At 42.5% G+C, this 70,982-nt stretch overlaps 2 protein-coding genes, 1 long non-coding RNA gene and 2 other non-coding genes across 21 annotated transcripts; 4 read left to right on the forward strand and 1 right to left on the reverse strand.

Moving 5' to 3' along the window:
* Nucleotides 1-12,569: 12,569 nt before the first annotated feature.
* LOC103664313 lies at nt 12,570-48,657 on the reverse strand. 15 transcript variants are annotated; one of them, XR_005832263.1, is made up of 10 exons: nt 48,530-48,657; nt 47,567-47,593; nt 43,743-43,848; nt 41,702-41,802; nt 32,947-33,142; nt 26,410-26,635; nt 25,550-25,618; nt 24,345-25,247; nt 23,129-23,387; nt 21,844-21,988 (listed from the first exon to the last, which is right to left on the reverse strand). It is a non-coding gene; the product is annotated as an uncharacterized LOC103664313 (long non-coding RNA). The 15 variants fall into 15 exon arrangements; XR_005832265.1 differs by lacking the exon at nt 26,410-26,635 and adding an exon at nt 40,069-40,233 and having other exon boundaries at nt 33,055-33,142; XR_568986.2 differs by lacking the exon at nt 26,410-26,635 and having other exon boundaries at nt 23,129-23,299; nt 33,055-33,142.
* Nucleotides 48,658-48,808: 151 nt separating this feature from the next.
* Nucleotides 48,809-53,122, forward strand: RPL21 (ribosomal protein L21). 2 transcript variants are annotated; one of them, XM_008692172.2, is made up of 6 exons: nt 48,809-48,884; nt 50,826-50,904; nt 51,166-51,227; nt 51,800-51,912; nt 52,662-52,812; nt 52,994-53,122. In XM_008692172.2, the coding sequence occupies exons 2-6, from the start codon at nt 50,838-50,840 to the stop codon at nt 53,081-53,083; spliced, it is 483 nt and encodes a 160-aa protein (XP_008690394.2). In that variant the 5' UTR covers nt 48,809-48,884; nt 50,826-50,837; the 3' UTR covers nt 53,084-53,122. The 2 variants fall into 2 exon arrangements, with proteins under 2 accessions (XP_008690394.2, XP_008690395.2); XM_008692173.2 differs by lacking the exon at nt 48,809-48,884 and adding an exon at nt 48,973-49,141.
* Nucleotides 51,614-51,684, forward strand: LOC121101444. Its single transcript, XR_005833422.1, has one exon. It is a non-coding gene; the product is annotated as a small nucleolar RNA SNORD102 (small nucleolar RNA).
* Nucleotides 51,957-52,083, forward strand: LOC121101455. Its single transcript, XR_005833441.1, has one exon. It is a non-coding gene; the product is annotated as a small nucleolar RNA SNORA27 (small nucleolar RNA).
* Nucleotides 53,123-60,743: 7,621 nt separating the features above from the next.
* RASL11A (RAS like family 11 member A) lies at nt 60,744-63,551 on the forward strand. 2 transcript variants are annotated; one of them, XM_040621715.1, is made up of 4 exons: nt 60,744-61,028; nt 61,447-61,503; nt 61,609-61,688; nt 62,766-63,551. In XM_040621715.1, exons 1-4 carry the CDS (start codon nt 60,905-60,907, stop codon nt 63,306-63,308), a joined length of 804 nt encoding a protein of 267 aa, XP_040477649.1. In that variant the 5' UTR covers nt 60,744-60,904; the 3' UTR covers nt 63,309-63,551. The 2 variants fall into 2 exon arrangements, with proteins under 2 accessions (XP_040477649.1, XP_040477651.1); XM_040621717.1 differs by having other exon boundaries at nt 60,746-61,028; nt 62,841-63,551.
* The last annotated feature ends 7,431 nt before the right edge of the window (nt 63,552-70,982 follow it).

Genomic DNA, 70,982 nt, shown 5'->3' on the forward strand with positions numbered 1-70,982 from the left:
ATAAGACCTTCAGGGTTTCGTAGGTAGCACAGCAGCTCCCTCACTGCAATCTATTAAAAGCCCTCAACACAAGAACAATTATTTAAAATAATAACAACAATAAAATAAAAAATAAGACTTGAAAGTCAAAATGACTCCGTGATCCAGGCTGCAGAATGGGTGTTGTGTCAGCAGGCACGAAAACAACATTCATCTTGTATGTCTCTGTCAGAGCTCTTGGGTGACCGGGTGCATTGTCAGTGAGCAGTAATATTTTGAAAGAAATCATTTCTCTCAGCCATAGGTCTCAACAGTGGGCTTCACATATTCAGTACACCATGTTGTAAACAGATGTGCTGTCATCCAGGCTTTGTTGTGTCATTTATAGAGCACAGGCAGAGTGGGTTTAGCGCCCTTCTGAAGGGCCCTAGGATTTTCGGAATGGTCAGTGAGCACTGGCTTCGACTGAAGTCACCAGCTGCATTAGCTCCTGACAAGACAGAAGCTTGGAAGCCAGGCACTGACTTTTTCTCTCCAGCTTTGAAAGTCCTCGGTGGCATCTTCTTCCAGTAGAAGGCTGTCTCGTCTACACTGAAAACCTGTTGTTGCGTGTAGCCCGTCATTACTATGGTAGCTGGACTTCCTGGGGAACTTGCTGGAGCTTCTCCACCAGCACTTGCTGCTTCACCCTGAACTCCATATTACGGGGCTGACTTCTCTCCTTACACCTCATGGACCTACCTCTGCCAGCCTGACTTTCCTTCTGCCGCTTCCTCACCTCTCGCAGCCCTCACAGAATGACAGAGTTAGGGCCTTGCTCTGGGTTAAGCTTCAGCTTAAGGGGATCCTGGGGCTGGTTTGATCTCCTCTCCAGACCACTCGAACTTTCTCCACATCAGCAGTAAGGCTGTCTCACTTCCATATCATTCATAACCTAGCACTTCTAATTTCCTTCGAGATTGTTTCCTTTGCATTCCCAACTTGGCTATGTTTGGTGCAAGAGGCCTCGCTTTGGGCCTAACTCGGCTTTCAACATGCCTTCCTCGCTAAGCTTAATCACTTCTAGTTTTGATTTAAAATGACAGACATGTGACTTTTCCTTTCACTTGAGCACTTAGAGGCCACTGTAGGGTTACCAATTGGCCTAATTTCAATATTGTGATGTCTCAGGGAACAGGGAGGCCCGAGGAGAGGGAGAGGGAAGGGGGAACAAGCTGAGCAGTCCGAACACACATATTTATTAAGTTCATAGTCTCATATGGGTGCAGTCTGTGGCACCCCAAAACAATTACAAACTGATTGCAAGACCACTGATCACAGATCACTCTAACACATAGAATAAAAATGAAAAACTTTGAAATATTGCAAGAACTAGCAAAATGAGACACAGAGACATGAAGTGAGCATGTGATATTGGGAGAACGGCTGGACACACCATGGCCACAAACCTTCAATGTAAAAAACTATGGTATCTGTAAAGCACAAGACAGGTGAAAAGCAATAAAATGAGGAACACTTGTGGACTCCTTGCTATTTCTCTTCTCCCTCAAGGCATTTGGGTTTGCACCAGCTAGCATAAATACATGAAACGTTGCCTGTGGTGGGGTGGGGAAGGAAGTGGGGAGAAGGAGGTAGAGTTGGGGTATAAGACAACCATAATAACAGATAATGCTTACTGAGGACTTTACTATACACCAAACAATTTATCAAATCCTCATCACAACCCAGTGAAGTAAGTGCTATTATTAATCCCCATTTTCTAGGTAGGGAAACTGAGGCACAGAGATAACTTTCTTTGATTGCACAACTAGCAAGCAGCGGAACCAGGATTTGAACCTGGCTGCAGAGGCCACGTTTGTATCCACTCTGCTATACCAGCTCATGTAAAAATGCCTCATTTTGATTCTAGTAGGATGAGGTAGGTGGAGAGGCACTGACCCCTTGGGATTCACATGCGGGTTTTAGTTACGAAATATATTCAAATATTTTTTTTTCTTAGTTCCCCCCTCTGGAAAATAAAGGTAATAATTACATCTACCTCAGATGGGTGCAACGAGGATAAAACGTGGAGACGTTTCTAGAACGGTGCCTGGCATTCGACACAAACTGGAGAGCTTTGAATGAGCACTCAAAAATCAATATTTTAAAAATCAGGGTGGGGCACACACAGCTCTCAGCCTGCCAATTTGCTCCCCCAGAACTAGTGAGCCTCCGCTATGTGCCAGACACCTAATTAGTACTTCAGGTACATTTTCTAATGTAAGCCTCCCAGTGCCCCTGGAGCTCGATCATTTTGTGCCCATTTTACCACATTCACCACTGCGCTGCCCAGCCAGTGCAGAGCCAGGAGCCACACCACACGCTCAGACTTGAAAACCCATGATCTCTCCCCTTCTTTACCCTGCCCACTGACAGTCCAATGAATCAACTTTCTTGTTGGCATTAACATCGTCCCGTTGTCCCGAGGCAGATATTAATGAAAACAGTGATGTTCTTTGTTGGTTTGAATCAACAAATCAGTGACTTGGGGCGCCTGGGTGGTCAGTCGTTAAGCGTCTGACTTCGGCTCAGGGCATGATCCCGGGGTCCTGGGATTGAGCCCCACATCAGGCTCCTCTGCTGGGAGCCTGCTTCTTCCTTTCCCACTCCCCCTGCTTGTGTTCCCTCTCTCACTGGCTGTCTCTCTCTCTGTCAAATAAATGAATAAAATCTTAAAAAAAAAATCAGCGACTTACTTTTTGAGGCTGACTTCTAATTCTGATGAGTAAAGCTGAGTCATGCGCACTTGACTATAAGATGTTGATATAAGACGTTGATTTGCTGGGCAGGATGGCATATAGCTAATGTATCTAAAACTCTGCCATTTAAATCTAGGTTTTAAAAGGGTACAGTCCTGTTATACTCTATTTAAAACTGAAATGTGAGTGCATTCATTAAACAAATATCTATTGGTCACTTACTGATGAATAAGAGAATTCTGCACCCTCAGGAAGTACCCAGGCCATTGAGGTAGACAGATGATTGCATTTATGGAAAATGCACTGAGAAAATGAAGAACGAAGTTCTGGCAGTTCCCAGAAGGGGTGAGAAGAGCTCTGCCCATAGGGGGAACAAGCTGAGGATAGCATCGTGATCCAGAAGAGTAAGATGAACAGTGGGGGAGGGGAAGGCAGTGGTCTCCCAGGCAGAGGGAGAGTTTCATGCACCAACCTTGAAAGAGCAAGGCATGTGTCTAAGGCTTCAGCACACGGCATGTTGCAGAGAGTTTGTAAAGACGAGTGAGGAACGCCAAGGGGATGATCCGACCGAGAGTGACATCAGCAAATGTTAGAGTCTCTGGGATCTCTACTGTCAAATCCATTAATACTAAGTGGTAGAATCAGCGAACCTTAGAATGTTCCTGTTCCTTGTTCCTTGTTCATCATCATCATATCAGTTTGGATTCCCAGTCGCAATTTGTTGAGACCAAACATGGCAGAGAATTTCAAGGAGACATCAAACTCCCAGGTTTACAACTGGGGAGAAAACCTGGAGTGCTGGTGAGCACAGAAGTAAACCAGGTTATTTTCTTCGTGTACTTAGCTCCTCATTAAGCAGGGCCCGACTATTCAGATGCTGGGAAGGATGACACAATTATCTCAGCTATTTGGAAAAAGTCAAAAGTTGCTGAGCTTAACTTGAGAAGAGGATACCCTTTCAAATGCTTTCATGAGCCACCCCGTTCTTCTATGCAAATTGCAGAACAGAGAGAAATAGAGCCATAAAGTGTAGAGCACATTGACAACCTTGGATAGGAACATGAGGAACATGGTCTGTTCTGATCACACAATTATTCAACGATGTATATCTGAATTGCATTTTTGTATTCAATACCTATCCTTGAATACCTCCTACTTGCAAAGGCTTGTGGTAGACGCTTAGGGAAGGACGGTCCTGCCTTCAAAAAGTTTTCCACCTAGTTCAGACAGAAGATGTGTACCCAAACAACTTTAAAGTAGACAAGTGCCAATTGTGTGATTTACAGTATCATAAGGGTTCAGAGAAGAGAAAGATTGTTTCTTCTTTAGGGGGTCAAAAAATGCTACCACTACTAGAGAGTCAGGGAAAAGTTGGAAAATCTCAAAGAGTAACATAATTACATCTTGTAACTAATCGTTAAAGAAAGATCTCTTCATAGTAAAATGGGTATCATGATATATACCTCCTGACGTCTTTTGAGAATTAAATTAATTAATACTTATAAAGTACTTAAAACAGCACCTGGTACTTAAGGAACAGATACTTCTGTTATGCCGCCCCTCCTCCTCGTCCTCCTCTCTTTTCTCCTCCTCCTCCTTTCTATCTTTCCAGCTTCATCCCATATTCCTCCCCCTCATACACTATGTTCCTCTCATATGTGCCTCCATCTTGTTCCTCAAACACCAACAAGCTCCGTGCCACCTACGAGGGCTGGCCCTAGGCATTCCTCGTCCCCAGAGCGCTGTCCCTCTCTCACACAGTCACGTCCTTGTTGTCCCTGGATCCCCTCCTCTCAGTGTGACCTCCACAAGAACGGGAACCTCATCTGTTTCTTTGGAGAGCTCTATCCCAAGGTTGCAGGAGAATAGTTAAGTGCTGAACAAAGACTTGGTCCTCTGTGGGCCAAAACCGAAAAGCACCTACACTTTCCGTAGGTCCAATTCTGAAGCAATAAATAAATAAATAAATAAATAAATAAATAAATAAATAACATAATTCTGACCCATAGAGATGTTTTATCTTCTCTAATCAACACAATAGGTCTGAAGGCTCCCAAAGCACTCCGGGGTGCTCTGCTGCTTCTCTGACTCTCTTCGGGTTGGAATTTCCCATTTTCACCTCAGCATTTGCTGGGCTCTCATGAGGAAGTTCATCAGAAAAAAGAAAGAAAACACAACCATCTCTGGACTCTAAAAAGTCTCAAGTACCTACATTTTACTTCCCCAATCACAACCTGATTTTCCTTCTTGGATCTTTAGGTTTTTTTCCTTTGGAGATAGCTTCTTCTTTTCATCGTGCCCTCTCCCTTGCAAACTTCTCAGGTGGGTTTTCTGTACGCTTTACCAGAGTGTAACCGTATGTTTGGAGTTTGTATTGTAAAAGTACGGTTCTAACTGCTGATTTCACTGCCAAATTTGCATCTTGGCACCCACCAAGCCTCCTTGACACTTGACCTTGATCTGGCTCCCCAGGGCACCTGGTGAGGGGTAGTGTACCACCTGGGGGTTTCCTGAAATGCTTCAGCTTTGTCATCAGTTGAGAGAAACAGGCGTGGCTTCCACTTCTTCTTTCTAAAAAATACTCTATTAAAATAGCCAAGCTTTGCAAAGCTGAACAAAAGCAAAAATTCCAAAATATATTTAGCTTAAAGAAACTCTGTCAGATACACAAGAAACAGTTCATAGGCCCAAGATTGAGGAAGTGGGAATGTGTGAGTTGGGGGACAAGATGGAAGCGGGAATTTTTACCGTATATATTTTTTAATATTTTTTGGGTTTTGAATCACACAGATGTATAACTTTTTCAAAAATTAAGTAGATTAAATATTTTTAAAGCTTAAGCAACATATTTATGTGACAATATTTTTTTAAAGATTTTATCCATTTATTTATTTGAGAGAGAGAGAGCACAAGCAGGGGGCAGGCAGAGAGAGAGGGAGAAGCACGCTCCACGCTGAGCAGGGAGCCCAACATGGGGCTTGATCCCAGAACGCTGGGATCATAACCTGAGCCGAAGGCAACACGGAACCCACTGCACCACCCAGATGCCCCAGTTTATTCATTTGTGTTGAGTTCCTTCCTCCTCTGGGCATCGAAACACCGATCACTTCTATTGTGTTGACTTACCTACAGATTCACTTCTTCTACCACCCAGTCTACTTCTCCAACCATAGGGGGCGTGTCTTATCTGTTCTTCAATGGTCTGCCCTTGGGTACCCACTTCCCTGCCCATCTGCTTCAATACTTCTCCTTCACAGGCTTCCCTGGTCCCAAGAGGCACCTTGACTCCTTCTTTCCCATCTGTGCTGACCCTTTTGGATATAGTGACTCAGGTTTTGGATTGGCCTCTTGGCTTGGCACTTGGCTCCTACAAGATTCAGCTTCCTGTATCTGCTCCCTGTCAACTCTCAGTCGGCCAAGCAGCTGAGGTCATCTGCTGCTTGCCTCCACCCATGGGAAAGGACAGCAGAAGCCACCAGCCACCCGGTCTGGAAACTTTAGCATCATCTCTTTCTTCTGTTCCTCACCCCCTGCTCTTCCATACAGTCAGTCAATTCTCCCTCAGCGTTACCTGGAGTATGTATTTCCTTCTGAACCCAGCCTCCCATGCTGCCTGAGACCAGTGGCCCATCATCCCCTGATGAGCCACGGCACCAGCCTCCTGTCTGACATCTCTTCTCTAGTCTATACCCCTCCAAGTTCTTTCTGTACATGCCTGCCAGAACTATTGTCCCCAGATGCAAATCTGGTCATGGTGCTCTCCTGCTGAGAAAGCTCCACAGGGCCTGGATGCTGGAGGACCAAGTTGAAGTTCTTTGGTTGCCAGAATAGGTCCCTTACACTACGACCCTCACCATCCACCCCAGCTGCAGCCCCTCCTCTCACTGTGCCACGCTCTTTACTCCCAAACACTGGAGTGCTGGCCTTCCCCAGGGCACTTCCACCATCCTCCACCCTCTCCCACGTTGCTCCTTCTTCCAAGACTGACCATATGGCTTGGTTTGCCCAGAACAGTCTCTGTTTACACCCATAATTCAGTATAATTATTAATAGCCTTCCTTTCATTCTCCAAATGTCCTGGTTTGGTCAACAGATTATGTGGTCACACTGCATTTGCCCCACTTCTTCACCTGGAAAATCTCTGCTCATCTTCTAAGCTCTGCTCCAGGTGCTGGAAGAAGTGCTGGCAAGCCTTGGTTGAGTCCTATGGAGGAAGTCGGTTGCTCCTTCCATGCTCCTTCAGCCTTCTATGTATATAATTCATGACAGTGTTTGTCATGGTGTATTGTTAGAGAATTGTTTATATGTCTGTCTTCCTTACTAGACTTCTTGAGTCTTGTGTGTTTTTGCATCCCCAGTGCTCAGAAGTGTCCCCGACATGTAATAGATGTTCACTTAAAATTCCCTGAAGAGGGGCGCCTGGGTGGCTCAGTCGTTAAGCATCTCCCTTCGGCCCAGGGTGTGATCCCAGCGTTCTGGAATCGAGCCCCACATCGGGCTCCCTGCTCTGCTGGGAGCCTGATTCTTCCTCTCCCATTCCCCCTGCTTGTGTTCCCTCTCTCGCTGGCTGTCTCTCTCTGTCAAATAAATAAATATAATCTTTAAAAAAAATAAAAAATAAAAAATAAAATTTCCTGAAGAGGAATGGAAAAATGAATTCATGAGATGTTTATTAAGAACTATGTGCCAGGCACTGTTCCAGGTTCTCAGCAAGACAGATGAACATCCACATTCTCATCAAGTTTACATTTAAGTGGAGGAAACAGACATAAGTTAATTTCTGAACAAATCACTGGCGAGGGTGAAGGTATGGGGTTCGCTTTGACTAAGGAGGCTCGCTCCTGGAACTGGGGCTGGGAGTCACTTTCCTCGAGGCACGGGGTTGTCCAAGGAAAGGGGGCCACCCCGGGACAATGCAGGCATTTTGTCAGAAGACAAGAAGCAAAGAATAGATGCCAGCTAAACGGTGTCCACTTGGGGTAGGATTGGGGGAATAATTCACCTCCAGGCCACAGCTGCCTCTGGTAATGTCTTCTTTCAATCCTGTCAGGGTATCTCTGGACAGTATGTTTAACCTCATCGGAATATAACTCAGAATGTTATTGTAGAGGCTTGGATGAATGGCTCCCATGGCACGCATGACACGAGAGCCTGTTGTTCATATTCGTTCATGGTCAAGATCGGTTAACCTTATCATTAAAACTTTCTTTGACCGGGGCGCCTGGGTGGCACAGCGGTTAAGCATCTGCCTTCGGCTCAGGGAGTGATCCCGGCATTCTGGGATCAAGCCCCACATCAGGCTCCTCCGCTATGAGCCTGCTTCTTCCTCTCCCACTCCCCCTGCTTGTGTTCCCTCTCTCGCTGGCTGTCTCTCTCTCTGTCAAATAAATAAATAAAATCTTTAGGAAAAAAAAAAACTTTCTTTGACCGTTGCTGCTCCCTAACTTTTGCATCAATACTATTTTTAGTCATCATAATATCAAATCTGTAGAAAAACATACCCACAGAAATTGCTACCATTCAAATATGAAAATAAAAATGGATCTACAAACATGAAAATGGTAATACAGTCTGTTCCGCAGACATGGTTCTGTTAGAAGCAAGGCACCCGGGGGCACTAATCTCTAAGACAGATCTCTTTAGGATCAGGCCCCCGTCCGGAAAGCCCTGAATATCTTTCCTCCTGGGTCCATCATTATGCCTTAAGAAAGTCTCAATCCTACCAAAAACACATCAAAGAAAATTTCTCCAAATCGTTTTTTTTCTTTATGAGATGATGGAGTAACTAGTTTATGGATGAGAATACCAAGTAGGCATTTTGATGATGTTGATAATGAAGTTGGTTGGAGAAAATGGGAACTGGATCAGAAAACACTGAATGAATCCTTCTGTGCGCTTTTTCCTTTTAATGCCTGGGTCAACGCTGCCCATCCCGTTTTCTGCGATACTGCACTGGTGCTCTAATGAGGCAGAACCCTGCTCAATCCAAGTGGTCTGCTATCTGTTGTGACCTGACAGAGGTCACCCTCAATCAATCCCCTATTATTCCATGCCGCCACTTCGAGTAAGTTGCTCCTGGTACTGCAGTAAATGTCTTCCTCTCTCTTTTTTCTTTTCCCTTTCTTCTCTTCCTTTTACTCTTTGTAATGAAATGTTCAAATATATTTTTAAAAGTAGAGAGAATAGTAAGATGAACCCAACTTAACCATCACCTAGGTTTTCTACATAAAACATACATACAATAAAATGCATAAACTTCAAGTGTACAATGTGTTTTGACAAATGTATATATCTGTTTAACAGTCACCCCCAATCAACATATAGAACATTTCCACCACCCCAGAAAGTTCCTTTGCCATCCCCCAGTTTTAGTGGTTATCAACACATGACCATGTTTGCTTTCATCCGTACCCCTACCCCACAACTCCCAGGATGACTCTGACGCAAAATCAGACACCAGATTATTTTATCTGTGAATGTTTCCTTATGTTTCTCCAAAAGATAACCAAAATATTACTATCACACTTAAATGAACAACAATTTCTTAACATTATCAAACATCCAGCCTGTATCCACATCTCCCCAATTCTCTTTTAATAAATTTAGAATTGGTTTCTTTACCTTTGATCTATCCCATTGATTTAAAAAAACACCCCAGGGGGCGCCTGGGTGGCACAGCGGTTAAGCGTCTGCCTTCGGCTCAGGGCATGATCCTGGCATTATGGGATCGAGCCCCACATCAGGCTCCTCCGCTATGAGCCTGCTTCTTCCTCTCCCACTCCCCCTGCTGTGTTCCCTCTCTCTCTGGCTGTCTCTATCTCTGTCGAATAAATAAAATCTTAAAAAAAAAAAACTTTAAAAAAACACCCCAGATGAATATTTCCAATCCATTGTCATGATTATCTACTGAGTACTCCTTAGTCTAGTAGAACCTGGATTCGATATATAACTTCCGATTTCAGTTTCCAGTTTTCCTCTTCATGCAGCTTATCCTTCAGCAAAAGTACACTGATTTTTGTATGAATAAACCTGGCTTCCACAACTCTGAGAATTTGATTATGTGTCTCTTCTCCTTATCCTGCGTGCAAATGGTCATTAAATAAATCTTTGTTGAACACCCACTAGGCATCAGGGGCTAGTTAGTAGCTAGAGAATCCAGTAGCAAAAAAGGTAAGCACAAATCCCGCCCTTACAGAGAGGTTACGGTCATCCTCCCCTCTCTACCTACTGGAATCCCATGTACTTAAAGGTGAAGACCAAATGCCATCTCCTCTGTCAAGTCTGCCCTGATCCCTTCAGGCAGAAATATTCTCTCACTCCTCTAAAACTCCTGCTTTGCTTCATTTGAACCCTTCCTTGACTATATACTACGTGAGGAATCTGAACACGTAGAGATAATTACTTCGTCTTTGTAAGACCTTCAACATCTAATGGGAACATAATGAATGAGTAAATGAATATATTAAGAACAGTTACAAGACACAAAGCCGAACTCTCAGCCTGCCCTCTTAGCGTGGCTGACAGCGTGTCAGTCTCATCATGTAAAGGTCCTGAGTTCGATCCTAACCTTTGTTAGCAGTTATTCTGGACTAATATGTTGGTAAAAAGAAAGGGTATAACGGGGGCACCTGGGTGGCTCAGCCGGTTAAGTGTCTGCCTTTTGGCTCAGGTCATGATCTCAGGGTCCTAGGATGGAGTCCTGCATGGGGCTCCCTGCTCAGTGGGGAGTCAGCTTCTCCCTCTCCCTCTGCCCCTCCCCCCTGCACGTGCTCCCTCATTCGTGTGCCTTCTCTCAAATAAATAAAATCTTTAAAAAAAGAGAAAGAAAGGAAGAAAGAAAAAGAAAGAAAGCAAGGGTGCATCAGGAGCACTAAGAAAAAAAAAGCCAAAGGAACACAAGAAAATCACCCACTGACTGCTAAACCTGAACCAACTGTTTTAAGAAAAGGTATATTTGAGACATTCTCAACTCAGTATAAGTGATGGCGGTGCTTTGAGGACACTTGGGGGTAAAAGTCCACATATAAAGCAATTGAGAATTGGCCTGAAGATCAAAAGGATATACCTCAAAGTCTTTTCCATCTTTTAGTTATCTTGTTCCATTAGGGTATGTTTCTGAACCTCACACACGGAATTAAAAAGCTGATTTTCTGCAATCAGAAATACTTAAAAATACTTCTCTCTCATAAGCATTTGAAAACATAACAAGACATAAAGGAGAAAATTAGAATCACCCATAATCCACCAAACAAATTTTAGTCTTAACATTTTGTTGTGTTTCTTTCTGGTCTTTTTTTCTCTGCAAGTGGAAAAAGGTTGCTCTGGAGTGCTAGATTTCACATTGGTGCTGAGAATGGGTGGACTTACCCAAGGAGAACATTTTGTTTTCCATGTTAAAGCAGTGGTGTCTTAGTTCTGACTTTCCTCACTGATGACTCTCTTTTTTCCCACCTTTTGTTCTCACCCTCTCCCCACCAAACCCAGAGTTCTGATCCTGTGACCTTAATTGGAGTCTTTACTCCAATCACAGGTCCCACCATCAAGACCCAGATCAGGATCTCAGAGCCCTATCACTTTGTATCCATTTACGTTATCACTTTGACCCCAAACCAAGTTCTTGGGCCACATCTGATCTTTACTATAATTTTTTTCATATATCAGCATTTTCATTTTCCCATGACATTAAAAAGCCTTTGTAAATCAAAATTGAATAGTTGCATATTACTCTCCTTATTATTCTCAAGTTGCTTTATTATTCTCCTGATATTGACCTTATGTTTGTTTCAATTTGTCAGTATTACGAATAACTTTGTAATGAATAGCTTGTAAACAATCTTTTACCACATATCAGATCACTTTCTTAAGTCAGATATATAGAAGTAAATGTATTGACATAAAATACGGCCTAAAAACAGTTGATACAGGGGCGCCTGGGTGGCACAGCAGTTAAGCGTCTGCCTTCGGCTCAGGGCGTGATCCCGGCATTATGGGATCGAGCCCCATGTCAGGCTCCTCTGCTATGAGCCTGCTTCTTCCTCTCCCACTCCCCCTGCTTGTGTTCCCTCTCTCTGGCTGTCTCTATCTCTGTCGAATAAATAAATAAAATCTTTAAAAAAAAAACCAGTTGATACATATTGCTAACTTGATTTCTAGAAAGTGTGTGACCTTAACATTCCTGCAGCAGAGCATACTGTGTCTGTCTTTTCAATTGTTGCCAACATGGTGCATTATTGTTAAAATAGAGAACAAAAAGGAATTTAGGAATAGAAAAAAGCTCTCAATGTAATCGAGGGCATCTGTGAAAAATGCACAGCGAGCGTCGCACTTAACAAGGACAGACCAGATGATTTCCCCCCGAGATCAGGAACAAAGCAGGGATGTCCACTCCCACCACTTTTATTCAACAGAGAATTATTTTTAATATTTACTAATAGGAGCTATTTAAAACCACCGTACTCTTTAATTTGCATATCTTTGCCAGAATAACTTGTTTATTAGGAATTTGCATTTTCTCTTCTGTGAATTATGTATCTGTAGTCTTTGCCCATTGGTATCCCAGGGCTTTTTAAGTTATTTCTGTAAGCTGCCTGAATTTTTGTCTTAAATATTTATTTCTACAAATTTTGTTTGCCTTTTTTTGAAGGCCACATTTTTGCTACAGAGAAGTTTATTTCATTTTATTTTATTTTTTGTGAGAGAAACTATTGAGTCTGTCTCTTTTTAAATTGCATTGATGCTTAACCATGTGTTGTTGTTGTTGTTGTTGTTACGTAAATTGACACATTTATTATAGGCTAGCCAGGTTTCAAACAGTGGAGCTGCTACTGGTCTTTCAAATCCTCCAGTATTTTATTTTTTTTAAGTAGTCTCCATACTCAACGTGGGGCTTGAACTCACCACCCTGAGATTAAGAGTCACATGCTCTACCCACTGAGCCAGCCGGGCGCCCCTCAATTCCTTCAGTCTTCTGCTGGCTGACTTGACAGTGACAGCAGGAGCAGTGCTGAGGGTCCAGGCACCACGTACTACCGTTCTCATGTGGGAACCACGGTGCCACAACCCCACAGCTCGTCCCTTCATCTTGGTTTTGCCACAGAAGGAGCAAGTGTACTCGGCATGCTGTCTTCTTTCAATTTTCGGCACCATTTTCCTGAGGGAGGCCCCCTAATGGAGTGAAGGGGACCCTGTATTTATCAATGATTCCTACCTTCTTGTGTTTTACCAAGTCGCTGCAAACTAGGTCCCAGAGAATAACCCTTTTTTTTTTAAACAGTACCGCATGGTACTACAGAAACCATATCGCTTCTATATTCGAGAACTAGTTGGCCGGTCCCCAGCCCTGTGATTTCAATAACCAATTTTCTTATGAAAAGTAGTTCTCACATCTTGCAACTGGAGCTATTTGTGTCCTTACGGTGCATCAACAAGAAAAAAAAACGGCTCGGAGAATCCAATTTGCAGTATTGGTTCAAAGTTACCATGTGTAGGTTTACACATGCTCAGTTCTGAGTCGTGTTTTCATCTACAAAACGCAACTACAAGGACGATGAGGCTGATATTCAAGAATCATATAGTACCCAAGGAGCATCATCTCTTCCCGTCTGAACCAAGAGCCAAAATCTTTTTGTAAAATTATATAGGAACATAAAATTTTATGATAGAACTTCACATGGAAAAATAGTTTAATTTGGATCGAAATTTCACCTTATTAACTGTTCAAAATGGAAATACAGAAGTGTTTTCTCCTGTTCAAGAATAGCTCCAGAGTAAGGAGAACAAATAAGAAATTATTTCCATGTGTCATCAATCAATAGAGTTTACTGAGTATGCTGAGTATTGAATTTTCCAAAGGTGGTTGCTTTAAAAGGGGATAATTATTTAAATGTTAGTCTGTTTGTAAAAGTGACACTAAAGAATCTTATATTTTACTTGATTTGGAGCTTAACTCATATAGAATATCTCCAGGCTAATAGCTGCTAAACTACTGTATTTTTACTGCATCCCATATCTCTTGTCTGATAATGCTGGATGTGAGTCAATGAGACAAGATGGACCTCAGAGTAACTATTTGCCAGAATTATTATAAGCATATGATGAAAAAGATTTTTATGATACCAAGATGCTCAACATAAAACAAAGGGAAAGTGCAGATGAAGCAATTTAAAAGAGTAATTTAGACAAAAGTACAAAAGAGAGTCCTGGATTACTGAACTTCAAAAAGAATTCATCAATCACAATTTCAAAACACATCAGCGGAAGGAGAAGAAAATTGCACTAAACAGCACAGCTGAAAGGTGCTCGGAACATGTAAAGGACCCTGGCTGCTTGGCTGACTCTGCTTCCCCCATGTTCAGTTCAGTTCAGCCTTTCTAGAAGTTGCTTTCTGTACCAGCATAGTGCCTGCTTAGAGGGGGAACTCAGTCAATGGTAGCTATTAGGAACACCTTTGGTAGGTCCTTGGGGAACAGAATCCACACTGAAAAGGTGTACCAAGAGTGTGGGCTCTGGGGCCAGGCTGTCCAGATGCAAATCCCCGATCTGCCGGTTACCAACTGTGTGACCTTGAACATGCTTACCTAACTTCCGAGTGCCGGTTAGCATTACAGCTTTGTGTCCGGATTACATGAGACAAAGCATAAAAATAACTGGCAGATAGTAAGCATTTGGTATACTGGAGCTATTCATGCACAGAGGAAAGAAAAGCGTAACCTGCTAGATACTTCCTATTTGTATCAGCCTATGCAAGTAAACCAAAGCAAAACAAAAAATATATAATTACATTCGCAAGGCCATTGAATCTGTCAGGGTTAGGTTTAGCTGCATGAAATAAATAAATACCCCTTCCCCACACACATACATTCAAACCGGCAGTTTATAAAAATAGAAATTAATTTCTCTCATGCATAAACTAAAACAGGAGGTAGGCAGCCCAGGGCTGCTCTAATGGGTTCACCGCTAGCTGGGTCCAAGTTCCTTTTCTTGAACTGCTTCTCCCTCCTTAGTGAGCTGCCTCATGGCTCTGGAAGGTAGCTTGATCACCTGATCGCCTTGTCCAAGCAGTGGAGAGGAAAAGGGGGTAGGGGGATGGGCTTGCCCTAACCCTTTAAAAATATTCGCCAGGAGCTGCATCCAACACTTCCGTGAACATTCCATTGGCCAGAACTTGGTCTCAGAATCCCATCCAGCTACAAGAAAGGCTAGGAAGTAGTCTTTACTGAGTAGTCCTGGGCCCAGCCAATAATTGGGGACTCTAGTACAACAAAGGAGAGAATGGCTATTAGGGAGTAAAACAGGGTTCCCTACCATAGCCTAATAGAGAACAAACTGGCTCTGAGAGAGAAATATAATGGTAATATTCAAGAGAAATAAAGACAACCCCAAGATTTATGTATTTGCTTACTTATCTGTTAGGGCACAACTGTCAATGGTCTGTTTTATTGCGTTTTATGCTTCGGTCCAAAAAACCATAAAAAGAATTATGTTCTCAGTCCCCCTAGAAATGCTCATCAGAGTATCCTTCCCATTCTGTTCCCCTTGGCTTAAAAGAGAAGGAAAGCTCTTGGGAGGATTTCAAAGAAAAGCCACCAGAATGACTAGCAGCTCAAAACAATAAGACTTAGGATGGACTTTCAGGAATGGGAATGAGTCAGCCAGAGAAAGGAATGGCTGGAAGGTGACTACATAACGATGTTCTGCTACATAAAGGATTCTGACGCAGAGGAAGACGGGGAGAGGGAGGAGGACAAGGAGGCTGACCAGCTGCTCATCTCCACTAAGGACTGAGGAGGGAAAAGGGGGGCAGAAGTGACTGAAGGTGACTGTGCTGGCAGGGATTGGCTATTAAAAGACTGCACGTGGAGATTACACAGTGAACTCTTGGAATGCTGAGATATTTGCATATGCCCCTCCTGAGGGCGGGGATTGGGGGATTGGAGAGGCAGGGCACAAGCGGAGGGCAGGTGAGCGACTTCAACATCTATGGTTTTCTTTCCTGAGCCTCAGTTTCCCCCATGGAATACTACGTTTTGGAGTTCAGAAGACAAACACTATGTTGACTTGAAAGTTAAGTTCTGGTTTGCATGTGTACAAAAGAATAATAACTACGCAATATCAGTATATCACAAAACAGATGCTACAAAGAGAGAGGAATGAATTTTGTTTTCAGATACTATTGGTCTTTTAATTATAAAAGCAACACAATGGCTTTCTAGTCAAGGTGGTACAACAGATCCATTTCATCCACTGCAAACATCAAGCAATGCCAAACAAAATATACAAAGAGAAAAGAAAGAAGATAGAGCCCATGGCTTAGAAACAAGAGAATTACTTAGGAGGGCCGGACACAGAGGAGAAACAGAGCCCAGGGAGGCAGAAACTGGGCCGTGGGCCCTGGGTCTCAAAACAGGCAGTGGTAGCTGAGAATCTGGCTCCTTTCAACTGCTTTACCTGGGGCTGCGGACCCGAGTCACACTCCAGGCTGAAGCCCGAGACCGGGGCACCAAATCCCCTTCCTCCCCTCTCCCTTTCTCTTCTCTCTCTCTTTCTTTCTCTCTCTCTCTTTCTCTCTCTCTTTTTTTTAGATTTTATTTATTTATAGAAGCCGTCTTCTTTATTTGACAGAGAGAGAGACAGCCAGCGAGAGAGGGAACACAGCAGGGGGAGTGGGAGAGGAAGAAGCAGGCTCATAGCGAAGGAGCCAGATGCGGGCTCGATCCCAGAACGCCGGGATCACGCCCTGAGCCGAAGGCAGAGGGCAGACGCTTAATGACTGAACCACCCAGGCGCCCCCCGCCTTTCTCTTCTCAAAACCCCACTCCCCAGGGGGTGACTACTTTCCCTTTTGAGCTCTCCTGGTGGCCACTCGGTACACGATCACACCACAAGCAGGCACCTGCAGCCCTTCCTGCCTCTCTTCCCCTCCCCCTCCTTCCGGTCAAGTCTGCCATCCTTCTTACATTTTCATTTTCTTCTAGAACTCTGATGAAGTCTTTCGTGCTATGGATTCAGGTTCGTTGCAAAAACAAGTAATGTAACTGAACCCATAGAAAAGGAAAAGTACCCCATGTCATGAAACCCGTGTCAGGATTAAATAGAAGATGTTTCTGAATTCCCTATATGGCTCGGAATCATGTCATGCTTTAGTTAGCTTCCTATTTGGATCGTGACTTTCTCGTAGAGCATTTGTTTCCCCAAAGGAAGTTTCTCATCTCCTTGTCTGCGTGCGTGTGTATGTGTGTGTTTATATGTGGTGGCTGAGATGTCTTCCCTTTCTCCTTAGGAACTTGCAGGTTGTTCAATATTCAGTGTGTGTAATGAAATCTATTTTGTTCTTAAAGTTCTTCGTGGAGACTTTCACTTCCTCCTTTAATTTGAACTGACAGCTTTCCAGGCCTGTTGCACAAATGACCCCTGTGGTTTCTTTTCAATGATTTCCTGAGCTAGTCCCCTCGATTTTCAGCTTCTCTGCTCCCTCTTCTTGGATTCTTTCTCAGCTGGAGAAGAGTACATCCTCAATGAATTTTTTTTTTCCAGAAAGGGTATACGTAGAGATAACCTTTGTGGGTGCTTACCATTTTTATTCTATCTTCACTTTGCTGTTTGACCTCATAGAGGATTCTTGGGTTTTTTTGTTTTGTTTTGTTTTAAAGATTTTATTTATTTATTTGACAGAGATAGAGACAGCCAGCGAGAGAGGGAACACAAGCAGGGGGAGTGGGAGAGGAAGAAGCAGGCTCATAGCAGAAGAGCCTGATGTGGGGCTCCATCCCAGGACTCTGGGATCACGCCCTGAGCTGAAGGCAGCGCTTAAAGACTGAGCCACCCAGGCGCCTTGAGGATTCTTGGTTGAAATAATTTTTCCTTAAAAATTCTGAGTCATTGTTTCACTGTCTTCTAGCGGGCAACATTGCTTCAGATATATCCGGGGCCAATGTATTCCTCATTTCCACCTGAGAAACTTATTTTCTTTCCTTTCTGAAAAATATTAGTATTTTTCTTTCCCCGGAACACATCTAAATGTTGATACAGACTGCCCTCTGCCCTCACCAGAATGGGAGGTGGGCAAGAAATTTCTTTCAATCCAGCACTTGGATTTCTTCAGTTCCGGGGAATTATGTGCTGCTATATCTTTAAATACTTGTTTTTCATCCTCTAGTCTCTCTGCCTGGAGCTCCTCACAGATAGATGTTAGATCCACGTTTCTTAACCTTCCCTCATTGTTGTTCCATATTTTGGAAACCTCTCTGTCCATTTCTTCCGGATCACTATTTGACCGTTTGCTTCATTCAGTTCTTTCATTCGGAGTTTTCATTTTAGTAATCATACTTTTAATTTTTGAGAGTTTTTCACTTACTGAGTGTTCTTTTTTCATGGCCATCTGTTTCTATTCTTTTCTTCAATAGATAGTATGTCTTTTGGAGCTTAGATTAGAAAGTGTTTTCAAGTTCTATTTCTTGCCATTATCTGTCTCCCACTCTCTGAAACGATGTGTTCTGTTTGTGCAAATTGGTCTTTCACAGCATGAATTTCTTCTAAATGCCTCATGATTTTGATTGACATGAATGATGAATGATGGGATATATTGACTTTTCCGGTCGACTCACCTGAGCTTCCTTTGCAGACGGGCAGGCCTATTTACCCAAAGGCTTCTCCTTCACCCCACTCCCACCCTCCACCCCCATCTGCCCAAGAGGCAAGCTGGAGGACTCTGGGTAAATGGGTGTGTCCTCCCCAAAGGCAGGATTCTCAGAATTGCCAGAGCAAGGAAGAATCTCCTCTGAGAGTAGAGTCTCCTGCCTGTGGCTTTTTGTGAGGGCCCCGGGTCTGTCAGCACCTCGATCTGCAGCCCCCCCTTCCCTCACCTTCATAGCTTTTACTTTGTTGGAGGAGGAGTGCACAGGGCTGTACCTGGGGCAAATGGTGCTGCTCCAGACATTTAATGGAGGGGAGGGACTGACTGACTGAGCCTTTCTATAGATGGTCCTTCAATCCATCACCTCTTTTCTCCCAACCTGCTGACTCCACGTCTTGGAATTTCTCCAGAGTTCTGCCAAGAAAAACAGCCACTATTTCCATGGTGGCCTGGGGTTACCATTTTATTCTGCTGCGATCCCATCTACTTTCTATCTTCTATAAACTTGTCAAAATGTCTTGTCCATGGATGGGGCTTTCTTGTTTTCAAGGCTCCCACTGTCTTCCCACAGTTTTTCTATATCCTTTCCCATTTTGGTGGGACCTGCTCATGGCTGGGGTTACAACTGGAAGCAGACAGACACAGTCCCTTCTCACATGTAGTTTCTGTTCTTGAGCAGTAGATAAGCAATTACAGTTGAACAGACAACTCTGGCATTAGCGTAGTAAGTGTGGCAAGAGGGATTCCCTAACCAGATTTATGGGTAAGAAAAGGCCTCGAGGGGGAAAGGGTGTCTCAGCGGAGATCCGAACAATGAACAGGTATTATGGCAAAGGAATCGGCATCTATAAACAGCTTCTGCTGGAGATGCTTCTGCACAGTATCTTCCTAATCCTCTCAGTAATCCGGTGAGATAGGCATTATCAATACCAGTTTAGAAGGAAGGAAATCGAGGATCCGAGAGGTTAAGTATCTTGCCCAAATCACACAGCTAGTAAGAGGTAACGCTGGGATTTTAATCGGTTGGGGCACCTCTAAAATCTACACGCTTTTCTGCATTAGGTGTCAGTTTTTCTTTTTTCCAACTTTAAAAAAATTGTGGTAAAATACACAACATGAAATTAACCATCTTAACCATTCTTAAGCATACAGCTCAGTGGCATTAAGGACAGTCACACTCTGGTGCGGCTACGACCACCATCCATCTGCAGAACTCCACCCATCTTGCAAAACTGAAACTCTCTATTCATTACACAGCAACCCCCCATTCCCACTCCTTCCAGCCCTGGCCACCACCATTCTAACTTCTGCCTCTGTGAGTCTGACTCTTCTAGGGACCTCATATCGGAATTGTGCAGTATTTGTCTTTTTGTGACTGGCTTTTTCACTCAGCATAATACCCTCAAGGTTCAGCCACAGATGCCAATATCTTTCCATACCCTTTACCGCCTGCTAATCTCTAGAAGGAAGAATGTGTCCCAGCCTGAGCTGCAAAGGGGAGGGTTAGGTTGTGATAAAACTTGATATTATTAAGAAAACTACTGAAACTATGATGAATCAGCAGAGGACCCTAGACTTGGCAAAACCTCGAATCCTGCAGTAACTAGTGTATAAGATCCCTGTCTCCACTGTATATTAAATAATTAGAGAGTACATCATGTCCTGGCAGTGTAACTTTAATCAATGGGATCCAGAGAGCTTCTTGCTCAATGACATGACTCTTAAATTCTATGTCTGAGAAAGGAAACTTCCTTTAACATTGAATCAAGTTCCATTTATTCATTCATCCACATACAAATGTACCAGTGAACTGTACTATATCGTGTACCAGTACGGAGGGTGCCATCTGCAACTCCAGACCCCATCTCCACCTTCTCCTCTCTGCCTTGTGTCCTACGGGCTGACCTGTTGGCTTGGCTTTCAGTGGGATTTGGCTGATTGGAGGCACTAGCAGGATACTGGAGAGTGGTTGGCATATTTATTATCCTGGCTTCCTCTCAGCAGAGTTGCTGTGGGTTGGCTGCTCCAAAGGCAACACTTTCTGGCACCTGGTATGCAGCTAATGACCTAGAAAATGCTTTCACTACTCCCTTTCTCTATCAGCAAAACTAATTAAATTGGTGTGCCTTCCTGTGTCAGGGACAGCACTATATCTTAACCGTCTTGCTCCAGGGCTAAATCAAATCCTGCTGTCATAATATAATCTGGAGGGACTTGTCTTGATGGTCTACAAAACATCACACTGGTGCATTACACTGATGGCATCATACTAATTGGATCCAGGGAGCAGGAGGTGGCAAGAGGCTGGGGCACACTGGTAAGATACATGCATGCCAAGGAGTTGGGAGATAACCCCCTGGAAGTCCAGGGGCTGCTATATCAATGGGGTTTGTAGGGGTCCAGCAGTCTGGAGCATGTTGGGATCCCTCCTTCTACAAGTGAGGCACACTTATTGCACCTTACCCCAAGTACTACATAGGAGACGCAACACGTCACGGCTTTCCTTGGTTGTTAGAGGCCACTTAAACTATAGTTTGTTGTGCTGCTCTGACCTAATTATTGGGTAGCTTACAAGGCTTCCAGTTTTGAGTGGGCACAGCTCCTGTGCCCTGTGAGCAGGTCCTGAAATAAGTCCAAGCTGCATTACAAGCAGTCTGACCAGCAGACCCAATAAAAAGGAAGAATCTGTGGCCAACAGGGATGCTGTAAGGAGCCCCGATCCAGACCCACTAAGACCCAAGTAAAGTCAACTGCTGACAACTATTTTCACTTGAAAAGCAGCTCCTGGACTGCCTGAGATTCCCGACAGAGACTGAACATCTAACCGTGGGTCACGAATGACTATGTGAGATGAACTGGCCATCGCGACCTGGGTGTGCTCAGTGGGACTCACTGTGGTGAAGGACGTACATGAGACCAATCCCTGGAAGATCTGGAGACCACAGACTTCGGATCAGGTGGTTTAGGCTCCCGTGGTGTCTCCTCCCACCACCTCACTGCCCCTCCCTCAAACACGCTGAGGGCTTTAAGGGGGAGTTCCCTATAGCCACTTACAGAGGAGGAAAAAGTGGAGGCCAGATTTATTAATGGATCTACATGGTATGGTGGAAGCAGACCATAATAAGCCACCCAACTATAGCCCCACTCAGAGATGGCTTCTAGAAAAAAGTGAAGGTAATCCTCCCCAGTGGGCAGAGCTTCAGCTAGTACATCTGGTTTACTTTGTATGGAGGGGAAGATGGTCTGAGAAATGACCATCTGATTCGTGGGCAGTGGCTAACAGCTGCACCAGGGTGTTAGGGACTTGGAAAAAATAAACTGCATGTTTGGTGATATGGCTGGGACAGAGGTATGTGGATGGACTTCTGGAATGTGCATGGAGCGTAAAGATATGTATCTACCGTGTAAATGCCCACCCAGCATCTACTGTGAAGGAGGTGCTCAGTAATCGTATTAGTCATCTCAGGCCGCCATAATAAAATTCCACAGACTGGGTGGCTTAAACAACAGACATTTACTTTTTCACAGTTGTTAAAGTTGTAAGTCCAAGATCAAGTTGCTGTCAGGGTTGGTTGCTGGGGAGACTTCTCTTCCTGTAGAAGGGCTGCCTTCTCTCTGTGTTCTCACATAGATTTTTCCTCTGTGCATGCAAGTAGAAAGAGCTCTCTGATGTCTCTTGTTTTTTGATGTTTCTTTATTTATTTCTATATTTCTGTATTTCTTTATAACTTTCCCCCCAGCCTTATCTTTTTTTTAAAGATTTTATTTATTTATTTGACAGAGACAGCCAGCAAGAGAGGGAACACAGGCAGGGGGAGTGGGAGAGGAAGAGGCAGGCTCACAGCAGAGGAGCCTGATGTGGGGCTCAATCCCAGGACTCTGGGATCATGCCCTGAGCTGAAGGCAGCGCTTAATGACTGAGCCACCCAGGCGCCCCTCCCCCCAGCTTTATTAAGATATAATTGACATAGAATCTTCCTCAACAAATGACTGGATTAAGAAGTTGTGGTCCATATATACAATGGAATATTACTCAGCTATCAGAAAGAATGAGTTCTCAACATTTGCTGCAACATGGACAGGACTGGAGGAGATAATGCTAAGTGAAATAAGTCAAGCAGAGAAAGACAATTATCATATGATTTCTCTCATCAATGGAACATAAGAACTAGGAAGATCGGTAGGGGAAGAAAGGGATAAAGAAGGGGGGTAATCAGAAGGGGGAATGAAACATGAGAGACTATGGACTATGAGAAACAAACTGAGGGCCTCAGAGGGGAGGGCGGTGGGGGAATGGGATAGACTGGTGATGGGTAGTAAGGAGGGCACATATTGCATGGTGCACTGGGTGTTATATGCAACTAATGAATCATCGAACTTTACATCGGAAACCGGGGATGTACTGTATGGTGACTAACATAATATAATAAAAAAACATTTAAAAAAAAAGAAATATGACATTTTACTCTTGCCACAAACATCCTTATGGATGTCTCCCTATGCACACACGCAAAAGTCGTGTGTCCTGGTGGAATTGCTGGATTATAGGGTATGTGAGTGTTCAACTACCAAGATATTAACATGTTGTGTCCAAAGTGGATGTGTATATTTATCATCCCATCAGCAGTGTGTAAGAGTTTCTACTCATCTTTGAGACTTGTAATTATACAACTTCTTAACTTCAGCTCCTTTAGTGGGTTTTATGGGCTGCATCATTACAGTCTGGATTTGTGTTTCCTTCATTACTAAAGAAGTTGAGTAATTTTTCATGTGTATTCACCTTTTGTGTTTCTTCTTCCTGTGAAATCTCTGTTTGGACAGTTTTTCCATCGGTTGTCATTTTCTGTTTGTTTTATAGGATTACTCCGAACACTACCTTCTTCATCAGCTACAGGCATTGCAAATATCTTCTCCAAGTCCGTAGATTGTTTTTACCCTTCCTTGTTGGTGTCTCTCAATGAACAGAATTTCTTAATTTTAACAAGGGCAGAGGTGTCGATCTTTCTGATTAGAGCTTTTTATGTCTTAAGTACTTTTTCCTTACATAAAGATAAAAAACATAGTCTTCTATTTCTAAATGTTTAAAGGTCTCACCTTTGTACATTAAAATATTTAATCCTTCTGGAATTAAGTATCAAAACCCACTCTTAAGATCTGATTCACATGTGGAAAAGATATCCACAAATTTCATCCAGGAAAACTAGCCTGGTGTCTGCTCTATGGCTTACGAGATCCTCCCTTTACACATATTTTGAGCCTCACTTCCCTGCAGGCCAAGAACAGTAACCAATATGGGGACCCTCAGAGTCATAGTCACTTCAGCTTGACCTGGTAGAGTGAATTAGTTTCTCAGTTCTCAATGCCAGCAGATCTGATGAGGGCAATAAAATACTTCTGAACATAACAGGAAATTATAACCCTAAGGGCTGAACAAAATCCCCCGCAAAAAGTGTACTTCTAGGCCTCCATTTTATGTGACTGCAGTTTTGATAACCGTTAAAAGGACTTTCTATGAAAACAACTCTAGTTACTCCTATATAAATACATCAAATAACACAAAACAGCCACTTAATGATACTGAACTTAAAAACAACTACAAGATAACTCTTCCGTCAAACCCACATCTTAATGGCAGGAACTTGACCAAAGGAGGGATACAGGAAGACAACACCGACACATTACGCTGTTTCCAACATAACTGAGCACTTCGTAGATAGCAACTGGGATAAAAGTAAAGCACTTTGTATTCTAAGATAAAAATAACAGGGCCACCCTAACTGGCTTGGGCCACCAAGCTATTCAAATATTGAATAGCCTATAAACCTGGTTTCCAAACAAAAGCAATTCTACCCTTGATTTTGTTGTTGATATCCGAGAATACGTCTTGGTCTTTATGACTGTAGTCATGTAAGGAAGTTGTCTATTGCCAGAATTAACACACTAATATAAACTTGCAAACCTTGATAACTTTGTGGTTTATTTGATCAAATACTTACCGGGTCCTCTATTTGGGGAGCGAATCCTTCTGAAGTCTGACTTCCTTGTGTTCTTTGCAAGTACTTTCCCTTTTAAAATCTTCTGTCTCTGAGCCCTCCTTTGTCTTGCTCAGCCAGATGCTTCATTTGGTTATTGGTCATCTTTCTTGCTTGGTACTTCAAGCTTTCAATGTGATGACGTTTTCTTTGTTCACAGCTCACCCACACACCTCATGTTTTGACTGGGAGTATTTTCATTGGCATTTTACACAGATTCATCCTGGATACTGTCCACGAATGAGCTCTTGGTTTCCTCCTAAAGCAGCAGTTCATGGATATGTCCTCTCAGAAACATGTAAGAGGAAACAAAGCCACACTTATAATGCTCTTTGGTTTGTTCTGTCTCGACATAAGCAAAACCTCACAGTAAGAATTAAGTCAGTCATTAAATTAATGACTTACTTTAGCAATTTTTTTTAAATCCAAAGGCTTCCTTATCAATAGAAAAAAAAAAACTCAGTATTCTCAACCTTATAAACATCTGTAATAATAAAAGATCTTGGGTCTATATGAGTCAGCAGTTTTCTCCCATTTGCTTTTTATTTTGGACAGAGTTTACATGTCTTCTTAGGGTGACTGTGGCCAAACTGCAATATCTGTGGCTCCCCTGGGACAGATCTTCACGTTCTCACCCTTGCCTGGGGGTCCTAGGACACAAGGTTGATGCAAAGGCCCTGAGGTAAACACATTTTTTAAAGCGTAGAGATGGAAACCATCAGGGGCATCACAAAATGAATTGGCTTTTAGGTCAAACCTGGAACATGTCCACAACCTGCAAGCTTAGGTTCATGTGAAGAATGGTACTGGGTTCAGTCAACACAACTTCATATCCTCCTCTGAGGCTCACAACTCGGAATCCAAGCTCTGAAGACATAGGGAATGTTCCTTGACAATGTGCAGACTCCAAGCAAACACCTGTACCCCATTTCTACTCCCCCCTCCCCCGCCAACTTCCATCTTCCAATAGTCGTAGCCAGAAGTGAAACGGGGAAGCCAGGACACAAGCAGCAGAGAGGAATGTCTCAGTATTCTCTGTCAGACTCCCTCAGACATACCCACATTTGACACCCCACATGTCTCAGAGAATGTGAGACAGTTATTGGTGGTTAGTGGATCCAAATTCATATAGACCCATAGAATCTGAGCATATAGAATCAAATGCTTACCACAGGCATGAGGACCCTGGTCTCAGTCACCAGCCTCCCAAGGGCCATGCTGCTCTGGATCTTCTGTATCTGAGAAATGTCAAGATACAGAGGACAAATGAATAGCCCATCCTGGTTCTTTCTCACCAAATGCTATAGGCAGGTGAAGCATAAGTTGTTTGAAAGATGTCAAGCAGAGGTTTTCAAAATAGTTCAGATAAGCGGAAGAGATAGATTCTTTTCTGAGTTTTCTGTTATGGTCACATGAAGTTTGCAATCCTAACACCCATGTTCAGTGCTGTATTCTGGAGTCCAACTCTCTGAAAAGGCTCACCAAATGTCCTGTTGCCAGGTTTTCCTGAATTTATTTATTCTGGGAGAACTGAAAGCACTTTGAGTGTGAAAAGCCTTTTGTCAGTCTGTATCACCAAGGAATCAAGTCACCTTAGACAGAAGCTGTACGCATACATTATAGGATAGGGTTCCTCAAAGTAGACCCCACGAAAGGTGCAGGTCAATGCTTTCCAGGCTTCAGCCACAGATCTTCTCAGGCATCCAAATCTGAAGACCCTCAGAGAAGCCTGAAGGGATCTGGACTGGATGCTACCCTTTTCTTAGAATCAGTAATATCACAGCCATATCACCCACTCTCTCCCTTGGACAGACATCTGTGAAAATAGCGGAGTAGAGAACTCCAAAGTTTCATCCCTCTACAAAAGCAATGGACAGTGGCAAAAATAGTCACAGTGAACTTCTTCAGAACTCCAGAATCTAATTTAAACAACAACAACAACAACAAAACCTCTCAGCAACCAGGGGAAAGTTTAATGAAGGAAATAAGCTGAATTTCAGTAAGAGAGCTCTCTGGCATTTTAGCTTACCTCGATACATCCCCCACTCCCCAACTCAGTTGCAGACTTGAAGACAGAAGCCCGTTTTCCTGGTGCAGATTACTGGTACCAGAGGAACCAACACCGATCTTACTCTCAAATAATTGTGGATCTACATTCTGACCCGAAGTAGCTCCCTGAGTTCTCTGGTAGCTCCCTGAAGGCTCTGCTCAAGGACTTGCCTTTGTCTCACATGCCTCAGTTCCGAGGTGGCTTCCTGGATGACATTTGCCAAAAACATTTATTTTAAGATTATATTTATTTGACAGAGACAGAGCACAAGCAGAAGGAGCAGGAAAAGCAGGCTCCCCACCGAGCAGGGAGCCCGATCTGGGGCTTGATCCCAGGAAAGGCAGATGCTTAACGACTGAACCACCAAGGTGCCCCAGCCAAAAACATTTAAAGGCAAATGTGTAAGCTGCTGCCACCTATAGCAAAGGATAACAATTAGGGCAAGCAATAGAAAAGCCAAAATACTGGGAAGAAAGAGGATGGAGAAGGGCATATTCTGGGGATTAAGGGCTTTTAAATGTTCCCATTTAATCCAGAGAATCTAGAAGGCCACATATATGCCTGGGCTGGATATGTGCTCAGAAAAGACCTGAGAGGATTTAAAGCCCTCACCACTGGCTGATCTTCAAGCTCCATGCAAGCAGGAAGTAAATGACCTGGCCAAATATCAAAGCAGCAGCACAACATAGAGCCCATCTGAAAAGACTAAAAAGGGTTTTTAGTGTTGTTGTTGTTTGGCTCCAGGCATTAAAAGAAATCTTTGCCTAACCGCTAGCTGACTAGTAAGCTAATGGAATAGAAACTTAAGTGGCCACACATGACAAAAAGTATACTTTAAAAATTCATTCAGAAAAGTCATTTAAAAAACAAGCAACAACAACCACAACAAACAGTAACAACATATCATGGAGAGAGAGGGGAAAAGTGATTTCCAAAGTTGCCACATTATAAAATTAAAAATATCAAGTTTTCAGTGAATGATTATAAAATTACATGTGAAAGAATAAAAGAAAGAACCATTTGTAGGAAGAAAGAAATTAACAGTTCTTGAGGAAGCCCAGACATGGACTTAACATACAAAACTTTAAGTCAACTGTATTAAATATGTTCAAACGGCTAAAGAAACCATTGGGGGGGGGGGAGGAACTAGGAGGATGATGTCTTACCAAATGGAAAATATTAATAAAGATATAAAAATTACAAAAAAAGAATCAAATAAAAATTCTGGAGTTGAAGAGTGCAATCACTGAAATGAAAAACTGACTAGAGTTTCAAAAGCAGATCTGAGTAGACAGAAGAAAGACCCAGTGAATATGAGATTATCCAGCCTGAGGAGCAGAAGGAAAAAAGAATGAAAAAAATGGACAGAGTCCAAGAGACCTGTGAAATACCATCAAACACACCAATATACACAGAATAGATGTCCTCAGAAGGTAAGAAGAAAGAGAAAGGATCAGAAAGAACAATTGAAGAAATAATGGCCAAGACTCCCAAATTTGATGTGAAACATGAAGCTCTCACCCAAGAAGCTCAATGAACTCCAAGTAATATAAAATCTAAGAGATACACACTAAAACATATAACCAAGTTGTCAAAATCCCAGGACAAAGAGAGAATCTTGAAAGCAGCAAGAGAGAGACAACTCCTCAGATACAAGGGATTATCAATAAAATTAACAGCTGATTTCTCATGAGAAACTATGGCGGCCAGAGGCAGTGGATGACAAACTTAAATTACTGAAAGAGAAAAACTGTCAGACAAGAGTTCTATATTTGACAAAACCATTCTTCAACAATGAAATAGAAATTAAGACATTCCCAGATCAACAAAAACTGAGGAAATTTGTCAGTAGTAGATCAGCCCTACGAGAAATGCTAAAGTGAGTCCTTTAGGCTAAAATAAAAGGACAATACACAGTAACCTGCAGCCTTATAAAGATGTAAAGACCACCAGTAAAGGTAACTACATACATATATACAAAAACCACCATCATTATATTTTTGGTTTGTAACTTCTTGGTTTTTCTTTTTCACATATGATTTAAGACACATGCATAAACAATAATTGTATATCTATGTTAACCAGCACACAATGTAGAAAAATACCATTTGTGACAATATCAATATAAAAGGGGGACATAACATATATGGAGTTACATAGAGCAAAGCTTTTTTTTTTTTTAAGATTTATTTACTTATTGTAGAGAGAGAGAGAGCATGAGTGGGAGGGACAGAGGGTAAGGGAGAGAGACTCTCAAGCAGACTCCATGTGGAGCCCAACATGAGGCTTGGACTCATGACCCCGAGATCACAACCTGAGCCAAAACCAAGAGTCTGACACTCAACCGACTGCATCACACAGGCACCCCAGGACCAAGGTTATTGAAACTAACTTAGCATATATTCAAACCAGATTGTTATAAATAACAATGTTAATTGTTAACAATTAAGCCCCAGGGTAATCACTAAGAAAATAACTAAAATGTTATTTAGGTGAAGAAATGAGAAGAGAAACAAAACAATGCAATAGGAAAGAGTTAAACACAAAAGAAGGCATGAATGAGGCATTGAGGAGCAAAAATGGTATAATACATATAGAAAGCAAATAGCAAAATAGGCAGAGTAAGTACTTTCTTATCAATAATCACATTAAATGAAATGTATTAAACTCTCCAATGAGAAGATAGACATTGACATAATTAAATTAATTAAATTTTAAAATGATCCAAATATATAGTCTCTACAAGAGATTCATTTTGGATCCAAAGACTCAAGTAGGTTGAAAATGAAAAGATGGAAAAAGATTCTATGTAAATCGTAATCAAAAGAAGGTTGGGTAGCTATATTAATATCAGATAAAGTAGACCTTAAAGAAAAAAATTATTACAAGAGAAAAACAAAGACATTATATATTGATATAAGCATCAATCCATCCAAGAAGATATAACGATTATATCTAATAAAAGATTCCCACATAAAAAAGCTCCAAAATATAAAGGACATCCAGATAGGAAACCTAATAAAGTAGCTCCAAAGCATATGAAGCACCCAATAAAAATGCCTAATAAGAGAGCCACAAGATATATGAAACAAAAACAGACAAAATTAAATGGAGAAATAGACAGTGCTATAATAATAGTTGGAGATGTCAATATACCATTTTCAATAATGGATAGAACAACTAGACAAAAGATCATCAAGGAAATAGAAGACTTGAACAATGCTACAAGCCAGTCAGAACTAACTGACATACACACAACACTCCATTCAAAAACAGTAGAATACACATTCTTCTCAAGTGTATATGAAACATTCTCCAGAGTAGACTATATGTTAAGCAACAAAAGGAGACTTAGTAAATTTTAAAAAATTAAAATCAAAAAAAGTATCTAATCTGATCATAATAAAATAAAACTTCAAATCAATAACAGAAGAGAATCTGGAAATTTTTAAATTACATGAAAACTAAACACATTATTAAACAACAATTAGGTCAACAAACAAATCACAAGACAAATTAGAAATTACTTTGAGACAAATGAAAATGACAACACAACATATCCCAAATTTATGGAATGCAGTTAACCAGAACCCAGGGGGAAACGTATAGCTGTGAATGCCTATGTTAAAAAAGAAAAAAAATCTCAAATCAATAAACTAACTGTACACCTTAAGAAACTAGATAAATAAAAGCAAAGTAAATCCAAAGCTAGAAGGAGAAAGGAAATAATAATGATTAGAGTGGAGATAAACCAAATAGAGAATAGAAAAATAACAGGAAGAATCAAGGAAACCAAAAGCTAGTTCTTTGAAAACAGTTCAACAAAATTGACAAATTTTCAAACCAGAAGACCAAGAAAAAAAGAGCAGGCTCAGATTACTAAAATCAGAAATGAAAGTGGGGACATAACTACTAACACTGCAGAAATAAAAAGTATTATAACATACGATGAATAGCCACTCTGGGAAACAGTATGGAGGTTCCTCAAAAATTTAAAAATAGAGCTACCCTACAACTCAGCAATTGAACTGCTCGGTATTTATCCAAAGGATACCAACATAGTGATTCAAAGGGACACGTCTACCCCAATGTTTGTAGCAGCAATGTCCACAATAGTCAAACTATGGGAAGAACCCTGATGTCCATTGACAAATGGATGGATAAAGAAGATGTGGTATAGATATACAAGGGAATATTACTCAACAAACGGAATGAAATCTTGCCATTTGCAACAACGTGGAACTAGAGGAACTAGAGGCCATTTTGCTAAATGAAATAACTCAGTCAGAGAAAGACAAATACCATAGATTTCACTCATATGTGGAACTTAAGAAACAAAACAAATGAACATAGGGGAAGGGAAGGAAAAATAAAATAAGATGAAAATTGAGAGGGAGGCAAACCATAAGAGATGCTGAACTCTAGGAAGCAAACTGAGGGTTGCTGGTGGGGAGGTAGATGGGGAAAAGGAATGACTGCATGATGGGCGTTAAGGAGGGCACTTGATGTAATGAGCACTAGGTGTTGTATACAACTGATGAATCACTAAATTCTACTTCTGAAACTAATAAAAAAAAAATACTATGAACAATCAGACTCCAGCAGAGCAGAGAACCTAAATAAAACTACCAAAACTGACTCAAGAAGAAATAGAAAATCTTAACAAATCTATAACAAGTGAAGAGATTTGATCAGTATTTAAGAAATTTCCCAAAAAGAAAAGGCCAGAAACAGATGGCTTGTTTCACTGGTGAAGTCTACCAAATATTTAAAGAAAAATTAACAACAATCCTTCTCAAAATATTCCAAAAAATAGTACAGAAGGGAACACTTGCTAATCCTTTTTATCAGGCAGCATTACCCTAATACTAAAGCCACATGGGGCTATCATAAGAAAAAGAAATTACAGACCAGTACCCCTTATGAATATAGATACAAAAATCCTCAACAAACTACTAACAAACAGAATCCAAACAGAGTCCTGGATTTCATTCATCCCAGGATTGCAAGAGTGGTTCAATGTTTGAAAATCAATTAATAAAATACAGCACATAAATAGAATGGGGGGACTTCATAATTATCTCAATTGATAAAGAAAAAGGGCTCAACACTATTCAACATACTTTCATGATAAAAGCACTCACTCATGAAGGTAGGAACAGAAGACAACTTCCTCAACACGATAAAGGGCATTTTTGAAAACCCTCAGCTAACATTATACACAATGGTGAAGTCTGAAAAGAATCCCCCTATGATCAGGAGCAAGGCAAAATTGCCCACTTTCCCCATCTTCTACTCAACATTGCACTAGTCCTAGCCAGATAAATGGGTCAAGAAAAAGAAATAAAGGCATCCAAATAGGAAAGGAGCAAGTAAAACTACTCATAGATGACATGCTCTTTTATATAGTATCTCATAAAGAATCCACACACAAAAAAGTTTAGAGCCGATGATTGACTTCAGCAAAGTTACAGAATTCCATATCAACATAAAAAATTAGATGTATTTCTCTATGTACCAGCAATGAACAAGCCTAAAAACAAAGTAAGGAAACAATTTCATTTATAAAACCATCAAAAAGAATAAAATACTTAGCAATAAATTTAATCAAGGAGGTTCAAGACTTGCATGCTACAAAACATTCTTGAAAGAAATAAAAGCAGACCTAAATAAATGGAAAGCCTTCTTGTGTTCGTTTGGAAGATTTGATATTATTAATAATGGTAATAATTCCCAGAGGGATCTACAAATTCAGTGTAATCCTTATCACAATTCCAACTGCCTTTTTCTCCAGAAACAGAAGTTGATCCTAAAATCTTTGGGAAATTTCAAGGGACTCTACATAACCAAAACAATCATGAAAAATAAGGTCAAAGTTGAAAGACGCAGATTTTCCTATTTCAAAACTTACTGCAAAGCCACAGTGATCAAGACGGTGTGGTACTAGTGTAGATCACTGGGATAGAGCTGAGCATCCAAAAATAAGCCCATACATCTTTGTCAACTGACTTTTGTTGGGAATGCCAAGATCACATAGTAGGAAAAAAATCTCTTTTCAATAAATGGTGCTTGGACAATAAGATAGCTAAATGTAAAAAAATGAAATTGGACTCTTACCTTACACCACATGTAAAAATTATCACAAAATGTATTGAAATCCTCAATGTAAGAGCCAAAACTATACAACTCTTAGAAAACATAAAGGCAAATCTTTGTGACCTTGGATTTGGCAATGGTTTCTTAGATACAAAACAAAAAGCACAAGGAACAACAGAAAAAATAGACAAACTGGACTGCATCAAAATGAAAACTTTTGTGCATCTAAAAATACTATCAAGAAAGTGAAAAGACAGGTGGCGTTTGGTGACATTGAACATGCCGGCGCTGTCACCACCCACAAGGCACTGGCAGGTCGGTAGAGTAGGCGGCCATGGGGAGCCTGTATGACCTGCACAGGGCGGTAGGAAGTTATTTTAGGTTATATGAAAGAGATGTCTCCTCATCTCTAAGACTTACCAGAAATCCTGATTTGAAGACAATAAGTGGATTTTGCACCAAACCACAAGTCAGTCTAAAAGCTCCATCCTACACTTCCAGCTGCAGAACGCCAGGAAGCAAACTTACATTTTGGGAGAGGAAGATCCTGATAGGTAAGGTCGCTTCAAAAAGGAAGATGAAATCCCAGAGACTGTCTCGTTTGAGATGCTTGATGCTGCCAAGAACAAGATGTGGGGGAAGATCAGCTTTGTCATGATTGCCCTGACAGCGGCAGGATGCATCTCAATGATTGTTGAGGGCAAGAAGGCTGTCAAAAGAAATGAGTCTTGGGGCGCCTGGGTAGCGCACTGGTTAAGCGTCTGCCTTCGGGTCAGGGCGTGATCCCAGCGTTCTGGGGTCGAGCCCCACATCAGGCTCCTCCACTAAGAGCCTGCTTCTTCCTCTCCCACTCCCCCTGCTTGTGTTCCCTCTCTCGCTGGCTGTCTCTCTCTGTCAAATAAATAAATAAAATCTTTAAAAAGAAAGAAAGAAAGAAAGAAAGAAAGAAAGAAAGAAAGAAAGAAAGAAAGAAAGAAAGGAGTCTTTAACAAGCCTGACCTTAGAAAAGAAAGCTCTCCTGAGAGAAGCAGCAGCTATGGCGGCCAAAACAGAGTAGCAGAGGTATCCATGTTGGCTGCATTTTGGAAAATGCAGGAATAATGTTGCAGCAGTTAGTTGGTATTAAAAAGAATATGGAATGAGGATCCATTTCAGGAAAGTATGGTTTGCACAAACTTATAATTTCCCCATTTCTACTGTAGTGGTACATATATATTTCCTTAAAGAAAAAAAAGAAAGAAAGTGAAAGGACAACCCATGGATGGAATGGGAGAAAATACTTGCAAATCATATATTCCCAGAGTATATGGACACTTACCACACAACAAAAAGACTGACAACCCAAATTAAAAACACTCAAAGGACTTGAATAGATATTTCTCCAACTAAGGTGTTTCAATGGCTAATAAACACATGGGAAGAGCCTCCACATCATCAGTCATTAGGGAAATGCAAACCAAAACAACGAGATACCATTCATTCCTTTAGCATGGATAGAACAACAAAAAATGGCAAATAATTGCTGGCAAGGATATAAAAGTACATTGCTGGCAAGAGCGTAAAATGATGCAGCCACTGTGGAAAAGTTTGGTGGTTCCCCAAAAAGTTAAACAAAGAATTAATAAACGTCCCAGCAATTCCACTCCTATGTGGAATTCCAAAAGAACTGAAAACAGGAACTTGAACAGATCCTTGTATGTCAATGTGTATTGCTGCAGTAGTCACAAGAGCCAAAAGGTGGGAGCAACCCAAATGTCCGTCTGCTAATGAATGGACAAACAAAAATGGTATATTCATACAATGGAGTATTATTCGGCCATAAAAAGAACTGAAATTCTTACATAGGTGGCAGCATGCACAGACCTTGAAAACATCATGCTAAGTGAAATAAGCCAGACACAAAAGGTCAAATATTGTATGATCCTATTTGTACCAGGTACCTGGAGTAGCCAAATCACAGAGACAGAGAGCAGAATGGTGGCTGCCAGAGCCTGGGGGGAGGGAGGAAATGGGGAATCATTGTTCAGTGGGGACAGTTTCAGCTCTGCAGGGTGGCAACGTTCTGGAGTTGGACAGTGGTGATGGTTGCACAACAACGAAAATGCACTTAATGCCACCGTGCTCCTACACATGGTTAAATGGTAAGTTTCATATTGTGTATATTTCACAATAAAAAAATACCTTAGAATCTTCTTCAAAAATATTTCAAAAATGGCAATGTTGTTAGACTGAATATATAACTTTAGAGAGTAACACCTTTTAAGAGTACAGTATTTATTTAAATGTACGATTTGGCTGCGTTTAGTGCATTCACGGTGTTGTACGACCATCACCACTGTCTACTTCCAGAGCACTGCATCACCCCAGAAGGAAACCCTGTACTCGTTAAGTGGCCCCTGAAAACCCCTTTATGCTTTCTGTCTCTATGGATTTCGCTATTGTAGACATTTCATATGAATGGAATTGTACAATGTAGGGCCTTTTGTGTCTGTCTCCTTTGCTTAGCATAAAGTTGCTGAAGTTCATTCATGATGGAGCACGGAGCAGCACTTCATTTCTTTCTACTTTCTCCTTTTTTCTTTTTGTGCTTTAGGAGGGTTTTTACCTTTTGTATTTACCTTATTGTCAGACACATTATTTTGATATGTAAAATGGTTTCCATAGTCTAGGCTAGCTCCACCTACTGACTAATCTTTCCCTCACCAGCTGCTTACTTCTTTTTCGAGATCCACTTTGGAATCTTTTTTCTTTTGTTAGTGAAAAACTTTTCAAACATACAGAAAGACTAGAACAATGAACACCTATATCCATTGCCTAGTTTTAATATTAACATCTTGCCATTTGTTTCATCTGGGTTTTACTGAAGTATTTGAAAGAAAATGAGGCGTAACATTGGTCAGCTTCGGGGGATGTCCCAGTGTGTCTTAGCCGAAGTTTCTCATGTCTCCTTACGCTCTCAGGGAAATCCGACCTTCTTTTCTCCCTTTCCCTCACATAAAATGTCCAACACGAGTCCCTCATTCATCATTCACTCCTAGTCTCTCAGGCTTATTACTCCCAGTAATGCCAGAGTAGATTCATATGTGCTTGTTTACTAGGATTGTCTCCTTCTTCTGAGAACAGTTCCCTTTCTTTCCGCCCAGATTGTTCTCTCAGGAGCTACAGTTACAATACAACTTCACACACACGTGTCTCCTCCTCCTGTCACAGTTGATGGGTCTAGAAGTCTTGTGGCCTAAGGAGCACTTTCCCACTGCTCTTGGATTTAGGACCTGGATTGTTGACATGGTTTCTCTGCAGGGGGCCAACTTGGTCCGCTGAGAAGCTCAGGAGCTCTCAGCGGTCATGTTTCCATTACGTGTTGGAAGACGGTTTGCCACGAGAGAGAACAAGGAGGCTGATGCTCAGAACAAATGGAGCAAACATCCTCCATTGTTATGAAATTGACTTTTTTGTCTAAGCTCATTTAAATTGGGATTTTGGCGCTTGCAGCCAGAAGAGCATATATGTAAGTGTGATGTGGCCTAGGGGATCTCAACAGGGAGAATCGGGCAAAACCTTCAGGCTACCCCCAGGTAAAAGTTGTAAAGACCACTGTAAACAACCCACCTGACCCCAAATTCAAGACTTGAAGAGAAGCTGTCATTCTGTGGGTATTTTCAAGGTCTCTCTACCAATATAAATACACTAACCTATACGACTGCTTAAAAAAAGGAAAGAAAAGAAGTCATGGAGTTTACTGACCTATGTAGAATTTAGGATTTCAGATGGTTACTTTTGTATATTACACATTCATTCAAAAATCAAACTATTTTATTTTGTATCTACTTTTTGTAGAAAGTGCCTACGGATTGGGGAGCCTGGGGGGCGCAGTCGGCTGAGAGTCCGACGCTTGATTTTGGCTCAAGTCATGATCTCAGGGTGAGATCGGGCCCCACATCGAGCCCCACATCGAGTCCCACATCGAGTGCTGCGTGGAGCCCCACATGGGACTCTGTGTTCAGCAGGGAGTCTGCTTGAGATCCTTTCTCTCTCTCCCTCTTCCCCACCATGCTCTCTCGCTCCAAAATAAATAAATAAATCTTAAAAAAAAAAGGGGGGGCCTAAGGAAGTATGGTGTGCTTGATGTTGAGCAGGAATATATATTTCCTTTAATTTGTGGTTCTGTATTTCATTCTAAACATGATCAAATCCACATCCACAGACACACAAGAAATAGGAACATGTACACATTTCACAGATTGTTAAACATACCAACACACAATAAAAAACAATTAGCAAGCTGGAAAAATATTACTAAGCCGAAAAATTCAACATTTGTTATTTATATAGCAAATTCTTCTTAAATATCTACCTAGCCATAGAAATGTGTTGGTCCTTTTCCTAGACCATATATTACTGAGTGAAAATAATTTATTCACAGTTTTGTAGCCTCCGATAAAATGTATACTTCTCAAGGGTATGGATATAATCATATAAATCAGGTAATAATCCAAAATGTGTTCGAGTACATGTGTCCCAATAATGTTCTCTCACCTACTCCTATAGCTTGATGCCACCCCCTCTGGCCAAGTCTTCCCAGATCTCCCGGATAAGGAAGGATCATGCGCTACTGTTGTTCTCATAGTCTCAGCTGGTCATTCATGGCACATATAAAGATTATCATTAAATCATCTCCTAATTACTAGTTTATTATCTGTTTCCATGGAGAATATGTAATTTCCCTAAAGACACAGACTTTGTTCCCCTTTCAGGAATGGGGTTTCCAGTATCAAGCAGGCACGTAATGAAATGCTTGGTAAAAGACTAATGAATAAATATGTCACACCACAGAGAATCTTATAAAGAAGGGAGTCCACAATTTTTGTAAGTTGTCTTACTTCTGGCTTGTATAGAGAGTGAGAATGGAGAAGGGGGTGCATACTACTGAGGAAGGCATGAGTGAATGTAAGGTTCTGGCATTTGAGGGCCTCTTTCTCTCCCAGCTTCTAGTCAAATGTCAATTAGAGCAAGGTTTACTTTTTATTACATATAATCATAGTAATTTCTCATTTTGATATCCTGTGTTTCAAAATCTTTTTAACGATGCATTGTGACAGATGTTAACCAGACTTTTTGTGGTGATCATTTCACAACATATACAAATACTGAATCATTATGTTGTACACCTGAAACTCACATATTACAAGTCAATTATGCCTTAATATTTTTTAAAAGAATTTAAGCTATAAGTCTCCCTATAAGCACTGCTTTCACTGTATCTCATATGTTTTGTTATATTTAATTTTCATTCATTTCAAAGTATTTTCTTATTTCTATTATGATATCTTCTTTGACCAATTAATAACTTATAGTGTGTCATTTAATTTCCACATGATTATGATTTCCAGAATTTTCCTTGTGTTCCCCTGTGGACTGAGAACATACTTTGTACGAGTTCAATTATTTTAAATTTTGTGATACTTGTTTTGTGTCCTACTGTATGGTCTATCCTGGATAATGGTCCATGTGTGCTTGAGAAGAGGTCTATTTTGCTATTATTGTTCAAATGTTCTATAGATGTCAGTTAGGTCTAGTTGATTGATAGTATTAAGTGTTCTAAATGCTTGCTAATTTGTCTGGTTGTTCTACCCATTATTGAGATGGGGTAATGAAGTCTCCAACTATTATTTTTTGAATTGTCTGTTTCTCCTTTCGATTACCTTCAGTCCAATCAAACACCCCCAACCCAAGGTTGCTTAAACATGTCTGACATTCTGTCCACAAGATCTATGCACCTGCTCTTCTCTCTGCTTGACATGCTCTTCTCTCAGACACCTGCATGACTACCTTCCTCGTATTCTTCAGATCTTTGCTCAAATACCCTTCTCAGTGAGGTCTTCTCTAATTGCTCTATTTTAAATTTAACATCTCGTCATCTCCTCTTTCCTGCTTTATTTTTTTCTCCATAGCACTTGTCTCCATCTGTTATAATGTATATATTGTAACATGATACTGTACATAGTATACTCTTCATTATCTTTCTTCTATTAGAATGTAAACTTCAAGAGCACAGGGGGTTTTGTCTGTTTTATTCCCCTGTATCTCCAGCCCTAGATCAATGCTGCCACATAGTAGGTGCTCAACGAATGTATGCTCCATGAATGAATGGTCAAATGCCCTGAGCACAGCTTGAGGAAACCAGTCAGCTGGGCAGCAGACTAAGTTGGATTATTATTAATCTCTAGAGGATTCAAAATATCAAATCATTCCCGTACAAGACTCTGCAACTGTAGACGATCATTTTTTAAAAATTCCATTCATGTGATTAAAATGACCCATATTAACACTGATTCAGTTGGGTCAGCTTGTTGTTCCCTTCTATTTCCATCTTTTCCATCTGTTTCCAAATATTTTTTGAGCCTTTACTATAATACTGTGTGCTAAGCACTGAATACAAAGTGGTAAGCCTAGAGTGACAAAGTCCTTGCCTTTATGAAACTTACATGATAGTTTTCTGAAATTCACTGTGCAAAAGTCAGCACACCACTCTCCTCAGTTTCAGTACCTTCCCCTAGATCAACTAAAATTAAGTAGAATTCTACCAAATGATTTAAATTGAACCTTATCAATTTCATGCACATAAATCAGCTTTCAAATACCACAGAAATGGAGCTTGAAGCGCTACAGATACCTGGAAACTAGTTCAAATAGGTGACAGTGGAATTGTGTCCATAACATTTGAAAGCTGAGTGCAAACTGGCAGCATTAAACTGATGTCTGCCAAAGGTTCTTCACGTAATTTTCTGTTTCAGCTACAAATCCCAGTGCTAAAACCGTTAAAAGCATTTGTATCAATTATTTTGCAGAAATACTTTGATGCCATTGTGGTTCATTATAATGGTTAAAGTTATTGTCAGTCCCCCCCCCCCAAAAGCCTATTTCAATAATTCCTGGCATAAAGGAAACTGTAGCCAGAGTAATTTTTCTAATGGCTAAAAACGTTTTAGTCTTTTGTCAACAAGTACGGTAGTTAAAATATTTCAACCACAGACTCTTCTTATTCCGTCAGACAACAGCCAAGCACCTGAGTAATAGTTCAGAGGCTGAGACAGGACACTGAGACGGTCAGCAGAAAACTTTGAATCTATCATAGGACAGAAGCCTCATTGCTCACCTATTTCATTTGACAGCCAGAAAGACTGTTTTGAGAAAATTTTTGTGGGTTTCTTTTTAAAGTGTTTCCAAGATTAATCTTAACAAGCACAACCAAGTGCTAGTTCCCCACCTGACTTTCCCACAAAATTTGACCTGTTTGACTAATAAGCAGTTGCACTGGCAATCTGAGGACATGACGGAGGAACAGTGAAGCAGAATCCGTTTAATTACAGGATAAATTACAAATTGAAGACTGTCGGCTCAAGGCAAGTCAGCAAAATTGTACCAGGGCTTGTTCAGAATTCACAAAGCAAAATGGAAATAACTCCATGTGTCCAGGTTCCTGAATAACTCTGCAGAAGCAAGATTACTATGGGAACATGCATATTTTGACCTGGGACTCACCTTAATAGTATAATAGTCAAAGTTGGCTACGAATGGAGATGACTTCCAGAACTTACAGTGACATCCCTGGCTCTCCTCAGGAGGTCAAAGCCGACCCAGCAGTAACAGAAGTAGCGGACTAGGACAGGGTTCTTAAACATTTTTGGTCTCAGATCCCCTATACCTCTTAAAAATGAATGGGGGCCAATCAGAACTTTTTGTTTATGTGCATTTTTATCTATCGATATTTACCATATTAGAAATTAAAATGAATAATTTCTAGGAATATTCATTAATTTATTTAAAAAGAATAAAAACCTCATATATGATAATATGACATCTTTTTATGACAGATAACCATATTTTCCAAAGCAAATTTTTTTTCCTTGCATTTCTCTTTTGCTGCACCATTTGGTGAGAAGTGTGGTACTGTGTTACATTTTGCGATACCCTTAAGGTCTAGCTCCCTGGAAAACAGCCGGACACTCCTGTCTGCTTCTGCATGGAATCTACTGTCATACGCTATTTGGTTGAAGTACATGAAGAAAATCCAGTCTCACACAGGTATGCTATAAAAGGGAGGAGTATTTTCATAACTGTTCCAGGTAATTGTGGCTAATCTTGTTTGATACTATACCAACACTCAACAAGTGGCAGATTTTTTAAGAGCAGTTGCAGTGTGAAATCTGAAATGCTATTGGTGACCTTTTCATACTGATACATTAAAATCTATTGGTGTGTCTTACACTTCAAATGATCTCTTCCCATTCCTTGCTTTGCAACATTATGGATTGGTCACCTGAAAATATGGCTTACTCGGGCAGATAATCCAAATGTTGACACATTTAATTACATAAAACAAACTGTATTTGTTCATATCCCCAATGATCTGATCAGAAAAGTATCTAAGTTGTAGGAAGCTGTCAGGCTCACAGTGGTGGATACAAGTTTTCTAAAATTATAATTTCTATTTGAAAGATCAAATTTTCGTTGACAACATTGCCAGTTGTTTCCCTCGAAGTAGCACTACTCTGGTTAAGTTCATTTATCGGAAAATATCAACCAAATACACAACTCTGACAAGCCATAGTTTATCTGTTGTTCTTGCAAGTAAAAATAGTGTTCAATGGGACAAAGTGGTGGTTAGTTTAGCTTTCAACTCTAACAGCAGAAAAGAGGTGTTTTTCCCCCAATTATTGTACTGGTTATATAGCACAAGTATCTTATGTGTGGTTCCCATTTTGTGACACACAATTTATTAAAAAGATGTGTACTTAGGGATGGAGAGCAAATAAAATTAATGATTTTTACTGCCGTAATCAAGCATATTATTAAGTGAACTGACTTTTTTTTTTAATCCTAAGAGTTCATGGTGGTGAAAAGTACCATAATGACCAGTGCCACCGCCTTGATTCATGGTAAAACTCTAGGCTGTTTTTCCCATTATTGCTTTTGCATCATCAGAGAAATGCCAATGTGGTATAAAAGGAAAATGATGTCTCAACACTATTCTGAAAATAATTTTACCTCCCAACTGTCTTGCAAGGGTCTCAGAGACACCCAGGGGGTCCATAGACAAGATTCTGAGAACACCTGGACTATGAGAAGAGAAGCTATAAAAGAGCCCAAGGGAGATGGGAAGCTTTGTACTTACCACGTGTCAGTGCTGTACAAAATGGAAAAGATGTTCTACATTCATTATCTCCTGTGCGATTATAAATACAAGCTCCTCCTGAACCAGTATCCGTGCCTCCACTTTAAGGACAAAGAAACAGGCTTTAGGAAGTGATAGAACATAGAACCTAGTCTCTCTGACTCCAGAACTCATGTCTCCCCCACCCAAGTAGAAAAAGGTATCTTCCTTTTAGCTTTGATTTAGGGACCCTCTTGCGAAGTGCCCACCCCTGCCATAAGCCATGCCCCCACACTATCTTCTGACCTGTTTCCATGTCTGGGCCAGCCTTTGACTCTGCCAGTAAAACTACTTCTCTTACTACCAGTTATCTAAGCCAGAGGTGACAAGAATATGGCCTAGGAGGTCTTTTTCTCCAGTGAGCCCCCATTGGACGTTAATAATCTTTACGTTTCCATAAGCCTGGAATTGGCCTCAGAAACATCTCAAGTCAGGTCCAGGTAGCCATACTCAATTAATCAATCAATCAATCAGAGCTAACAACAGACATGAAATTTGTCAGCCCTGCATCTCTAAATCATTATGAAGCATGTGTGTGGGAACAGCATGAACCTCCTCCTTCGTTACAAATACAAAATGTAAGTTTGCCAGGAAGAGATGTGGACAGCTCCAAGTGATGGAATTACCTATAAAAACTAACAATCATTAAGAGTAAGGATTGTTGACCGCAACTGATGAGTCTCCCTGAATTTACTACAAGTTCAACAGTCCACTACCTACTACGAAACTCTACATCATACCTGTTTCCACTTTTCCAAATTGTGCTTTACTTCTAAACATAGTTGGGCTCCCATAAATCGCTGCAATGCCTTCCCCAATTCTCACTGCAACACCTTTCCTGTCTGAACACTTCTGATATCTGACTAGGTTCTTCCTCATATTGTACTGGCCTTAACATCTAAGATAGTTGAAGATATTTTCGAAGCTGGAGGAAAAAGCAGCATTTGGGAACAGAAAAATCTGGATGCAGACAATGAGGACATTGTTTTGAGGGCTGAGATTCCATCTGAATGTCCACTCACATGATCACAAGCCTGTTTATGCTTCGCTATTTTCAGGTAGAAAATCAAATTGTGGAAGAGTGCAATGCAATCTTTGCCTCTTTGATTAAAAAACGGATTTTACCTTGTTCATTACCCTGCCCCTGGCTTCTTGGGATCTCGGATGAAAATTTTTATGGAAAAAGGATTATTTTATGTAATTATTCTTCGCGTTTTTCAATTATTCATAGTATTTCAGTCCCCATTACTTATCACTAAAATGACATTTCTCTGGAGACGAGGAGTCTCATTATATACTTTCTACACTAGAAATTCCTAATCAGTTCTCATTTGAAATTGTTCTCCTACCAGTCTACCAAGACAAAGGGCAAATCAAAAGGAGTTGATTGATACTCATATGGAGTTCCCCACTAGAGCCTCAAACATAGAGGATGGATCCATGTTTCCTCCTAGCTTGGAAAATGTGTCCTGCTGGAGTTAAACTGCCAATGTCCTCTGAAAACCAGAATAAAAAAACATGTACCTCATCAAAATCCCTTCACAGGGGAAAACATGAAAATAGAAATAGAGATGTGACTTTAGCTTAATAAGCAAAAGTTATGGATTTTGTTTAGTACTTTATTCAAGCCTGGTACAAAAGTACTAATGTTCCTCATTTTAGTAAGTCACATTCCTATTCATTTGTTGACCTTATTTTCTAAAGCTATTGGACGACTTTCATTTCTCTGAGTTTTTAAGGTTGTTATTCATCTCTGTGCTTTTACAGAAGTTAAAATACCCTCTGCCTCAAATATTCTTGCCTAAAATACTCACTACTTGTTCTATGGTCAAAGTGTTACTCTCAAGTCCAACCTCTCTGTGAAGCTTCCTTTTCGTCCAGGGGTCGTCTCTCATCCACTACCTTCCTCTAATGTAGGTGCATGGCATCATCCATGGAATGCCCATACTGTTCATATTCAATGTCCTCTATTTTACCACTTAGAATATTGGAATGCACTCACTTTTTTCTTCCACCGAACTCTTTGTAGAATCCTTGAGGGCGAGGGTCATGTTTTATTCATGTTTATAGTCTCATCACTCAGTGCAGTACCTGATATAATCTAGATGCTAATAAATATTGAATGAATTTTGAGTTTTCCTTCTTTCCACATTTAATTTACTTCACACTTTTTTAAAGTTTCAATGCTTTTCTTATTCTCTTTACACTAATCATCTCAAAGTAGAGACAAATTGACTATTGGTCAGGAAACCACTCTGGTTTTCAGATGTGTACGACAAAGCTAGTGACACAAGTCTATTTTAAAAGCCTGTAAAAAGTAAAAATAAATGCCTTAGTCTCTTCAGAGGAAAATGCTAATAAAATGGGGGGTTCACTCTGAAAATTCATTTGGCAATTTTTTATGGAGTTAGACACACACTTACCTTGTGGTCAAGCAATGTTAAATCCGGGTAGTTTCCCAAAAGAAATTAAAACATATCCACAAAATATTTATGACGGTTTTATTCATAGCATCCAAAAATTGCAAACAATCCAATTTCCATCAGAAGAATGTATAAATAATCTGCAGTATATTCACATAGTGGAATACTACTTAGTATTAAAAAAGGAATTGGAATTGGTACATATGACATGCTGGAATCTTGAAAACAAGCAGCACAAAAAGAGCCAAACAAGAGTACACACTGTATGGTGCCATTTATATGAAATCTAAGAATGGGCAAAACTAATCCATAATTACAGAAATCATAATATTGCATGGTTCTGGTGAGGGAGAGGATTGGCTGGAAAGGAACCTCAGGGAATTTTCCACAGGGATGGCAATGCCCTATATCTTCACTGGAAATACTGGTTACAAGGTTATAAAAGTTAGTAAAAAATCATCTACTTGTACAGTTAGGATCGGTACATTTTAGTGCATACAATTAAAATCTATCTCAGTCTCTCTCTCATGTATTCACACATACATACACATATCTGTGTATATGTATGTATACACACATATACACAGATCATACTGGGATTCAATTATTTACTTATTATTCAATTAAGTCAAGAACAATGTACAAAGTCTAAAATGGTGGGTCACAGCAAGGACACACTTAATTTTGGATTTGCTGTACTATTATTTTTATTTTCTTAAATATGATTTTCTTAGGCTAAAAGTTATGATTTTGGTTACATTTAGCCCGGACCAACTGATGAGTGGGGTAAATAACAGAATATGCTAAAAAACAGAACAACTGACTTAGAATTAAAATTTTCCTATGATAAAGATTTTTTTTAAAGTTACCTAAAATAGAAGTAATTGCAAATACTTTGGTCACAGACATTTGTTTTTGCTTTATAACTTAAACATCATTCTAAATTCCTAACTATGTAGATATATAAAGCAATGTATATGTTAATGTTTAGGAAACAAAAAGATGAGAAAGAATGAGCCATCTGATATGCATAAAGGCCAGGAGGCTGGAGAGACCTGGCCTGGGTCAGGGACTACGAAGACAGTGGGAGCTACAGTGAACTGGGGCAGGAACCAAGCGAACCTGAGAAGCTAACCAAGAACTGGTTTACGCAGGGCCTTGTAAACCAAGGTCACGAGTTTAGATTTTATTGTAAGAGTTAACAGAAAGCCTTCAGAGGACTTTAAGCAAAGTCATCATACAATCAGGTTTACATTTCTGAAACATCATTCTGGCTACTATGTAGAAAATGGACAGAGCAAAAGCAAGAGAGAAAAAAGTGACCTTAATGGGTCCATTGCTAGTTTGGGAGAGAGACTGTAGTGGTGGTGGTAGAGATGGAAAGAGGTAGGCCATCTGCAGATGTATGTTGCATGTGGAACTGGGACAAAATTTGCTGATGGATTGGATATGGTGGGAGGAAAGGAAAACTTAAAAATGAAACCAAGGCTTCTGGTTTATGTTATTTACTGACATGGGAAATATTGGACTGAAAACCAGTTTGGGGGTGGAAATCATAAGTTTTATTGTGGACACATTAACTTTGAGATACCGAAGGGTATCCAAGAATAGAAGTTACCCTGAACAGTTTTGAGAAGAGTCCTGAATTTAAAAAATAAATCTGGTAGTAAGCAGAATAGAGATGAAATTTAAAATTCTAGGTATACACAGAATTCCCCAAGAAGAGAATGGAAAAAGAGAAGAGCAGGAGAACTAGTTTCAGATCCTGAGGTAGCCTATTTAGATGACAGGAAGCATAGAGAAAACCAGCAAAATAGGCTGTGGAGTGGTCAGAAAGGGTGTTTCAAGGAGGGAATGGCCAAAGCTTCCGAGAAGTGAAGAAAGACATGAACAGAGAATATCTTTTGGTGTGGGTAACATGGAAGCAGCTTTAGCGGCATAACTAGGGCAGAAATCAGATTAAACTGAAAACAGAATGGGAGATAAGAGATAGTAACGTTCATGTATTAGCTTAACCCATATGACCTTGCTGAAATCGGACAGTTTTGATGTACAAAAACAACAATTTCAAATGATTCTTTTTTAAAAAGCTTAATGGAAGAAAATGTGGAGCAGTACAGAAGAAAAGATGAGGTCAAGTACAGCCAGGAAGGTGGAAGGAGAGGGTTGCGGGTTTTGGGTGGAAAGACCAAACCGGGTTTGTACATTGATAAAAATGAAGCAATTATCAGCTGAAAAAAGGTGAAGAAAAGGGATGGAAGATTTGGTTATCGAAGAAAAAATGTGAGGTAACCTTTACAGAGAGTAGGTACGAAAACTAACTCTGGAACTGCAGTGGGGATGTTAGGCACCACTTGAGAATTCTTGATCATGAATGTATGGCAGGGGCTAAAAGCTCCAAAGCCCGCAGGGGCAAGACAAGTAAACAACTGAAGCAGGATCAGTGGACATGAAACTCTAGAATATATATCCAATCTAGGGGCGCCTGGGCGGCACAGCGGTTAAGCGTCTGCCTTCGGCTCAGGGCGTGATCCCGGCGTTATGGGATCGAGCCCCACATCAGGCTCCTCCGCTATGAGCCTGCTTCTTCCTCTCCCACTTCCCCTGCTTGTGTTCCCTCTCTCACTGGCTGTCTCTATCTCTGTCAAATAAATAAATAAAATCTTTAAAAAAAAAAAAAAGAATATATATCCAATCTAAATGGGGTGGACACTGGATTGCTACAACCAAAACTGTCGATCCTAATTTGCCACATCCTCTGATTTTTCAAGAGGAGCCAGAAATCTTGATTTTTACGTGACGTATCTTAATTTTAAAAACCCTCTATGTGTTGAAGAAAATGTGCATTAATCCAAGGTTGCACATTTGTTAGGACAGTGATATGAAGACTGACTTGAGTTAGTTGAGGTGGAGTGACCATCATGATGAACTACTAAAAATTAAGCTGGATAAAGAAGAATATAGAAGCTAAAGGGAATTAATGCTTACAGTTAAGGTGGAGTCAATGTATTAAAGGAATAGAAGACTGGCTCCTGATTCCTCAAGTTCTTGAGCAAGTGAGCTCAAGGCTAAAGACTACAGTCACAGAACGTATAAAAATAAAAATTTTGGAGCCTGTGCAGTTTTTAGAAGTTACAAATTCCAGATTCATCAGGGCGGTAAGTCAAACGCAAAAAATCAATGGGATAACGTTATTTAAATTCAAACAGGTTAAGGTTTTTGTTGCTTAACTGACTTTTAGAAAATACATCATAAAAATAATACAATGAGAAAACCATCAGACAAATTCCAGTATTGGAACATTCTACGAAATACCTGACCAGTACTCCTCAAACTGTCAAGCTCATCAAAAACAAGGAAAGTCTGAGAAAGTGCCACAACGTTAAGGAGACACGATAATTACATGTAATGTGGTATCCTGGATGGAATCCTAACGGAAAAAGAATATTAGGTAAAATTAAGGAAGTCTGAAAAAACAATGGATTTTAATTATCAATAATGTATAAAATCGGTCCACTAATTATAACAAATGTACCATACTAATGTAAAATGCTAATAGGGGAAACTGGGTACTATGTGTAAGTTCTTTGTACTCTTTTCTCAAATTTTTTTAAAAATAGGTATAACACTACTCTAAAAAATACGCTATTAAAAAAATACATACCAAAAAAGTGTAATGAATAAAACAATGGCTACCTATATTTTCAGTACTCAGCTTAATGATGATCAAGACAGTAAAAAACCTCTCTTGTACTACTTCACGGTTCCTTCACTACTGGACATGAAATAGATTTCTAAACTCGATTTTCATTCCCTTTTTATTTCTTGACTACTTCCACTACGTATGCATACGTACCTAAGCAACATACGGTACTGTTTTACATGTTTAAGATCCTATGTATATAGATTGTCATACTATGTACGTTCTACTCTTCCTCTTTTTGCCTCATATTTCTGGGTCTAGTATTGATTTACCAGCATATTCCATCATATGAGCATCCCATTAATGTACTCTCTTCGGTGGATGTTGCTAATGTTTTGCTTTTACTGACCGTGCTGTTACGCACGTCCTGATTTACATGTCAACATTCCTAAAAGATATACATTTAGGAGCAAAATACTAGGGTACCGTATTTGAAAATTTGCCGTTTTACTTTATTTTGCCAAATTGCTTTCAAAATAGATAAATCATTTACGCATACACAAGCCAGAGCGTCGTATATCCGGACTCATAGGAGAAAAAAAAAAAACGGGATAATATGACTGCCTCCTTACAGTTCGTCTTCTGTGCCCACGTAATCATTACTCCAAACATACATAGAACAGTTACGCGCCCCGCGAAAGGCTTAAACACTGTTACACCAACCTCTCCCCGGCTCCCGGAGACGCCGACACACGCGCACTTCCGGCGTAAGCTCGACGCAAAGGCGAAGGACGGTACGTTGGGGCGTCGGCGTCGTGATTGACGCCCTTGAAGGCCCCTTTCCGGGCTGTCCGGAAAGATCCAAGTGTCAGCTTGTGTTGGTCTAGTGCCTCTTTGTCACAAGAAAGAAAAATATTCTGCCAGGCTCCCCTTGTCCTCTGAGAAGATCCCCTTCCCCACAAGAGTTACTTTCGACTGGCATTTCTTTCAGGCAGTGCTGCGGGCAACCCGTAGGCCCTTGTAAGGCGCGCGCTGCGGCCCCGCCTCCTTCCTTTCGGCCGGAACCGCCATCTTCCAGGTAGGCCGTGCTCGTGGCTCCCGCTGCCGCGTGTCCGACAGACTCGAGTTCTCATCCTGTGACCGCTGCGGCCGTGCATAGAGGTCCTAGAGAGACTGCCTAGCCTGTCCGGGGCCCACTGACCTGGGTGGTGGAGCTATGTTCGTCCAGACCGGGAGCGGCGTGCGCCGGGCTTGGGCCGGGGGCTGAGGACCAGACGGCAAGGCCGCGGCCCTGCGGGGGGAGAGACTCGCGAAAAGCGAAGCCGAAACACTGGGGTGAGGTAGTTCGGGTCGGTTTGGGAAATAATTTGTTTTTTTCTGTGCCCCCACGGCTTCAGCCTCAGTATTCTGGGCCTTCGAACAGGCTTTGCGGCCGCGTGGCCCAATGCCTTTCGAACTCTTCAGTGTGACGTTTTTGCTACTAATGTAAAGCCTGAACTTGTAATGCTGTCGGATAAGGGCTTAGGGGTAGTAGGAATGGGTTTAGGGGTTTAAAGGCATGGGCTTTAATCTCCGGTAAGGCCTAGTTGTGTTTGAAAAGCTGGGCTTGCGGTCCGGAGGGATGGATGCCTTGCATGATATGAGCTATAGATCACTTGGCTTTAGTGTGTGAAATTAATCCGGTTGTTTTAAATTGGGGCCCCAAGTCGAATTTGAGGAAACGGAAAGTGCTTTCAGGTTGCCACAAGTATTTTGTTAACGCTGGGGCAGCGTGTGAATAGCTAGGTGTTTCATTTGGAATCTTGGGAAAGTCCTTGAATTACCATTTAATCTTAGTTTTCTTTTTTTCATCCTCCCCCCCCCCCCCCCCCGCGAGCTTTTCACCTGGTTTGTAAATGTTAGGTACCACGGTTGAGCAACCAGGTTGCATTTTATAGCGGGTGCTGTTTGGTACTGTTACAGAATCTAAAGTAATCACTGTTTTCTACATTTTATTTTTTAAAGCGTGTATTGGTTCGTGATGTAAGATAGATTTCTTACTGGGGAAGATGGATCTGGTGGAAGGCGAATGGACATTTTAGCATGCTAAAGGCAGAAATTACTTTACATTACTGAATCTGCCGCTTAGTGACTCCATAAAGTGATTTGGACCTGCAGAGCATCTCCTTGTTTATGAACTTGACACTTGGTATGAGTTGACAAAAATGTAGAGGATTTGAGGATTAAAGCAAAGTATTTGGCACTAAAAAGGAATGGATGGATTTGTTGTAACAGTGATTTGGCTTTGGTGGGTTAGGTGAAACATTGTGTCTCCATACCTCCCAAGTTAACGAATAAGATACTTTGGAGTCACTTTTCTTTAAGAAGTGTTTATAAGAGGGCACCTGGGTGGCTCAGTGGGTAAATCATCTACCTTAGGCTCACGTCATGATCCCAGGGTCCTGGGATTGAACCCCAAGTCAGGCTCCCTGCTTAGTGGGGATTCTGCTTCTGTGTAAGATACACTGTCACAAAAAAAAAAAAAAAAAAAAAAAAAAAAAAAAAAAACACAAAACAAAACAGGAAGAGAAGGGGTTTAATCCACCATGTAAAAAATGCGGGCTGAGTTGTCTTGCTCTCCAGCAACAAGCAGATTGCTCACTAGTTAGTAATTCCAGTGCCTTTAGCATTCTGGGCTGGGTTCTACTACAAGTAGCATGGTTTTAGAACTTTGGTTGTGTTTTTATGTTCTAATAGGGAACGTACTGGTGGGGGTTCTAAAATCCAGTTCTGCTACTTAGTAGCTTTAATGTTAATAGCACTTACACAGTTTCAGCAAAAATTTTACATGCCAAAATGATGGGTTTTTACCGTTTATAAGAAATATTGATTGGTGAGTCAGCTTCTTAGATTTCTTAATTATGTTGCTCCTATAATGCAAGCATTTGACATTTACAGGGCTGTTTGATTGGTTTTTTGTTTAAAAAGACAAATGCCAATTTTGCATTTGCATTTGACTGTTTTATACTTCCGTTTTCAGTAATTCGCCAAAATGACCAACACAAAGGGAAAGAGGAGAGGTACCCGCTATATGTTCTCTAGGCCTTTTAGAAAACATGGTAAGTAGATTTACCCTCGTAGAGAACAAAGCATACAATGCATTCTTACTAAATGGCATTAATTAACCAGCATCTACCTAACTTGTTTTTGTAATAAATAAATAAAAAGCATAAATTTCATATAGTAGTTTCCTATGAACAAGATTTAAAAATACAACTGTCAAAGATAGAGTATGCTGAAAGCTAGTAAGCTTGCATGTTTCTTTTATACTCTAGACTTTTTAATCTTGATACTGACTATACTGGTTTTTTTGTTCACAGGAGTTGTTCCTTTGGCCACATACATGCGAATCTACAAGAAAGGTGATATTGTGGACATCAAGGTAAATTCTAAAATTGGGTAAATAACCTACAGAGTAATATTAGAAGGTAGAAAATTTTAATACTGGAATTCAAATGCTAGTGTATGTTGCATATGTTGGCTTTTTAGTCTCCTGAATAGGGAAAATCTTTGATCTGAATAAGGACTCCTAAGTGTAGAATGGCTAATTTAACTCAAACCAGAGTTTTTAAAGTGCTATTCGTGCATCTAAGAATTTTCTCATTACTTGTTAATGGGTTATGAAAAAAGTCAAGAGTTTGTTGAGGTGGAAAGGAATACTATGCCTTAGTGCAAATTTTAATTGTTGATGGAGATGGGTTATTTAAAAAAAAAAGTGAAAGTTACGTTCTTTTGTGACCACTATTTAAATGTATCTTGGTACTCTGGAGCTTAATGATGATTGTCTTTTTGATTGCTTAAAGCAATGTGAAAAACACATTTCACCGGCTCTGAAAGCTCTTGAGTTACCATTTAAAAGAAAAAAATTTTAAAGTATCTTAGTTACTTTAACAAGAGTCAGGATGTAAAAGGAAGGGGAAATGCTGGCATAACTTTAATCTCCTTTCTTAACAGGGAATGGGCACTGTTCAAAAAGGAATGCCCCACAAATGTTACCATGGCAAAACTGGAAGAGTCTACAATGTTACTCAGCATGCTGTTGGCATTGTTGTAAACAAACAAGTTAAGTAAGTAACGTCAGGGTTCTTTTTAGCCGCTTAGTATTCCCTCATACCCCCTTTTCACTTTGCCAATTGGACTTATGTCTTTATTGGTCATTCAAGTGGGGCAAAGGAAATATCCTTTTAAAACTCAAGCAAACTGGGTGTTTGCCTTGTATCCTGTCAGAGGAAACAGATTGAACTAGACTTAATGGAAAGTTTTATTAGTGGAGATATTTGGGGATGCATGGGTAGCGCATTCAGTTAAGCATATAACTCTTGGTTTTGGCTCTGGTTGTGGGTTCGAGCCCTGTGTCAGGCTCCATGCTTAGCGTGGAGTCTCCTTAAGACTCCTCTCCCTCTACCCCCTCCAAATAAATAAATCTTTTATTTAGTTTTAGAGAGAACATGAGCAGTGGGGAGGGGCAGAGGGAGAAGAGAGAGAATCTTCCAGCAGACACCCCCAAGTGCAGATCCTGACACAGCTCAATCCCATTACCCTGGGATCGTGACCTGAGCCAAAACCCAAGAGTGGGATGCTCAACCGACTGAGCCACCCAGGCGCCCCAGTGAATAAATTTTTTAAAAAGTGGAGATGTTTGCTTCAAGGCCTCTTCTAGTACAATTAATGATTACAAATTTAGCCATCGGCTTGCTGAGTAAGCCTATCTATTGGTAAAAGGTTTGTGGTTTATTTAATAAATGAAACTGCCAAATAAAATTGGACTTTGTTATATTTTTGCTGAAGCATTTATAGTAATGTTGATTCTCCCCAGGGGCAAGATTCTTGCCAAGAGAATTAATGTACGCATTGAGCATATTAAACACTCGAAGAGCAGAGATAGCTTCCTGAAGCGTGTGAAGGAAAATGATCAGAAAAAGAAGGAAGCCAAAGAGAAAGGTACTTGGGTTCAACTGAAGCGCCAGGTGAGTGCTTGACAGATGGTTTCTTGCTCTTGATCTTGGGAATTTTCAAAGTTGCTCAGTGGTAATTTTCTTTTATATGAAAGTTAATGAATTGAGTATGTTTCTTTGTTTCTGAGAACACTTTGAAATTGATTACAGTCCTTGACATAATTGTCCCCTTGCTTTTTTTTTTTTTAAATAGCCTGCCCCACCCAGAGAAGCACACTTTGTGAGAACCAATGGAAAGGAGCCCGAACTGCTGGAACCCATTCCCTATGAATTCATGGCATGATAAACGGAAAGAAAATAAAAGACCTGAAGACTGTAAAAATGTTTCTCTTCATTGAGTTAGAAGTGTGGTGTCCTTTCCCCCAAAAAATATTTAAAGCAAACTTTAATTGTGTCCTAATTCATTGGGTGATGTCTTTATTCAAACTTAGTGGCTTTGTTCTGGCTGAAAGATGTGAAGTGAATATTCAGAATAGAACAGAATATACTCAGTTGGTTAGAAAACTGCCAGATATTACTTTTAAAGTATAGTTGGAAAATAATCCCTCCAAATCCCTAAGAAAAAAAGAATTTTAAAAATACGTGAAAGGTTATCTTTTGCATTGCATTTAAGCTCAGGGAGAGTTGAGTACTTGTAATTGTATCCTGTCTTAAATAGCTGTGTTTTAAGGATAAAGAACTTGCCTTTGAAGCCTATTTAAAAATAGATGGTTTAAAGCACTCTGTCTGGTTCCTACTAAATTGTTTTTCCTGTCATTTCCTGTTACGGTTTTCCTGTATGGTGCTCTAGCTCTTAGGAAAAATTTATTTCTTGGAAGTGCTCTTTTTTGCCCCATTTCCTTTGTACTTGTCTTTGCCTGAAATACCTACACTTTCTTAAGTTGGTGAAGTCCTGATTGTCCTTTGTTCACCTTGTGTGTCATAATTGAACCTTCCCTGATAAAAGTATTTTAAGGAGAGGAATGAGAGTGCTTGGAATCAGAGAAATTACTTCTGGTTTGGGGTGATAGAATAAAGTCCTTTATACCTGTTCCCACTACAGGTGTGTTTGCTTTGTTACAGTGTTTATTTTTAAAAGCTTAATCTTCCCCATTAGACCTGAGGTTAAAGACTGTCTTAGTAAATTTTCCCCCCTAAGTCCTGGCACATAATGAGCATTTCATAAATGTTCTTTAAATTGAGGAAAGCACTGCTTTTTTTTTTTTTTAAGACTTTATTTATTTGACAGAGATAGAGACAGCCAGAGAGAGAGAACCCAAGCAGGGGGAGTGGGAGGGGAAGAAGCAGGCTCACAGTGGAGGAGCCCAATGTGGGGCTCGATCCCATAACGCCGGGATCACGCCCTGAGCCGAAGGCAGACGCTTAACGACTGAGCCACCCAGGCGCCCCAAGATTTTATTCATTTATTTGAGAGAGAATGAGAGAGCACAAGCTGGGAGGAGAGGGAGAAGCAGGTTCCCTGCCAGCAGGGAACCTCATGCAGGGCTCAATCCCAGGACCCTGGGATCATGATCTGAGCCAAAGACACTTAATCAACTGAGCCACCCAGGTTCCCTGAGCAGACATTTTCTAACTTCAGTGTGTTTAATCTTTTTTCCTGTGGACTTTACCAAACTAGAATGTTTTTAATTTTAGAGCGCTCATAATTTGTTCTTGAGTAATTGAGGTGATTAAGTCTCCTGCATGATGTGGAAAGATTGGGAAACCTCAAACATTTTCATTTTCCAGCAGTTTGTATTAACCCCACTTTCTGTTGCCCCATGTAAAATGAGGTACAGGGATTGGACCAAGTGATTCCTAGAGGTCCTTTGTGCACATACGGCCTATGACTTCATACTCCCATGACCACCAGATGACATAATTGTGACAAGACATGGCAGAGGATAAGATCCCTCAGTTCAGGAGGGCTGATGAAGGTGAATATTGAGAAAAAGAAGGGCTGCAAATTGAACTGGTTTAAGGGAATTCTAAGGGCAGATCATCCGGAAAGGCAAACTTCATCTGGTGTACAGTGTGGCAATTTTCTAATGTGCTGTTAATGGTGATAGTGGTACCATGAATGTACATAAAACTTTTGGTATTGGGGGTGCCTGGGGGGCTCAAACTTGGTTTTGGCTTAGGTCTTGGTCGTGAGGTCAGGCTCCGCTGTGCTCCAATTGTTCTCAAGTATTGTTCCCCACCCGACATCAACATTTTGGGGGAACTTGTTTAAAATATGGGCCTACTAAATCAAATTCTGGGGGTGAGCCCAGCACTCTTTACAACATCTCTGGGTGACTGATATGCTCAAGTTTGAGAACCACTCATCTATGTCTTTAGTCACCTGTAATATACTTGATGCTCAAATTTCAGAACTCAAGTTCTCTGAACCTCTAACTGTATTTCCAACTCCCTTTTGGGCAGCTCCATCGGAATATCCTGCAAATACACAGATTAGTTTGAAGAGGTTTTCTTGAAATAAATTGCATCGAACTCCCCTAGCTTTGAGTAATGTGTGTGTGCTGATAAATTATGTGCCTGCCTTGAAATGCAGGTCCTTTTAAATGAGTAATTGTTACAGATTGTGAAGTTACAAATGAATCTCTTACTATACAATTCCCTTTTCTACACTTGTTGGTGAGGATGAAGAAAAATGTTCTAACTATAAAACTTTTTGCCCTATTCCTAAATTAGAGCCATGACCATAAATGAAGTTGCTTGGCTCCTTGAACTTTTGATTCTTCCTTTTCTGATCTAGCCAGGTACCTTTTGAGGACTTCTGGTTTTGTTCAGTTGAGCCCAGTCCCAAGGGTTGAATAAAATATATCACACTCTCAACGTTGTGGCAGAAAAAACCCACAGCTTCATATCTCTAGTGTATTCTCGCTAGTGTCAATAACATTTTCTCTGTGCTATGGTGGGAAAAAACAATTATGCTAAAACGTAGCAATAAAAGTTGCTAAGATTTAAACAAAGTAGGTGTATCTTACTTTTTGAACACAAGAGAAATAATTAGATTTGGAATACAAGTGTTTATCCCATCTGCACTTAAAAGGAAAACAATTGGTAGAAAAGCTTCCCAGAATCTGTTAGACAAGTTACTTGGTTATCAATAATAGCAGTGAGGCAGCATCTGTAGCTCGTATTGCTGAGGCGGAAAGTGTACAGAGGAGTGAATAAGCAGCCCAGGGTTTCTGTGTTATGATTCTTTTCAAACTGCAAACGTGTGTGGTGATGATCAACTGACAGGCTAGCACATAAAGCCCCAAATGGAAAAAGCATAGAGAAAATTCTCTGATACCTGCTTTCCTTGCATTATCGGAATTTATGGAAATCATTTAATTTGGAAAGGAAATGCAATGAGGTACTCTATTCTCTGAAATGAGGTGATAGCTTAGCTCAAGTGAGGATGTGATTGAACTTTTTGCTCCTGATAGAGAAGGGGGTTAAGAATAATTGCTTGTGGGAGATGAATAAGTAAACAGTTCTAAGATACTTGAGGGCAGAGATGATACTCTGTTCTACATATGCTTCTAGCACTGACCCTGTTACATATAGTCAGGATTACCCCCCTTAAGGAATTCAGTGGCTTTCCATAGCCTCCGGATAAATTCCTGAGCATGGCATGCGTTGACATCCACAGTCTGGTCCCCAATTTCTTGGGCCACCCACCTCATCCTTCTAATGTTTGAGACTACTCATAGCTCCCCAGACGCATTATACTTCTACTTCCATGATTTTGCTCATGCTGTTTCTTCAACTTGACATGCCATCTCCCACCCTCTGTGTTTCCACCTACCAAATAATACTCATGCTCAGAGACTGGGCAGTTTCTTCCTGTAGCTTTCCCTGATTACCACTGCCCACCTCCCCCATTGAGATTTAATTCTCCCCATTGCAGCTCTATTGGAGTTGGCACCCTGACCTGCTTTGTCATTCCTTTTTTATGACCAGAGTGTTTTCATCCTTCTTTCTATGTTGATGGAAAATGCCAAGATTAGAAATCGGAGGGGTTAGGTTGTCTCTTACTGAATGGCTCAGTGACTTTGGGTAAGTTACTGAACTTGTCTGAACCTCAAGTTAGGAGATACTTAACCCATTTTACAGGTTTAGTTAAGATTAAAGAAGAAATAGAATTTTTTGGTAAACTCACAAATTTATAAAGGATAATTAATTTCACTACAGGGGTGTCTGTGAAGGCAGGCAGGAATGTCTTCTACTTTGGCATCCCCTCAGTAAATGGTAACAGAAAGTTAACTGTTACTTGTATTCTGTACCAGCACTTAATGGAGTCTTGCAACAAGTAGATTTTCAATAATTCTGACTGTTGAAATAAAGTAGAGCTGGTAGGAAAGCACAGTTTTTATTCTGGTGAAATTACCTAAAGGTAGTCTGCAAGTCTCCAGTAAACTCATTGTTCAGGGATGTAGGATACACAGCAAGAGTTGTTATTAAGAGGTGATGGAAGGTGGAGGGAGAGATGTTCTTGAACTAGAGGAGAACCCTTGGCAGCTTTGCCTCAGGGCAGAAATCAAGCTTCCTGACTGGTAAAGGGTTAATAACTTACCAAGGCTGATGCTTGCGAATTACTAAATTCTGCCCTTCACACTCATTCTAAACACCCACAGGATTTGTGTATCCATATCTGTGCCTACGCATTTCCATTATCATTTTAAAACCACTTCAGTATGTCTGTGTTCTATTGGTTGCAGTACAATTTTACATAACTCTGGACACAAAGAAATTCAAAATGAAATAGAACACAAGCAGCAACAATTTAGGCAATGCTATTTATAATGTTCCGTTAACAGTTCGATAACATATTGTCTGTATTAAAAGGTCATGGATTATCTTGTCTATTTGCAAATGCAAAGAGCTTTCCAAGGACAACGGAATAACATTTTGAGCTCTCTGAGCAAAGATGCAATGTGAATGCAAAATGGAACATAATTATCAGTGGACAGAGAACAGTCTTAGGAATCTTACTTACTGGGTGACCTTAAACTAAAATGATGTTATTCCTGATAGGGAATGTAAGATGGGGAATGAGGTGTAGAGGTAAGTCCAAGATTCAGCCAAGAAAGTGCTCTCTTTTCCCTTGAGTTCTGTGTTTTAATCCCAGGAAAGTGAAAGGTGCAGAGTCCGTTGATTCCTTCTCAACAGTGATCCCCTTTCCTATTTTTTGATGGGGGAGCGAGGTGTCTGCTAGCTCCTGGGGAGGAGCCAGGGTTGTTGTAAGGTAGTGGCAATCCTAGTCTTCTTTGCTAGATACTTGGATAAACTCAGCTTCTCAGTTCTGGAGATTGAGAGGTAAGAGAAAGTCTGCTGGATTCTGAGAATTATTTTATTTCATAATAAAAATAGACAAAAGAATAGAGTCCCATGCTCCCTTCCTGCTTTGGTGAAGACTTGGGTGTTTGGTGAAACGGGCCATTTTGTGTTCAAAGAGAGCCAAGAGCATCCGGGACACAACGACTTGGACCCATATCACTGAACAGCTGAAGGATCCCTGGAACCTAATGGTTTCAAGGCTGTTCTGTAAATAGTAAATGTCTTTATGGTGCTTTCTACCCCGTCAAGGAATGAGGTGCCCTACTTTAAATCTTTCCGGTTAAACTGAAGTTTAACAGAAGGGGATTGCCGTGTAAGCTGCCAAAAGTCGGTGCAGCTGAAATACTGCAGTTCATCTTGGGACATTTCCTGGAACACTTGAGAGTAGGTTGCTCTCAAAACCAAGGTATTGGGATAATGGTTACACATATGACTTCTGTCTTTTCCAGTTCATACAGTGAAGACATCATTCATTCATTTATTCATTCAGAAAGTCGGTCAGTGAGAAAAGGACCTTCTAAGTCCCAGGTACCACTCTGTGCTGGTGCTAGAGACACAAGCTAGAGTCTCTGCCCCCCTGGAGACTGTCATGAAACAAATTTTACAGAAAGTGACAGTTGAGATCACTGCTGCCAAGGGTGTCCTAAGAGGGAGGAACTGGGAGATCAAAGAAAGCTTCCAAGAGAGGAGCAAGTAAACAAGTCATCGGTCTATTCCTACTGTACAGCAGGAGTCCTGAAGAATTCAACTGAGAGGTGAAGAGAGCAGTGGGGATGCAGAGGGAGAGACACCAAAGGGTGTAGGCAGTAGAAATGGTGGAACTTGGAAGTGAGAGTGGTTGGAGTCAAGGATGGCTCACAGGTTGCCGGTTTGGAATTCTGAGTAGATGGAGGGAAACATGCATATGTAGTTGGTTGCTAAAAATGGATCCCATTCTTTATTCCCCTCTGCATCCCACCCAGCCCTTTTTTTTCTTTAAAATACTTATTTCAGAGAGAAAGAGGGAATGAACTGGGAGGGGAGTGGGGAGGGACAGAGGGAGAGTGGAAGCAGACTCCCCACTGAGTGGGGAGCCCAAGGTGGCGCTCGATCTTCAACCCAGACATCATGACCTGAGCCCCTGAGCCAAAACCAAAAGCCAGATGTTTAACCGACCTGAGCCACCCAGCCCTTTCAAATGTGACTTCAGCTCCCTCTGCTGAGGTGTGGAGTGTATCCCTTCCCCTCTCCCTGAATTTGGACTGAAATTGTGACTTGCTTTGGCCAAGGGAATGCAGCAGGGGTTATCCGTTCCACCGTGGAGTAGAGCTCAAGAGGCCTTTTCCACTTCCACTTACTCTCTCTGAAACCTGCTCAGCCACTGTGAGAGCAAGCCCTAGCCAGCCTGTGTGTGTGTGTGGGGGGGGGTCTCGGACATGCGACTCCGTCACTGCCCCTCCCCCATCACAGGTGACTGCCTGCCAGCCACGACCCACCCTCTGCCAGGTCTCTGCAGGTACATGAAAGGGCCCAGCCTAGGTCAGCTGAGTCTGGCCTAGATTAGGATAACCACTCCACTGACCCATAGACTTGTGAGCAACTATGGGGGATTGTTGTTTTAAGCCATTAAGTTTCGTGCAGTTTGTCGTGCAGCAAAAGCTAACTAATACAACCAGGACAGAGAAAGGGGTAAGGATGGGGCCCTTCAATAGGCAATTGGACATAGGAGGCTGGTACACAGGAGGCCAGAAGCATGAAGTTCTAACTTGTAAGAATCAAATCCCAAGGCTTCTGCTTTACTATGGTGGGCTCCCCAAACCCCAGACCAGGCCATTTTTCTCTTTTGTGTCCCCTTCTTCCACTCCCCCATCCTTATCCTAAACTTCATTTTACACTTAGAATAGTACTTGAATAATAAAAGTAGATGCATGACTGAAAGTGCATAGGATGGTATTAATGATGGAGAATTAGTCCAGAGCCAAAGCTCCCAGGGGATGGAATGTGTATTGAGGGTTTACTAATGAGTGGATTCAACCAAGGCCAGCAGCGAGGGTCTGGGGTTGGAGGCTGAGCTGCAAACAATTACTGCCCCCAAGGGGCCTTCACATATCTGGAGCAAGGTCACAGAGACTGCAGTTCCCTTATACAGTTACTAATTCAGGCCTTTACCCTCCTCCTTTTTCCTTATTAATGCCACCCCTCAGCACCTTTTGAAAATAAAAAGGGCAGTATACTCAACAGGAATTTATCCCTCCCGTTGTTGCAGAAACATCGGAGCGACGGCACTTTTTCCTCTTTCTTTCCTCCCCCAGCTCGTAACTGATCTCAGGTTCACCCACTGGTCTAGTGACCCGGGCTCTCCTCTGCGGGGTGGAGGGGCCCCCAGGGTGGCGCAGGCACAGCCTGACGAGAGGCCTCCCACGCGCTCGCGGGCCGGTGGCGGGCCCTCGGGGGCGGGGGCGGGGGCGGGGGCGGGGGCGGGGACGGCAGCGGCGCGGGGAGGGCCGAGCGCGTCAGGCGCCCGGCGGTGCGCACGCCCCAGGCGCCCGGCCCCTCGGCTCTCCAGCGCCGTCACTCGCGGCCGCGGCGGGAAGGGGCGGGAGGGGGAGGAGCCGGAGGCGGCCGCGCCCTCACCGCGCGCGCCCGGCCCTTTAAAGACCGCCCGCCCTGACAGCCCGGCCGGCCGTCGCGGTCCTCGCGCACCCGGCTCCCCACGCTCTCTGCTGGCTAGGGGCTCCGCTGCGGCTGCGGCCGCGGCCGGACTCGGCAGGCTTGCGCCCTCGGCGGCGGGACGCGCTCGGCCGGCGCGCTCTCCATGCGGCCGCCCACCATGTCTGGGCACTGTCTGCTCGCGCCCATCCCCGAGTCCTCCTCCGACTACCTCCTGCCCAAGGACATCAAGCTGGCCGTGCTGGGCGCCGGCCGCGTGGGCAAGAGCGGTGAGTGCCCAGGGGGCCGCGCGGGGACGACGGCGCCTCGGGGAAGAGACGGAGCCCTGGGCGGAGGGGAGGAGGATAGAGCGCCGGGAAGAACCTGGAAGTTTCCGCGCCGGCCCCGGCTCTCCCCTTCCAGCCCGCTTTCCCCGCGGCTTCCCCGGGGCGTCTACTCCTGGGCTCCTGCCTGGCTCGGCCCCTGCAGGTGGAGAGGGGCTGGTGCGGCAGGTAGACACCTGCAGTCACACCCGCCACAAAATCCGCGGGAGACCGCGACGGCCGCACCCTTGGCTTTGCAGAGCCTTTCAACGTGGGCAATACCCGCTGTTCTGCGGCCCAGCGCCCTCTCCTTTTCCACTAGAGCGTCCCGGTTTGACTGGTTTGTCCTAGTCCTTTATCTGATTTTCTTATTTTTCCTTTTCAGCGATGATTGTGCGCTTTCTGACCAAGAGATTCATTGGCGATTATGAACCGAATACAGGTTAGAATAATTTCGTGCTCTCTGCTTTTGTAGCTGCCTGCTCCGATGTTCGTTTTTCTAATATGTGTGTAGGAATTTAAAAGCAAACTCTCCTTCATCCTTCAGGCAAGTTGTATTCACGGCTCGTCTACGTAGAGGGGGACCAGCTCTCCTTGCAGATCCAGGACACCCCCGGGGGCATCCAGGTAAGGACTGCCTGAAGCCAACAGCTCACACAGCCCTAGGTGTGTACCTAGGGGGCTCCGCAGCAGGAGCAAGATGTATACACACACCAGTTTTGCATTTAGATGAAGGCGTGGGCTGTCCTCAGGTGGGCTGTTCCAAACCCTCCTGGTGGCGCCGGGGTGAGTGGATGGTTGGAGAGGTAGCTTCCTCCGGTCCAGCACCTCGAAAGGGGAGACGTAGTTAACCTCTCTTTGCAGCCCTGGCAGAGGCCTCACTAGTTGCAGGGATGGGGCTCACCGCTTCTTTCAGAGCTGGACCATGGAACCATTAACAGACTGTTGGGGTGGGGTTCTGGAGAGGGTCTTCTCCCCCAGCAAGGACAGCAAGAGTGCTTCTGTTTCTAACTGTTTGCTCAAGTCATTTAATTGCAACCAGATAACCCCTTGGCAAGCAGTCAGGAATTTAACTTGATTAACAAGTTATTAATTGCTCTCCCTTCCAGGGAGGAAAGGTCTTGTGGAAGAAAAGAGAAGGAATTTGTTTCTGTAACATTCTCAAAAAGGACATGCTAAAAATATTTTTATGGGCTTGGGAAAAGATATTTATCTTGGCTTCTTTTCCAAGTTTTGTTTATTCTCAGTTCCCTGAGGATTGCGCCATTCTTCTTTGAAAGTTCTTATTGAAGTCATTCTTCTGTCAGCCAGGGCTCACCACAGAATACCTGCTGAGCGGGGAATTAAAGATAGTGCATTGGGGGGCACCTGGGGGGCACAGCGGTTAAGCGTCTGCCTTCGGCTCAGGGCGTGATCCCGGCATTATGGGATCGAGCCCCACATCAGACTCCTCCCCTGTGAGCCTGCTTCTTCCTCTCCCACTCCCCCTGCTTGTGTTCCCTGTCTCGCTGGCTGTCTCTATCTCTGTCAAATAAATAAATAAAATCTTTAAAAAAAAAAAAAAAGATAGTGCATTGGTGACAGCCAATAAAATAACCCAGGCAGGGAGTTTGCTCTTCCTGCATCCAAAGCCTCCTTCTGCAGAAGCTAGGTAGCATGTGAAAACTGTATTTATAATTTCTCTTTTGAACTTTTTTTTGCAAGGGTTCCTCTGATGTTATTTTGAGTCCTCTCCCACCGAGGGCTTCCTTGATCCAGACTCATTTTGATCTTTCCCAGGTCCAAGACAACCTCACCCAGGTAGTTGATTCCCTGTCCAAGTGTGTGCAGTGGGCAGAGGGCTTTCTGCTGGTCTACTCCATCACAGACTATGACAGCTACCAGTCCATCCGCCCCCTTTACCAGCACATCCGGAAGGTCCACCCCGACTCTAGGGCCCCTGTCATCATCGTGGGCAACAAGGGGGACCTTCTGCATGCCCGGCAGGTGCAAACACATGATGGCATTCAACTGGCCAATGAGCTGGGCAGCCTGTTCCTTGAAATTTCCACCAGTGAAAACTACGAGGATGTCTGTGATGTGTTTCAGCATCTCTGTAAAGAAGTGAGCAAGCTGCACAGCCTCAGCGGGGAGAAGAGGAGAGCCTCCATCATTCCCCGGCCGCGCTCTCCCAACATGCAAGACCTCAAGAGGCGCTTCAAGCAGGCTCTGTCTTCCAAAGTCAAAGCCCCCTCTGCACTGGGGTAAACCCATCTCACACAGACTCTGCTCCTTTTTATTGTGCATTTGTGCAGCTGAAAAAGACTGGGGATCTCCCTTTTTAATTGCGCATTCAAAATCTATTTTTATACAAACTATTGGTTTTCAAGTGTATGTGTATTTCTGAAAACTCAGTGATTGCCTAGAAGTTGGATAGAGGTTTTTTTAAATAAAATATTTTTTTTTTTACTGTAACTGCTAGCCACTTTTCCATTAAAGGCAAAATGGCAACATTGCTCCTTGTTTTTTAAATGTCTTTTTATAGAAATCATACTTGCACCAGAGCCGAGAACAGCTCCATGCTTGCCCTCAGTCTGAACTCCTATTGGTGTCTTGCAGTAGGGGGGCTGATGAAGAGGGAATCTGTTGTGGGAGAAAGGAAAGAATGTGGAGGAGAAAAGATTTGAGCAACTTCAGGATGTCTTTAATTAGGGCACTTTACCACAGGCATGAAATTGATAGCATGTGATTTTCAAGGAAAGGGGTTCATTGTACGTTGGTGCTAAGAAATTGCAAACATAAATAGCAGTTTCATTTGTTGGTGCAAATGGAAGTCTACCCTCTCTACCTGTATTAAAAAACAAAAATTCCTTATGTCAGTAAGTACACCCTACCTAGAGTTGCTTAAAAATTCTCCTTCCTGGGGCGCCTGGGTGGCTCAGCTGGTTAAGCATCAGACTCTTGATTTCTGCTCAGGTCATGATCTCAGGGTCATGGGATTGAGCCCCATGTTGGGCTCTGCGTTGGGCTCCGTGCTGGGTATGGGGCCTGCTTAAGATTCTCCCTCTCCCTCTGCTCCTCCCCCCCGCCCCTCCCGCCCCCCCCCCCAAATAATCTTCCTACTCTGTCTCCCTGACCCTCACATCCAACAGGGCACCTGATCTGTCAGTTCTTTCTCCTCTTTTTCTCTGAAGCATCACTCTGCCAGAATCCAGGCCTGTACAGCTCTTGCCTAGACTGGCAGGCAAGTGTAGGTGAGACCGGTTTCTTGGCTTCTGGACTAACACCCTTCTAATTCTTTCTTTACACCAGACAACCCTAATCACTTTATTTTAATGATTGAAAAACCTAAGCTGTGTTCCCCTTACCTACTGGATAAAATATAATTGAGGCAAGGCAATCAGATGATTTACACCTCTCCAGCCTTATCATCCCCTCCTACAAACACTCACACGCATCGATACACGCCCTCACACAGTGGGCTGAAAGCCCATTCCACAGAACGGTCTGCTGTTCTCAGTATATACCAGGCCCTTTCATGCCTTCCTCCCCTAGCAGGAGCTATTCCCTGTGCCTGGACTAGTTCTCCTCTTCTCCTCTAAAAGATCACTAACTCATTTTTCAAGACCCAAGTCATGGGCTATATTCAGTGCAGGGGCTGCCCTCTCCGAGTCTTCCTCTGTGCCTGCAGCCTTTCTGGGACCCCCAAACATGTCGTGTATCTAGTTGTCACCCCCATTGGAAGGAGTGCTGCTTGTGGGCTGTAACTGCATTTCATAACTTTGTATCCCAAGCTTCCGGCCTACTGCTTGCACCTAGAGTGGAAGGTTTTCAGTAAATATTTGATGGGTAGATAATATGATGAGCTGAATGCATTATTTTTTGGTGCCAAGGGACAGTAGTGGGAGATTGCATGAAACAACTTGTCACTTCTGTAGAACAAGGACAGGAGGTGTTCTGAGTAGTTAAAGTACTTTATTAGCAGTGACAGAGAGGAAGTGACACATACCCAGCTTCAGGCCATTGAAGACCATTACCCTGCCTCTAAGGACACCTGCGTCCATCTCTGTGATGTCAACACCATTCTTCCCTACAGTTGAGGGGTGTCTTCCTATGCAAAATGGCATGAAGGATTACAAAAATTAGATAATTTATGTCTAAAGCAGTGTCCAAATAATTAAGGGAAAATAAGATTTTCAACTCCATTATCTTTGAAAAAGTGCCTAATTCCTCTTGCTTGTTTGCATACCATCAGAACAAAAGCAGCTCTCCCTATCATCAGCCATTCCTGCTTCTGCCCTATGGCTTTTCTTTGTAGGCGAGGACATGAAAGCAACAGGTTGACCTCATCATTGCCACGCCCCCCAGTGCGCCCAGATTGCCTCCCCATGTCAGGGGCTCCTCTGCCTCCAAGGAGTCGAGATCAGACATCTCATGGGAAAAAGCATTGAACATCCCATGGGAAAAGTCATCACGGAAAAGCTAAAAAGAACAATACAAGAGATGTCCCAAGGCAGCCTGTGATGAAGTTCCAAGTGAGAGAACGGTAAGGACAGGAAGTACCCTTGAACTCTCCAGGGGAGAGCACAGCGTGGACCAGAGGGGTCAAAAGATGAGTCACAGGACAGTTCCAAAGGGAGCAGCAGCCTCTCAGGCTCAGGCAGGCTGGAGGGCCAAGCCGAAAGCACTCCACATGATATTTTTTCCTGTCCTCAGCATCACAAGTAACTGACCTCCAGGACTTCAAAGCTGCCTTTATTTCTGGTCTCCAGAACTGACCCAGCATATGACCTGGATCTCTGGGCTCAGAGGGACCTCAATGCCTCTTCCCCAGGCCTCCTGCTGATGGGGGGTGAAGTGCATGGGCACATCTGGAAGGAACCCTGGGATAGTAGCCCTGGAGATGGAAGAGGGGAGCCTGGAGTTATCAGGGGGCAGTTAGCGTGGGAAGTTGTCAGATGTGTGTGTAGGAAAGAGGATCGGAGGATTTGGGCTTGACTGGGTGCTGAGTAGACCGTAGAGTGGGAGCTGAGCTTCCCGCAGGCGAGGGGAGGGCAGAGCTGTCAGAGCCCTGGGTGTCATTACAGTGCTGGAACACAGCTCCTGGAGCACTGGGCAGAACATCGGGAAGGTGGCCACATGGGTAGGAGTCTCTTTTTTTTAATTTTAATTTTATTTTTTTATTTTTTAAAGATTTTATTTATTTATTTGACAGAGAGAGACAGCCAGCGAGAGAGGGAACACAAGCAGGAGGAGTGGGAGAGGAAGAAGCAGGCTCATAGCAGAGGAGCCTGATGTGGGGTTCGATCCCAGAACGCTGGGGCCACGCCCTGAGCTGAAGGCAGACGCTTAATGACTGAGCCACCCCGGCGCCCCTCTCCACATCTTTATCACAGTTTTGCCTTACCTCTGGGGTGTCATCCTCAGTGTCATCACCTCCATCCTCACAGCCCCTCCTCACTCGGTGCCCCGCCCCACCTGTTTCTGAGATTCCCTGTCTCCACTGCCACCACTCATCCTCCTTCTGGTTGAGGCTCCGTTCTAATGCTGCTCTGAAACTGCGGCATGATTGAATTAACGTGCCTATGGCTGTGATCTGGGAGAAACCGACGAAATCCAAGTGGCTAAACTGTACGTCCTGCACACATTCTGTGCCTCACATGCCCCTTTTGAAAAGCAAACTGGAGTAACGGGAAAATAAATCTATTATAGCATAAAAATTTTTTTTGCTTGTGTCGAGGTGAAGGGCACCACGGAAGTTCTAAAGTTTATTCACATCTCTTTGGAGGAATGGATTAAAATAAATAACTGTGGAAGGCGGCAGTGAACAATAGAGCAAATGCCAAACACAAGATGACTGTTTAGTCATGAACTTGGGGCTCGAATAGCTTTTTTGTTCCGCGTATGTGTTGTAATTTCTACTTCTCACTAGGCAAAGTTACCGATCCACATTTACAATGCAATGATATTTTGTACGATGAATAATTTATTCTTACCATTTGCTTTGTCTCCAAAAGGTGGGGTATTTTTAAGGTTTGTTAAAATGAGTCTTAAGCTTCTTCGACACTCAATAAGAAAGGCGTGATATATAAAAAAAACTCAAACACCAGAAGTTAGAACTAGGGCTCTAGGAAAAATGACCTGACGTAAGCAACGATTAGTTTGCAACAGCAAAACAGTTTTCCGTACACAGAGCAGAAATTTGCCTATCCTAGATAGCACAGCCGTCCCTCATGTCTGGATGACCCCATGTGCTTCTGCCCCAGGAGAGAATGCGCTCCACGAGGGCTGGACAGGTCCTCCAACATCTTCGGATCCATAGCACCTGCTAGAGTGTCCGCTATAAGACAGGATCTGCAAAAGCATTTGCTAAGGTGAACCATGAGAAAAATTAGGGGGTCCCTCCAGTTACTTTTGCATGGCTGTGAGTGCAGCTATGTGTGTCTATGTGTGAGTTTCCTTTGTCGAACTGTCAGAGGGGACCCTTTCCCATTCTCCATGCAGGGCTGCTTGAACAAATAAGTATTGCTTTTGGTATTCTTCACATCTTTCTAAAGACCACCACAATAGTGATTTGCATGATTTCAAATCATATTTATTGAGAACCTACTTCCTACAAATCTCTGTGCTCAGTGTCACTGTCATCAAGGCAGCACTCTCTTTCCAGAAACTCAGTCCCAAGGGAGTTCTAGGGGCTGGGCCTCGAGGATGGGACTCTGTGGGATGAAAGGCAAAATACAATTCTGACCCAAATCTGAGGGTGTCGACAAAAATCAGTGGAGGGGACAGATCCTAGAGCTGAGCAGGGAGTGGAGGCAAATACTCCACACAGGGTGAAATTACCCTTCCAAAGAAAATGACATTTCTTTCTTTACAAACTGGAAAACATGGATTTTTGAGCATTATTTGCTCAGACGAGGATGAATGAGTTAAACTTGTAAAATATTTACCGCCATTTTTTATTGGCATTCTTTATTTAAACTAGAAGAACATTGTTAACGGCAAGACTTACTTACATAAACAGATTTTGCCTGGAAATACTAACATGTACTTATGGCTGTGGAAAAACAGGGAAATTTCAGGAGCTCCTGCTGATGAGACAGTTACTAACCAGCTTTATGACGGCGGCAGAGTGTGGGTACCAGACTGAGATGAGATTCCAATCCCACTTTACCTGGGGCAAAGCGCAGTATAGGTTTCCGTCTCTGAAAATGGATATAATACTACCCATTGGGCAGAATTGTTCAGTAAGTTGTCGTTGTTTTAAAGGTACCTTGGTACATTATGAAGCTGTTTTTGGAAAATGAGTGCTTTTCGAACTTGCTTGTATAGTCTAAAAAGTAGAGTAGTTGCTTTGCAAGATAGGCCTTGCTCCACGTCACATGTGGGAAAAAGAAAGTTCTCTAGGGAGCAGTTATTCCCTCACAGTAATTGATCCTTTACTTTGTGCTGGGCACTTGTATTGTCTCAATAATACCTTTGAGGTAGAGCTATTATCACTCCCATCTTTCAGACGTGGAAACTGAGGCTCCGAGAGGTCATGCCATGGCCAAAAGTCACAGCAGCCAGAAACCAGGAGGTCTGGCTCCAGGAAGGGGAAAGGGCTCCCTTCAGCTCTGGGCTGTTTCCCCCCGCCAGGCATGTGCCTGCCAACGTCTTTTAGAGAACTTGTTAAAAAGGAAGCTTCTGGGGCACAGTCCCAGGGTTTCTGTTGCCCCCTATTCGGGCTGTGGGGGAGGAGTCTGCATTTTAAAAAGCTCCCTGAGTAGTACTGAGGCCGGATGTCTCCTGTTAGGAGCTTTCAGCAAATCACAGTCTGGGCTCCCTCCAAACTTCCTGTTTATCCGGAGGAACGGCAGATCTGGAGGGGGGATGGCGGGAGGGTCACACCAGAGGGGTGGGAGCCCCTGCGTCTGGGGGGGTCGGGGGGGGGCTACTCTTACTGAGCTGCAGCCGGGAGTCTTCAGCACCACCTGGTAGAGTGCAGTCGTCTTTGGGGGAGGGCTCTCTCCCTGAGTCACTGCTTTGAAAGCCATCTGAGGTGGGGGTTGGGGGGGCGTTGGGGGGTAGTGGGCACTGTCTAAGTCAGCGGGCCCGGGACACCCTCCCCCGGCCGTACTCTCTCCTCAAACTCTTCTCTGACCCACCTGGAGAAGCAGCCTCCACAGTGACCCCCAGAGCTTCAGGCATTTTCTTTTCTCCTGGAGCACCTGGCGGAGGAGGAGGGGACAGCTGAACGTCAGTGTCCCTGGGGGCTGTGGGGGCCAATGGTGTACTACAGGGAGGGAAGGCGCCAGAAGCCGAAGTTGCCAGTGCACACCTGGGAGCTAAAGATGTCTCCCCACTCCAGCTCAGTGTGGTCCAGGGCACCTCCAGGAATGGCATGCTGTGTGTGTGTTGGGGGGGGGGGGTGGGTGGGGTGGGAAGAGAGAAGGAGCAGGTTCTGGCTTTATAGAGAAAGGTCAGTGAATTTCTCCAGATGGGGGAAATGTGAGGATGCTGCCACAGATTGACGGCCCTTTGCCAGGGGCTGTGTGCTGGCTTCCTTACCTGTAGCATAATAATAAAACTAACACAACAAATAGCTAGCATAATTACTGAATATGCACTATTTTTGTTCCACATATTCCCATGTATCGGCTCAGGTGATTATGGAAGCCGAGAGGTCCCAAGATGTGCAGTCAGCAAGCTGGAGACCCAGGAGGGCAGGTGGCGGACTTCCGCTCTGAAAGCTGGCAGGCTCGGGATCCAGGAAGAGCCAGTGTTACAGTCTGACTCCAACGGCAGGAGAAGAGCCCAGCTCAAGGCGAGCAGGCTGGCGAGCTCCTTCGAACTTAGGGGATGGTCAGCCTTTCTATCCTATGCATGCCCCCCTCGGATTGGATGGGGTCCCTGCATATCAGGGAGGGCAGTCTGCTCTACTCGCTTCACTGGTTCCAATGTTGTTCTCATGTAGGAACACCCTCACAGACACACCCAGAAGAACATCTGGCCAAATATCTGGGTACCCCATGGCTCAGTCAAGTTGAATATCAACATAACCATAATCCACAGTGAAAGTCTCAGGTGTATTATCTCATTTAATCCTCCCAAACAGCTTCGGTGGCTTACTGTTACCATCCCCATTGGATGAAGCAGGGAAACGAGGCTCCGGGAGGTTCATTAACTTCCTCGTTATCTCTCGACTGGTAAGGGGCAGAGCGGAGATTTCAGTCCACATCTCTCCGATTAGAAAGCCACCAGGCTGTATTGCTTCCCATGCCGATTATCAGAGGTCGTCTGCAAGCTGCTACCATTCTCCCAATCAACCATTTTGGCCTTGAAAAGTACATGGTGTATCGGTCAAGGCTACCATTTGCAAGCAATAGGAAAGGCTCTGGCTGGTTAATAAAAAAGGATTTTATTTAAAAGCTATTGAGGTATCACCTGGGGGGCTCAGTCGGTTAAACATCTGCCTTCAGCTCAGGTCACGATTCCAGGGTCCTGGGATCGAGTCCTGCATTGGGCTCCCTGCTCAGTGGGGAGTCTGCTTCTCCCTCTGCCCCACCCCCCACTCATGTGCTCTCTCTCTCTCTTTTTTTAAAATATTTTGTTTATTTATTTGACAGAGAGACAGTGAGAGAGGGAACACAAGCAGGGGGAGTGGGAGAGGGAGGCTGAGCAAGGAGTCAGACTCGGGGCTCGATACCAGAACCCTGGGATCATGACCTGAGCCCAAGCCAGACACTTCATGACTGACCACTCAGACGCCCCTCTTGCTCTTTTTCAAATAAATAAATAAAATCTTTAGGGGAAAAAAAGGCTATTGAGGGGCATCTGGGTTGCTCAATCCATTAAGCATCTGCCTTCGGCTCAGGTCAAGATCTCAGGGTCCTGGGATGGAGACCCGCCTCAGCTCCCTGCTCAGCAGGGAGTCTGCTTCTTCCTCTCCTCCCGGCTCAT

This window comes from Ursus maritimus, unplaced genomic scaffold, assembly GCF_017311325.1.
Source record: "Ursus maritimus isolate PB19 unplaced genomic scaffold, ASM1731132v1 scaffold_10, whole genome shotgun sequence".
NCBI classification, from domain to species: domain Eukaryota; kingdom Metazoa; phylum Chordata; class Mammalia; order Carnivora; family Ursidae; genus Ursus; species Ursus maritimus.

What these genes read in the sequence shown, in the direction of transcription:
- RPL21 (XM_008692172.2), top strand. Translation starts at nt 50,838, where the DNA reads ATGACCAACACAAAGGGAAAGAGGAGAGGTACCCGCTATATGTTCTCT. An exon ending in GTTGTAAACAAACAAGTTAA is followed by an intron (nt 51,913 to 52,661) that starts GTAAGTAACGTC and finishes GATTCTCCCCAG; the next exon opens with GGGCAAGATTCTTGCCAAGA. An exon ending in GGGTTCAACTGAAGCGCCAG is followed by an intron (nt 52,813 to 52,993) that starts GTGAGTGCTTGA and finishes TTTTTTAAATAG; the next exon opens with CCTGCCCCACCCAGAGAAGC.
- RASL11A (XM_040621715.1), top strand. Translation starts at nt 60,905, where the DNA reads ATGCGGCCGCCCACCATGTCTGGGCACTGTCTGCTCGCGCCCATCCCC. An exon ending in CGGCCGCGTGGGCAAGAGCG is followed by an intron (nt 61,029 to 61,446) that starts GTGAGTGCCCAG and finishes TTTCCTTTTCAG; the next exon opens with CGATGATTGTGCGCTTTCTG. An exon ending in ACACCCCCGGGGGCATCCAG is followed by an intron (nt 61,689 to 62,765) that starts GTAAGGACTGCC and finishes TTTTTTTGCAAG; the next exon opens with GGTTCCTCTGATGTTATTTT.